At 49.9% G+C, this 72,089-nt stretch overlaps 2 protein-coding genes across 2 annotated transcripts in view; both read left to right on the top strand.

The window, feature by feature from the left end:
* The window catches only part of mboat4 (membrane bound O-acyltransferase domain containing 4), a 23,653-nt gene extending 17,831 nt beyond the window's left edge, over positions 1–5,822 (top strand). The window contains exon 3 of the mRNA XM_063069125.1: positions 4,871–5,822. Within this exon, the coding sequence (XP_062925195.1) occupies positions 4,871–5,822 (952 nt within the window). The remainder of the gene's footprint in view (positions 1–4,870) is intronic.
* A 17,635-nt stretch (positions 5,823–23,457) lies between these two features.
* Positions 23,458–40,335, top strand: LOC134357610 (uncharacterized). Its single transcript, XM_063069236.1, has 3 exons — positions 23,458–23,759; positions 27,923–28,523; positions 39,874–40,335. The coding sequence occupies exons 1-3, from the start codon at positions 23,489–23,491 to the stop codon at positions 40,001–40,003; spliced, it is 1,002 nt and encodes a 333-aa protein (XP_062925306.1). The 5' UTR covers positions 23,458–23,488; the 3' UTR covers positions 40,004–40,335.
* Positions 40,336–72,089: the final 31,754 nt, after the last annotated feature.

Genomic DNA, 72,089 nt, shown 5'->3' with positions numbered 1-72,089 from the left:
ATGGTCCAAACGCTCTACTCTCAGCAATATACTCGTTACATGTGTAAAAGCAAGTAAGTTTTGCTATACCTCAATAAAATATTGGTTAGACCTCAAATGAAGATCTGTGTTCAGTTCAGACCTGCACACTTTTGGAATGATGACAGAACATTGGGGAGGTTAAGGCAGAAATTTGCAAAAATGCCAGGGAATGGGATTATTAAATGCAGAGAAATTGGCATGGCTCCAATTGAAGCAGAGTTTAGAAGTGAACTCAGTAAAACTGTTTAAAATTATTAATGGTTTTGACTAGTTAAAAAATTTTAAAGAGAATCAAAACAAAATGTGACAAAGTGAAACACAAACACAAGAAAATCCGCTGATGCTGGAAGTGCAAGCGACACACATACACAAAATGCTGTGGGAACTCAGTAGGCCAAACAGCATCTATGGGAAACATTTTGGGCCGAGACCCTTCACCGGGACTGAATTGTCGACTGTATATTCCTTTCCATGGATGCTGGCTGGCCTTCTAAGTTCCTCCAGCATTTTGCATGTGGCAAGACAAAACAAGTTTTACACAGCGAATTGTTTTAATTATGATTCCATCTGCTGAACCAGGTTAAAATGCAACATCCATGTGAAAAAGTGATATATACTTGAAGAGATAAATAGAGCCGTGAGGAAAGAACGAGGGTAATTAACTGAAGAACACTAAATTGCTGATGTAAGTAAGGTAGGTCAAATTGTTTCCCACATAGACTCATTCTATGATTCTCCTTGATAAGGAAGTCTACACAGGAAGCTCGTACCACAGGGACAATTTAGTACCTGGAATGTGCTTTGTTGATTTGGCGGAGAAGGGCTGGTGGCAAATATTTATTGATAGGAAGTGTCAGCATTTAATTACCCTTAAATTGAGCAGCTAACTGGTCCAATTCAGCTGGTGTCACATTGGGGATAAGTACACGTGAAATTTTCTTCACTAAAGGTCGGTGACATGGCTGGCAGAGCTGCAGCCTCATGGGTCCAGTGACCCGACTTCAATCATTGGTTAGCAGGTGCAATTGGTTATCAAGAAGGTAGAGGAATGTTGGCCATTAGAGGGAGGAGGCTCAGCAGCCCAGCTGTCCCACTCCTGCTCTTATTCATTATGCTCTTATGTCTTTCTCAGGTGAATGTTGAATTTGCATATTCTACCTATGGGTTGGCTTAAATGCTGCAACCAAACCTGCATTTACCATTTTCATTTGCAGATTGTTCCACACTCTCCACACTTGCTAAAGAAAGATATTCTCCCACAGGTTTACCTTAACCTATTTCACCCTTCACCCTAAACCTCTGACGTCTATTTCTAGTCGCTCACAACCTCAGTGAAAAAAGTCTGCTTGCACTTGCCCTATCTATGCCTCTCATAATTTTGTATGTCTCAAACAAATCTTCCCTCACTCTCCTACACTCCAGGGATTAATGGTGACAAGCAACTGAACCTTTTGGTTCAGCCTCCCATGTGGGATCTCGCCAAAGACCTTGGTAAAGTCCCTGTAGACAAAGTCCACTGTCTTTCCTTCATCAGCTTCCTGGTAACATCTGGGATCACAAAATGACCTTGGAGTGCAGGGCCAAAGTAAAAGAAGATAAGAGAAGTTATGTGCACTGAAGAATAATGGAGGAATCTGTAATTGGAGTCAGAGCCAGTGATGAACACTTTATGACAGTACTTACCAAGGAGAAGAAGTTAGAGGATAGTGAAACAGATTCAGAAATGCTAATGTGTTGGGAGATTTTGCGAATAAGGAGGAGATAGTGCAACGTCTTCTGAAAAGCATTCAAGTGGATGTGCCCAGGGTCTGAAGCATGTATCCCAAAATATTGATCAAAGCAAGTGAGGAGGCTGTTAGTGCGTTGACAGTGATCTCTCTGTTCCCTCAAGCAACTGGCACAGTCGAGGAGGACTGGAGAGTAGCAAGTGTTGTGCCTTTGCTCAGGAAAGGAAACAGGGATAATCCTGTAATTACAGGCCAGAGAGACTGACAACAGTGTCATTGGAGAGGATAATAATGAGTAAGATTTATGCATATTTGGAAAGGCATAGCCTGTTTAAGGACAGTCAGTGTGGCTTTGTGTGGGGCAGGTCATGTCTTGCAAACCTGAGATTTTTGAGGAGCTGGCAAAGGAGTTTGATAAGGGTTAGGCAGTGTTTTACATGGACTTTATTATTGTACTTGACAGGGTCCTTTATGATGTGCAGTATAAAGATGTATAAGATCCTGTAAATTGCCTGTTTGCATGCAGAGCTGGCTAGTTCATAGAAGACAGATTATAGGGGTGAAAGGCTGTTTTTCTGGCTGGAGGGCTGTGACTAGTAGTGTTTTGCAAGGATCCCTATTATTGTGATATAGTGTATTTATTTTATTTAGAGATATGCAAGTAGGTAAGGTGGCAGTGAAGGCATATGAATACTTGCCTTCATTGGCCGGGCTGTTGCATGTAGGATTAGAGGTCATGCTGCACTTACATAAAACTTTAGTCAGACTGCACATGGAATATTGTGTGCTGTTCCCATGCACCATTACTGTGGGATTGTCGAAAAGGGTGCAGTATGTGTTTCCAGGATGTTTCCTGGATGAGAAGGTCTGAGCTATAGGGTAGATAGGGTAAACTTGGTTTGTTCTCCTTCGAGCTGAGGGGAGACTATGAGAGGCATAGAAAGGGTGGAGTCAGAATCAGCTCCACGGGATAAAAATATCAAATGCCTGAAGTCAGAAGAGGGGAGGTTAAAGGTGACATGAGGGGCAAATTGTTTTTACACAAAGGGTTATAGATGCCAGGAATGGGTTACCAGTGATTGTAGTGAACCCAGTGTTTTTGTGGAGTCTTTAGATATATAAAGGGCTGGGAGGGATATGAATGATGAATAGAAGGTGGAAATTTAATATAAAGTGGCATCAAGATCAGCACAGCGTCATGGGTGAAGTGACCTGACCGGTGCTGCACTGTTGAACGTTAATCGTATCGCATCTTAACTACCTCCACTCCAGAGATACAGACCGAGACTCTACAGTCTGTCCTCGAAGCTGAAACGCTCCATCCCAGGCAACATCCTGGTAAATCTCTTCTGCACCTTCTCCAGCACAATAACATCCTTCCTATACATTGCTGACAATAACTGCACATATCTGCTGTACTCTAACTGAGATTTGTACAATGTTCTATCAATTTGGATTATAACCACCCTGCTCTCATACACAGGACCCTACTGAAGATGTGTGGCATTCTGTATGTCTACTAGCTCTGCCAGCTTCAGGAACCTTTGGACTTGTATGTCAAAGGTCTCATGTTTCTCAATAGTCCTTAATAACCTCTTGTTCATTAGAACTTCAAATTGTATCACTTCACATTTATCAGGATTAAATTCTACCTGGTATCTTCCAACTTCTTTCACAATGCAACAGATGGCTGCTCACCATCCTTCTTAAGAATGCTATGGACTCGAACCCCAAGACATTCCCGACCTTGGCACCAAAGAGGCAACATTCCATCTGGGAATCTCACTCTCAACAACAGAAACTCCTCTCTGTATGAATCCCCTATGACTGCAGCTTGTCTCTTTTCCCCCTTTCCCTTCTGATTCACGGAGTCTGACTCCATCCCAAAGATCTGACTGTTGCAGTTTACCCTGGTAGGTTACCCACCCCACAACAGTATCCATAGCAGTATATTTGTTATCGAGGGGAACTGCACTGGTTACCTAACCCCTTTGCCTATCCCGACGGTTACCCAGTTACTTGTGTCCTGTACCTTAGGTATAGCTATACCCCGTATCTCCTGTATATCAACCACTCTATCTCTCGAATAACCTGAGGATCTTTCAGTTCCAGCTCTAGTTCCTTAACGCTGCTGGTAAGAAGCTGTGACGGATTCCACTATACGGACTGTCAATCCTACTGCTCTAACTATGCAATAAGAAAAAAAGGAAAAGAATAGGAGGGAGATGGATGGAAGGGAGAGAGAAAGGAAGGAAGGAAGGAAATCTACCCTGGCCTCTGCCTCTCTAATCCAGGCCCACCCCCACAGTTGCTGCTCCACTCAAACCTAATCTTTTTATCGCCCCTTGCCAAACACCAAAAACCCAAATGATTTCAAGCTCTGTGGAAAATCCTGACCGGCCCCTCTCACTTTTTAAGTCTGGTGTATTTACTCTCCATAAGGCCACTCTTGTTGACACTAGCCACTTAATTTTGAAAATTGACATGATAGTATAGTGGTCAGTACAGTGCTTTACTGTACCAGTGACCTGGGTTCTAATCCCCCCACTGTTTGTAAGGTCTCTGTTTCTCCCACAGTCCAAAGACGTACTGATTTATAGGTTAATTGTTCATTGTAAAAAATTGTCCCATGATTAGGCTAGAGTTAAATTAGGGATAGCTGGCTGGTGTGATTCATATTGCTGGAAGGCCCTATTCCATGCTATATCTCAATAAAATAAAATAAATAACATTTTACTGAATTCATATAGTGCAGGCAGCTACATATACTCGTTGGTACATATCCCTCGTCCATCAGCCCTGGCCTCTAAATTGCTCATCAACCAGGCTGCTTCTGTACCCAAATGCTAAAGATAAATGGAGAATCAGGTGGGTTGAATGACTTCCCTATCTGTACTTATGATGGGAATAATCAGTTCTTCATATTGTGCATATATACAGACAGACTGCTTGGGCAGAGAGACCAACACTGAAGCAAAATCATCTGACAATAACATTCCTTCTGGCGCTTGTATTTGTGCATTCTATTTTCATTCATTATTCCATCAACAGTTGAATTTTCCATTGTAAGAGATGAATGTAATACACACATTTGAGAAATCTCTGCTTTATTTCACTTCCAGATTTTTAATAGCACTGTCAACTCTGATGTTGTTAACACAAAGAATAACATCAACGTCATTGGATGTTCATGAAGGAGAAATCGTGGTTCCAGTTAGAATTATGCAGAAAAGCCTCCTCGATTCTGAAATGCTCCACAGTTTTCTGTTACATCTTAGCTATATGCTGCATTTTCCCGCACTATTTGGAGGGCCTTTGTGTACTTTTAAAATATTCAAAATTCATGTTGAAAAGCTCGTAAGAACTGATCTGAAGTGCATCACCAGTCCTTTGTGGCCATTTCTTAAGAAGTGCATATCATTTTTTTTCTTGTCATGCTTGAGAATATGTATTAGAAATTATACCCTTAACCAAGGGCCCCTTCGGTGGAATGCTCCTAAAGATATTTTATTGATCTGGATTACAGCTTTAATATTCAGGTTATCATATTATTCCCAATGGCTTCTCAATGAATCTCTTATGAATTTAATTGGCTTGGGACTGGAAAACAAGACGGAAAAAGCTACACTCTCTGATACTGATATCTGGACACTTGAAACAACCAATAAGATTGCTGAGATTGCTCGAGTATGGAACAAAACTACAGCTCTTTGGTTGAGAAGGATGGTGTTTCAACGCAGCAAAGTTCAGCCTCTGTTGTCAACATTTGCCTTTTCAGCTTGGTGGCATGGTCTTCACCCGGGACAGATCTTTGGATTTATCCTGTGGGCTGTCACAGTTCAAGCTGACTATTATATTCATCGATATTTGAATTCTGTTACTGTGAGATCAAGGTTTCTGAGATTTTTCTATAAACCTCTGACATGGCTGCAAACCCAGCTGGTTACTGCATATATTTTGGTAGCTGTGGAGCTACGAAGTTTTTCTTGTGTGTTAATCCTATGCAAATCTGCATGTGCAGTTTCCCCTTTACTGTATGTGCTATTGCTAATTTACATGGCAAACAAAAAATAAAGGTCATTATCAATGTACCACATGCTTCTCCTATATTCCTTTCACCCGAATCTGATAATGTGACTTCCTTCTTTTAAATAATCTGTCACAATTGTACTGGGGGACTTCAATATGCAAGGGGATTGGGAAAATCAGATTGGTATTGGAGGGAATTTGTTGAATGCCCAGGAGATGGCTTTTTAGAGCAGCTTGTGCTTGAGTCTACTCAGGGAAAGGCTATCTTAGACTGGGTGTTGTGTAATAACCCAGATCTTATTAAGGAACTTAAGATAAAGGAACCCTTAGGAAGCACTGATGATAATGTGACTGAATTCATACTGCAATTTGAAAGGGAGAAGCATAAGTCACATGTATCACAATGGATTAAAGGGAATTACAGAGGCATGAGAGAGCAGCTTGCCCAGATAGATTGGAGGAGGATACTGGCCGGGATGACAGCAGAGCAGAGGTGTCTGAAGTTTCTGGGAATAGTTCACCAGGTGCGAGATAGATATGTCCCACAGAGGAAGAAGTTCTCAATTGGCAGGGGTAGACAACCATGGCTGACAAGGGAAGTTAAGGACTGCATAAAAGCCAAGGAAAGGGTATATAGGGTAGCAAAAGTGATTGGAAGCTGAATGATTAGGAAGCTTTTAAAATCCAACAAAAGGCAACTAAGAAAGGAAAAGATAAAATATGAGGGCAAACTAGATGATAACATAAAGCAGGATACTAAATGTTTTTTCAGTTATTTAAAGAGTAAAAGGGAGTTGAGAGTTGATACAGGACCACTGAAAAATGAGGCTGGAGAGGTAGTAATGGGGGACAAAGGAATGGCAGGTGAACTTAGGTACTTTAAATCAGTCTTCTCCGTGGAAAACACTAGCAGTGTGCCAGAGATCTGAGAGTGCCATTGTTATTACAAAGCAATGTGATAGACAAACTCAAAGGTCTTCAGATGAATAAGTCACCTGGACCAGATGGACTACATCCCAGAGTACTGAGAAGGATTGCTGAAGGTGTATTGGTCATGATCTTTCAAGAATCACCTGATCCTGGCATGGTCCTGAGGACTGGAAGATTGCAAATGTCACTCCACTCCTTTAGAAGGGAGGAAGGAAATTATAGGTCAGTTAGCCTAACCTCAGTGGTTGGGAAATTGTTGAAGTCCATTATGAAAGATGAGGTTTTGGGGTACTTGAAAACTAATGATAAAATAAGTCAAAGTCAGCATGGTTTCTGTCAAGGGAAATTTTTTCTGACAAATCTGTTAGAGTTCCTTGATGATATAACAAGCAGGGTGGACAAAGGAGAGGAAGTAGATATCATTTACTTCGATTTTCAGAAGGCAATTGATGAGGTGCCACACAAGGTAAAATCCTACAGCAATACAGGAAAGATACTGACATGAATAGAGGAATGGCTAACAGGCAGGAGGCAGCTGGTGGGAATAAATGAGACCGTTTCTGGTTGGCTAACAGTGACTAGTGGTGTTCCTCAGGGGTCAGCATTAGGACCCCCAATACTAGGGGTCATGGAGTCACAGAACAATAATGCACAGCAACAGGCCCTTCAGACCACCCAGTCTATGCTGAACACATATTCTGCATCGTCCCATCAACCTACACTGGGAACATAGCTCTCTATATCTCTCCCACCAATATACCTATCCGAATTTGTCTTAAATGTTCAAATTGAACCCACATCCACCACCTCCTGTGGCAGCTTGCTCCACACGCCTACACCCCTCTGAGTCAAGTCGTTTAGCCATTATCGAAAATAGGATACTTGTTCAAACTTCGCCCATGGGATCCCAGGCAAGTTGGTAAATTTTCTCCAAAGCTGACAGAGTGGTGGTGGTGGTTTGCATTATGATTTAATGCCTATAACTCATGGTGTTCCCCAGGTATCAGTGCTAGGATTCTTGTTGTTTGCGATTAATGTGAATAATTTGTATGTGGGTGTAGGTGGTTTGATCAGTAAGTTTACAGATGGCTTGAAGATTGGTGGACTTGTCGATTGAACAGAGGTGACAGGCTGACATCGATGCACTAGTGAAATGAGCAGGAAAATAGCATCGAATCAGGTTTATTATCTTTCTTTCTTTCTTTTTAAATCTTTTTATTGGTTTATTATCACCAGATTGTACTGTGAAATCTGTTAACACCAACAGTCCAATGCAATACATGATAATATAGAAAAAAAAGTAAATCAATTACATTAAATATATGTGTGTTAAATATATATATTAAACAGATTAAAAACAGTGCAAAAACAGAAATAATATACATTTAAAAAGTCAGAAATAATATACATTTAAAAAGTGAGGTAGTGTTCATCGTTCAATGTCCATTTAGGCAGAGGGGAAGGAGCTGTTCCTGAATCACTGAGTGTGTGCCGTCATGTTTCTGTACCCCCTTCCTGTCAGTATCAATGAGAAGAGGGCATGTCCTGGGTGCTGGGGGTCCTTAACAATGGATGTCGCCTTCTTTGATGCACTTCTCCTTGCAGATATCCTGGGTACCACAGAGGCTAGTATGCAAGATGGAGCTGACTAATTTAACGACTTTCTGTAGCTTCTTTCGGCCCTGTGCAGTGTCCTGCCCCCCTGCTCCCCATACCAGACAGTGATGCAGCCTGTCAGAATCCTCTCCACAGTGCATCTATAGAAGTTTTTGAGTGTTGTAGTTGATAAATCAAATCTCTTCAAACTCCTACTGAAATATAGCCGCTGTCTAGCCTTCTTTACAGCCTGGTTGAGACCAGGTTAGGTCCTCAGAGATCTTGAAACTGCTCACTCTCTCCACTTCTGATCCTTCTATGAGGATTGATGTTGTGTTCCTTCGTCTTATCCTTCCTGAAGTCAACAATCAGCTCTTTCATCTTATTGACATTAAGTTCAAGGTTGTTGCTGCGACACCACACATTTAGCTAGCATATCACACTCTTGACCTAGTCACACAGTCATGGGTATAGAGAGAGTAGAGCAGTGGGCTAAGCTCACACCCCTGAGGTTGATCGTCAGTGAGGAGGAGATATTATCACCAATCCACACAGATTGTGGTCTTCCTGTTAGGAAGTCAAGGACCCAATTGCAGAGGGAGGTACAGAGGCCCAGGATCCGTAACTTATCAATCAGGATTGTGGGAATGATGGTGTTAAACACTGACATAGGTGTTTGTATTGTCCAGCTGGTATAAGACCACATGAAGAGCCTGTTGTGGCAATAGGCAAATTGCAGTGGGTCCATATCCTGCTGAGGCAGGAATTCATTCCCGCCATGACCGTCCTCTCAAAGCACCCCATCACTGTAGATGTGAGTGCTACTGGACAATAGTCATTAAGGCAGCTCACACTACTCTTCTTAGGCACTGGTACAATTGTCGCCTTTTTGAAGCAGGTGGGAACTTTCGACCATAGTAGTGAGAGGTTGAAAATGTCCTTGAATACTCCCGCCAGTTGTTTGGCACAAGTTTTCAGAGCCTTATCAGGTACTCCATTGGGACCTTTTGCCTTCCGAGGGTTTATCCTCCTTAAAAGCAGCTTAACATTAGCCTCTGAGACAGAGATCACAGGGTCAATGGGTGCAGCAGAGACATTCACAGCTGTAGTTATATTCTCCCTTTCAAAACAGGCATAGCTGGTGGTGAAGCATTGCTGCCATTCATGCTATTGGGTTTTGCTTTGTAGGAAGTAAGAACTGTACCAAGTAGAATTTAATCCTGATAAATGTGAGGTGATGTAATTTGAAGTTCTAATGAACAAGAGGTTATTAAGGACTATTGAGAAACATGAGACCTTTGACATACAAGTCCAAAGGTTCCTGAAGCTGGCAGAGCTAGTAGACATACAGAATGCCACACATCTTCAGTAGGGTCCTGTGTATGAGAGCAGGGTGGTTATAATCCAAATTGATAGAACATTGTACAAATCTCAGTTAGAGTACAGCAGATATGTGCAGTTATTGTCAGCAATGTATAGGAAGGATGTTATTGTGCTGGAGAAGGTGCAGAAGAGATTTACCAGGATGTTGCCTGGGATGGAGCGTTTCAGCTTCGAGGACAGACTGTAGAGTCTCGGTCTGTATCTCTGGAGTGGAGGTAGTTAAGATGCGATACGATTAACGTTCAACAGTGCAGCACCGGTCAGGTCACTTCACCCATGACGCTGTGCTGATCTTGATGCCACTTTATATTAAATTTCCACCTTCTATTCATCATTCATATCCCTCCCAGCCCTTTATATATCTAAAGACTCCACAAAAACACTGGGTTCACTACAATCACTGGTAACCCATTCCTGGCATCTATAACCCTTTGTGTAAAAACAATTTGCCCCTCATGTCACCTTTAACCTCCCCTCTTCTGACTTCAGGCATTTGATATTTTTATCCCGTGGAGCTGATTCTGACTCCACCCTTTCTATGCCTCTCATAGTCTCCCCTCAGCTCGAAGGAGAACAAACCAAGTTTACCCTATCTACCCTATAGCTCAGACCTTCTCATCCAGGAAACATCCTGGAAACACATACTGCACCCTTTTCGACAATCCCACAGTAATGGTGCATGGGAACAGCACACAATATTCCATGTGCAGTCTGACTAAAGTTTTATGTAAGTGCAGCATGACCTCTAATCCTACATGCAACAGCCCGGCCAATGAAGGCAAATATTCATATGCCTTCACTGCCACCTTACCTACTTGCATATCTCTAAATAAAATAAATACACTATATCACAATAATAGGGATCCTTGCAAAACACTACTAGTCACAGCCCTCCAGCCAGAAACAGCCTTTCACCCCTATAACAGGAATTCTGCAGATGCTGGAAATTCAAGCAACACACATCAAAGATGCTGGTGAACGCAGCAGGCCAGGCAGCACCTCTAGGAAGAGGCGCAGTCGACGTTTCAGGCCGAGACCCTTCGTTTGAGTCCTGACGAAGGGTCTCGGCCTGAAACGTCGACTGTACCTCTTCCTAGAGATGCTGCCTGGCCTGCTGCGTTCACCAGCAACTTTGATGTGTGTTGCTTTCACCCCTATAATCTGTCTTCTATGAACTAGCCAGCTCTGCATGCAAACAGGCAATTTACAGGATCTTATACATCTTTATACTGCACATCATAAAGGACCCTGTCAAGTACAATAATAAAGTCCATGTAAAACACTGCCTAACCCTTATCAAACTCCTTTGCCAGCTCCTCAAAAATCTCAGGTTTGCAAGACATGACCTGCCCCACACAAAGCCACACTGACTGTCGTTAAACAGGCTATGCCTTTCCAAATATGCATAAATCTTACTCATTATTATCCTCTCCAATGACACTGTTGTCAGTCTCTCTGGCCTGTAATTACAGGATTATCCCTGTTTCCTTTCCTGAGCAAAGGCACAACACTTGCTACTCTCCAGTCCTCCTCGACTGTGCCAGTTGCTTGAGGGAACAGAGAGATCACTGTCAACGCACTAACAGCCTCCTCACTTGCTTTGATCAATATTTTGGGATACATGCTTCAGACCCTGGGCACATCCACTTGAATGCTTTTCAGAAGACGTTGCACTATCTCCTCCTTATTCGCAAAATCTCCCAACACATTAGCATTTCTGAATCTGTTTCACTATCCTCTAACTTCTTCTCCTTGGTAAGTACTGTCATAAAGTGTTCATCACTGGCTCTGACTCCAATCACAGATTCCTCCATTATTCTTCAGTGCACATAACTTCTCTTTAGTCATCTTCTTTTTCTTTGGCCCTGCTCTCCAAGGTCATTTTGCAATCCCTTTGGCCCTTCCTATTCGCCTGTTTGAGTACTTTCCCACTAACTGTATATTCCACAAGGATCTACTCTGATTTTCCCTTATCTGTACCTCATGTATACTTTCATTTTCTTCCTGACTAATTTTAGGACCACTTTGCTTATCCAAGGTTCCCTTACCAACTTTGTCCTTACTCCTTACCAGAACATGCCAACCCTGAACTCTGAGCACCAGCTTTTAAACAACTCCTCCTGAAGAACTTGCCTGACAGCTGCTTCTCTCAATCAGTGGCCTGTATTTGTCTTATTCTCTCATAATGTGCCCTTCACTGGTTCAGTATCTTTCACAAGATCCAAGTTTATCCTTACTCTTAACATAATGAGCTGTGGTCACCATTCCCAAAATATTCACCTATTATCAGATCTGTAAACTGGCCTGGCTCATTTTCCAAAACTATGTCCAATACCGACCTGCAGTTGGACTTCCCACCATCAGTGGGAAGTTTTTGGATGAGTCTGCCATAGTTGGATGCATCAGGAAGGGAGATGAGGCTGAGTACAGGGCTACGGTAGGAAACTTTGTTCACATGGTGTGAGCAGAATTATCTGCAGCTTAATGTGAAAAAGACTACAGAGCTGGTGGTAGACCTGAGGAGATCTAAGATACTGGTGACCCCTGTTTCCATCCAGGGGGTCAGTGTGGACATGGAGGATTACAAATACCTGGGGATACGAATTGACAATAAACTGGACTGTCAAAGAACACTGAGGCTGTCTACAAGAAGGGTCAGAGCCATCTCTATTTCCTGAGGAGACTGAGGTCTTTTAACAACTGCCGGATGATGCTGAGGATGTTCTACGAGTCTGTGGTGGCCAGTGCTATCATGTTAGCTGTTGTGTGCTGGGACAGCAGGCTGAGGGTAGCAGACACCAACAGAATCAACAAACTCATTCGTAAGGCCAGTGATGTTGTGGGGATGGAACTGGACTCTCTGACAGTGGTGTCTGAAAAGAGGATGCTGTCCAAGTTGCAAGCCATCTTGGACAATGTCTCCCATCCACTATATAATGTACTGGGTGGGCACAGAGACTCATTCCACCGAGATGCAACACGAGCATCATAGGAAGTCATTCCTGCCTGTGGCCATCAAACTTTACAACTCCTCCCCTGGAGGGTCAGACACCCTGAGCCAATAGGCTGGTCCTGGACTTATTTCCTGGCATAATTTACATATTACTATTTAACTATTTATGGTTTTATTACTATTCATTATTTATGGTGCAACTGTAACAAAAACCAATTTCCCCCAGGATCAGTAAAGTATGACTATGAGGTTTCAAGAACCCATCTTGGAGCCCCTTAAGAAATTATGCCCCATCTCAGCTTTTTGTATTAAAGTTGTAATTAATATTGGGGAAGTTGAAGTTTCCCACTATGACAACACTGTTTATGCACCTTTCCACAATCTGTCTACATATCTGTTCCTCAACCTCGGCCACTCTGGTGAGGCCTATGATACAACCCCATCAACGTAATTGCAGTTATCTTGTTTCTGAACTCGACTGAAACTGTCTCTGTGGATGAGCCCAACAGTACATCTTCCCTGTACATTCTCCCTTGGCAGCAGAGCAACTGCTCTACCTCTCCTGCCCCCACCCCCCACTCTATCACATTTTACACAACAAGATGCAGGAACACTGAGCAGCCAGTCTTGACCCTCAGGCATCCAGGTCCCATCGTAATCCCAGGCTCTAAGTTCATCCTCGTGATGCAAAATACTCCAAGCATTGAAATAAACACATTTCAGCCCAGCTGTCCCACCATGTTTATTTGCTTCTTCCTTCCTGATTCTTCAAACCATCTTTCTTGCCCTCAATTCTACCAACTGTTTTCCCGCTGCTGTGATTCACAGACCTCGCCACACTAATTCAAACTCTCCAGAGTAGCAGTCGCCAACTGCCCAGCAAGGGCATCTCCAGTTCAGTTACAAACTGTCTTGTTTGTAGCGATCCCACCTGCCCTGGAAGAGAGCCCAGTGATCCCTCCTTCCTGCACCAGCACCTTAGCCCTGCACTGAACTGCACTCAGCACCTATTTCTCACTTTCCTGGCTCATGGCATGAGTAGTAATCATGAGATTACAACTGCAGATGTCCTACATTTTCATGCAGCAGGACCTCTGGGTTCTCACCTGTCCCTCTCTGAATGTCGTGTACCCACTGGGAATATTCTTGACTATGGAGGCAATACCCCATCTTGGAATGCTGACTGCCTATCTGCACAGCTTAATACTGAGTCCCCTATTAGACCACAAGACCATCAGGTATCGGATCAGAATCAGGCCATTTCTCCTTCCAGTCTGCTCCATCATGGCTTATCCAATTTTCCACTCAGCCCCAATCTCCTGCCTTCTCCCTGTATCACCTCATGCCCTGACCAATCAAGGATTTATCAATCTCTGCTTTAAATATACCTAATGACTTCACTTCCACAGCCTCCAGTTGTAATGTGTTCCGCAGAGTCTCCACACTCCGACAAAAGTAATTCCTCCTCATCTCAGTTCAAAATTGACACCCCTCTATTTTGATACTCTGCCCTCTGGTCTGGACTGTCCCACCGTAGGAAACATTCTCTCCACAACTACTCTATTGAGGCCTTTCAACATTCATTCAGTTTCAATCAGATTTCCCCCATTCTTCTGAATTCCAGCACCATCAATTGGTCCTCATATGGTCAACCCTTCATTCCCAGAATCATTCTCGTGAACCTCCTTTGAACCATCTCCAACGTCAGCACATTCTTTCTCAGCTAAGAGGCCCAAAACCGTTCACAATACTCCAAGTGAGGCCTTATAAAGCCTCCACATTATATCCTTAACTTTATATTCTATTCCTCTCTAAATGACACTAACATTGCATTTGCCTTCCTCACCACCAACTCAACCTGAAAAGAAGCCTTTAGGAATTCCTGCATGAGGACTCCCAAGCCCCTTTATAGCTCAAATTTTTGAATTTTCTCTCCATTCAGAAAATAATCCTTGCCTTTATTTCTTCTACCAAAATATATGACCATACAATTCCTAACACTGTATTCCATCTACCACTTTTGTCCATTCTTCTAATCTGTCCAAGTCCTTCTGCAATGTCCGTGCCTTTTCAACACCACCTGTCCCCCACCTATCTTCATATTGTTACGTACCCCGTAACTGGGTTGCCAAACCAGCAGAAATGGAACACGTGTTGGAGTCTGTGATTACTAGGAATTAATAAAGTTTTATTAAAGAAATAAGTAATATAGTACACTAATCTCAAGGATATAAATGTAACAGGTTAGCAATGATAGTATACACATATACACAGACTGCTCTATTGCAGTCTAGGGTAAAATGAAACGTACAAAATCCTAAAGAGATTGGACAGGCTAGATGCAGGAAGATTGTTCCCGATGTTGGGGAAGTCCAGAACGAGGAGTCACAGCTTGAGGATAAAGGGGAAGCCTTTTAGGACCGAGATGAGGAAAAACTTCTTCACACAGAGAGTGGTGAATCTGTGGAATTCTCTGCCACAGGAAACAGTTGAGGCCAGTTCATTGGCTATATTTAAGAGGGAGTTAGATATGGCCCTTGTGGCTAAAGGGATCGGGGGTATGGAGGGAAGGCAGGTACAGGGTTCTGAGTTGGATGATCAGCCATGATTGTACTGAATGGCAGTGCAGGCTTGAAGGGCCAAATGGCCTACTCCTGCACCTATTTTCTATGTTTCTATGATCCATCTTAAGTGAAGCAGAGTTCCATTCAGTCTAATGCAGTTCGAAGTAATCGCTGTTGAGGGGGGCGAGAGGCAGTTGGTTTCAGGCAAACCTTTGATGCCTTCTGATCCATCTGTGGTCACTGACTGTGTCCCCTCCATTCTGGATATGATCATTCTCCCACAGTGAACCCAGCACCCAGGCAAGGGCGGACACACACCAGGTTCCCACCGATCGTACCTTTTCACCCTGTGAGCCTCTGACCAATTCCCATGAACCGGTCCTCCAAACTCCCACCAACTTTTGGGGCACACTGCTCTTTCCAGGGTCTCATGGCATGTGTCCAGCGCCTTAGCAAACCTGCTATTTTTATCCCCCTGCTGGGGTATCACCTGTCCATCAAACTTCAAACAGTTCAGGTTCAAAGCAAACGACCTGTCGCAGACGTCAACATCGGAATTGTGTTTCTTTCTCATTAATCTCTCTCTTCTCTTATTAGCATTTTGAATGTTTCTCCATTGTCTTCCCTTATCTCTCTCATTAGCATCATCCATCCTACAGCTCTGCCTGGTGTCACACATGACAAAGCCATCAATTCTGTCATACAAATCATTGATATATAACACAAAAGAAGTGGTGCCAACACAGAGCCCTGTGGAACACCACTAGTCAACAGCAGCCAATCAGATACGGCTCCTTTTATTCACAGTTTGCTTCCTTCCAATTGGCCAGTGCTTTATCCATGCTAGTAACTTTTCTGTAATACCATTGACTTTTAGCTTGTTAAGCAGCCTCATGTGTGGCACCTTGTCAAAGGCCTTCTGTAAATCCAAGTACACAGCATCAACCAATTCTCCTACGTCTATCCTGCTTGTTATTTCTTCAAAGAATTGCAATAGATTTGTCAGGGTGGTGGCTGGGAACAGACCCAAATGCAAGACACAGACCCTGAAGTACGAGAAACAGGACTTGACTAGAGTAGGGACGTGACAGGATTCAGACCAGGAGCAGGGACAAGAACACAGACTAGGGCTAGGGAAAGCAGGATCAGGACTAGGAACCATGGACTAGGAGATAGGGCTTGGAGTCCAAGCCCGAGACTGGACAAGGACCCAGAACCTGGGTCTTGCCTCATGCTCGGACCCCAGAACCAGGCAAGGACATGACATGGCTTGAGGCTAGGGTTTTGAGTCGTGAGCTTGGCTTGGGATCCTCGAGGCTTGGGTTCTTGGAGCTTGGCTGCAGGATTGTCAAGGCTTGGGTTCTCAGAGCTCAGACAGACTGGGAACTAAACATCAACACAGAGCCAGGACTTATCCTTCGACAAGCTGGGACTCATCTTTAACATGATACTAACATGAGACAGGACAGAACATCAACATAGAGCCAGGACTTATCCTAAGACAAGCTAAGACTCAACTTCTCCACACCAAGGTGGGACAGGTCCATCTGTTGGGTAACAGCAGGACAGCCAAACTTACCCACAGAGGCAAAGACAAGACAAGACAAGACATATCCCCCTGCAGGGCAACAGCAAGACAGCCTGACTTACCCCACAGAGGCTAGGATAAGAGACAACACCAAAGAACAGACAGTTCCATCTCTGCTCCGGGGTAGCTCCAAGTCTCAGTTCAGTCAGCAACCTCAGTTGGCTATGGAAACAGCCAGATCCCTACCTAGCTTGGAGTGGCTGGCAGCCACTCAGATGGCCCAGGAAACAGTCAAATCCATACCGCAAAGATAGCTCCAACTACTGACAGCAAGGCTCCATGAGGGGATGGTTTCCCAACATGGCCTAAAGATGACAATTGGCTGCTCTAGCCTTCCACCAGCAGGTTGTTCCAAGGGGAACTGACGAGACAAACCAGCAGCCCACACTCAATCCCAAGGCTACTTATACTGCAAGCCCAAAGATGGGAATCAGGTGCCTTTGATTTAGTCAGACAAGGGACAGCTGGAAGACCCGGAGTCCTGAGTCCATGGACCGGATCATGAACCGGAATGCGGATTTCATGGACCGGACCATGACACAGACAAGATTTTCCCTTGTGGAAGTCATGCTGACATCAACCTATTTTATCATGTACCTCCAAGTTCCCTGAAACCACATCCTTAAAAATCGACTCCAATATCTTCCCAACCACTGTAATCATACTAACCAGCCTATAATTTCCTTTCTTCTGCCTCCCTCACTTCTTGAAGACTGGAGTGACATTTGCAATTTGTGCAATATGTTGTCCTGTGCACATTGGTTGTTTGGCCATTCTGTTGGATGTGGTCTTTCATTAATTCTATTGTTTTTCTTGGATTTACTGTGTATGCCCACAAGAAACTTATTTCAAGGTTGTCTATCATGACATATGTGTACTTTGATAATAAATTTACTTTGAAATTTGAACTCTTATTGTAGAAATTAGAGGGAAGCTAGAGAATTGAGAATTGAGAAACTTTTTCAAACCAACTTTTTCAACTAGAAAAAACAATAAAGAGAAAATAGATGAAATATGAAGGTAAGCTAGCCAATAATATAGAATAGATACTGTACTATGTTTTTTTAGATATGTAAAGAGTAATTGAGAGGTGAGAGTGAATACGGGAATGCTGGAAAATGTCAATGGAGCAGTAGTAATGGGGGACAAAGAAATAGTGGACGAACTCAATAAATATTTTGCATTAGTCTTCATTGTGGAAGACATCAGCAGTATCCCAGAAATTCAAGAGTGTTGGGACAGAAGTGGGTGTCATTACTATTGTTAAGGAGAAGGTGCTCGGGAAGCTGAAGGTCTGAAGGTAGATAAGTCACCTGGACCAGATGGACTACACCCCAGGGTTCTGAAAGAGGTAGCTGAAGCGATTGTGGAAGCATCAGTAATGATCTTTCAAAAAGCACAGGATTTTGAAATGATTCCAGAGGATTGCAAAATTGTAAATGTCACTCCACTCTTTAAGAAGAATATAAAGTTGCTGACCCTCTCCACCTCTGACTGGCGCACCGATCTCTGATTTCCTCCTCCTGAAGTCAATAATCAGCTCCTTAGTCTTCTGACATGGAGTAAGAGGTTGTTGTCGTGGCACCAGTCAGCCAAATTTTCAATCTCCTTCCCACATGCTGATTCACCACCATCTTTGATTTGACCTATGACACTGGTGTCATCGGCAAGCTTGAACATGGCACTGGAGTTGTGCTTAGCCACAGGTGTAAAGTGACTAATCACACAGCCTTGTGGTATACCTTCGCTGATGGAGATTGGGGAGGAGATGTTGTTGCCAATTCAAACTGCAAGTGAGGAAAACGAAGATCCTAATGCACAAGGATGTATTCAAGCTAAGAACTTGGAACTTAGTGGTTTGGTTTCAGGAGACAATGGTATTGAATGCTGAGCTATAGTCAATAAGGTGCATCCTAACTTTTCACCTTTGCTGTCCAAATGTTCCAGGGTTGAATGAAGAGCCAATGAGATGACATCTGCTGTGAACCTGTTGCTCCAGTAAGCAAACTGGAAGAGATCCAAGTCACTTCTCAGGCAGGAGTTGACATGTTTATTCACCAACCTCTCAAAGTACTTCATCACTATGGTTGTAAGGACTGCTGGGTGATAGTCATTGAGGCAGATCACCATGTTATTCTTGGGCTCTGGTAAAATTGAAGTCTGCTGATACCTCAGACTGTGGAAGTGAGAAGTTAAAGATCTCATGAATGCTTGAGCTAGTCGATCAGCTCAGATATTTAGCACTTGGCCAGCAGCCTTGTCTGAGCTGGGTATTTATTTAAGACCATAAGATACAGGAGCAGAATTAGGTAATTTGGCCCATCGAGTCAGCTCCACCATTTCATCATGGCTGATCCAATTTTTCTCTCAGCCCCGATACCCTGCCTTCTCCCCATATCCCTTCATGCCCTGACCAATCAATCTCAGCCTTAAGTATACATAAAGACTTGGCCTCCACAGCTGCCTGTGCCAAAGAATTCCACAGGTTCACCACTCTCTGGCTGAAGAAATTCCTCCTCATCTCCATTCAAAAGGGCACCCCTCTATTTTGAAGCTGTGTTCTCTAGTCTTAGGCTCTCCCACTGCAGGCAATAGCAGATACACTCCACATCCACTGTATCAAAGCCTTTCACCATTCGATAGGTTTCAATCAGGTCACTCCTTATTCTTCTGAGAGCTCTTCATATGACAAGCCATCCATTCCTGCCTCATTTGAACCTATTCCAGTTTCAGCACATTCTTTCTACGATAAGGGGCCCAAGACTGCTCACAATGCTCCAACTGAGACCTCACCAGTGCTTTATAAAGTTTCAACATTACATCCTTGTTTTTATATTCCAGTCCTCTTGAAATGAATCCTAACATTGCATTTGCCTTCCTCACCATGTATGCAACTTGTAAATTCACCTTCAGGGAATCCTACATAAGGACGCCCAAGTCCCTTTGCACTTCAGTTTTTCTATATTTTCTCTCCATTTAGAAAATAGTCGACCCTTTCATTTCTTCTAACAAAGTGCATGGCCATTCCAGAATCTAGTGATCCTTGAAAGATCATTACTAATGCCTCTGTGATCTCTTCAGCCACCTCATTCAGAACCCTGGGGTGTACACCATCTGGTCCAGGTGACTTAGCTACCTTCAGACCTTTCAGTTTCCAAAGAACTTTCTCCCTAGTAATGTAAACTTCACTCACTTTTGCCCCCTGACACTCTCGATCTTTTGGCATGCTGTAGTGTCTTCTACAGTGAAGACTGATGCAAAGTACTTATTCAGTTCATCTGCCATTTTGTTGTCCCCTATTACTACCTCTCCAGCATCGTTTTCCAGCGGTCCGATATCCACTGTTACCTCTCTTTTACACTTTATGTGTCTGAAGAAACTTTTGGTATCCTCTTTAATATTAATGGCCAACTTACTTTCATATTCCATCTTTACCTTCTTAATGACTTTTTAGTTGCCTTCTGTTAGTATATGAAAGCTTCCCAATCCTCTAACTTCCCACTAATTTTGCTCTGTTATATGCCCTCTCTTTGGCTTTTATGTTGGCATTCACTTGTTAGCCAGTGTTGTGGCTTGGAAGAATACTTCTTCCTCTTTGGGATGTACAAACGTATATATTGTGTGCCTTCCAAACTGCTTCCAGAAATTCCAGCCATTGTTTCTCTGCTGTCATCCCTGCCAGTGTTCTTTTCCAATCAATTCTGGCCAACTCCTCTCATGCCATTGTAATTCCCTTTACTCCACTGTAATACTGATACATCTGACTTTAACTTGTCCTTCTCAAGTTTCAGTGTGAATTTATCATATTATGATCACTTGTCCTAAGGGCTCCTTTACCTTAAGCTCTCTAATCAATTGTGGTTCATTGCACAACATCCAATCCAGAATAGCTGGTCCCCTAGTGCGTTCCACCACGAGCTGCTATAAAATCCATCTTGTAGGCAATCTAGAAATTCCCCCTCCTGGAATCCAGAACCAACCTGATTTTCCCAATCTACCCGCATATTGAAATCCCCCATGACTATTGTAACATTGCCCTTTTGGCATGCATTTTCTATCTCCTGTTGAAATTTGTAGATCACATCTTTACTACTATTTGTTGGTCTGTATCCAACTCCTATCAAGGCTTTTTTTTACCCTTGCAGTTCCTTAGCTCTATCCACAATGATTCAACACCTTCCAACCCCATGTCACCTCTTTCTAATGATTTGATTTGATTTTTCACCAACAGAGCAACATCCCCCCTTTTGCCTTCCTGCCTGTCCTTCCGATACAACGTGTATCCTTGGACATGAAACTCCCAGCTATAATTTTCTTTCAGCCATGATTCAGTGATGCCGACACCATCAGACATCTGCAACTGTGCTTCAAGTTCATCTACCTTATTCTGTATACTGCACGCATCCAATAGAACACCTTCAGACCATTGTTCATCCTTTTTGATGTTGTCCACCTTTTATGTTGCAACTCATCCTACTGACAGCAATTTTGCCCTATCAACAGCCTCTCCTCACTACACATTGCCTCTATTTGTAAACTAGCTACCTATCTGCCTTTCCTCCGACACTTCTTGCATTGAAATACAGGTAGCTCAGGACACTAGTCACACCACCTTCAACCTTTTGATTCCTGACTTTGTCAGAGGCCTTATCAACATCTGCCTCCACAATCTCTCCACTAACTGTTCTGGCAATCTGGTTCCCACCCCCCTGTAACTCTAGTTTAAATCCCACTGTGCAGCATTAACAAACTTTCCCCATTGAATTCAGGTGCAAACTATCCCTCTGTACAAGTCCCACCCTCCCTGGGAGAGAACCCAATGATACGAAAATCGTATGCCCTGCCACCTACTCCAACTCCTTAGCACAAAATAATCTGCAGATGCTGGGGTCAAAGCAACACTCACAACATGCTAGAGGAACTCAGCAGATCGGGCAGCATCCATGGAAAAGATCGGTCGACGTTTCAGGCCGGAACCCTTTCCTGCTGAGTTCCTCCAGAGTGTTGTGAGTGTTGCTCCAACTCCTTAGCAATGTGTTAAACTGTATAATCTTCCTAGTTCTGGTCTCACTAGCACATGACACGGGTAGCAATCCTGAGATCACAACCCTGGAGGTCCTGACCTTTAACTTATCACCTAACTCCCTGAACCCCCCTTATGCTAAACCTTTAACATGACTTCTGGCTGTTCACCCTCCTACTTAAGAATGCTAAGGACTCGAACTGAGATATCCTGGAACCTGGCACCCGGGAGGCAACATAAGATCCAGGAATATCGTTCTCGCCCACAGAACTTCCTGTCTACTCCCCTACTGATCAGGTCCCCTCTTCAGTGTACCTCGTCTCCACAGCATGCTTCTTCTTCTCCCCTCTCCACTTCTCTTCTGAGAGCCAGAGACCCGAACACTGTGACTTTCCTCTGTTAGATCATCCACCCCAACAGTATCCAAAGTGATATACCTGTTGTTGAGGGGGATGGTCACAGGGGTACTCTGCACTGGCTCCGTAACCCCTTCCACTTCCTGACTGTCGCCCAGTTTCCTGTGTTTTGCACCTTGTATTTTATGTATCTTATCTATCACCTCCTCAGCCTCTGGAATGATCCAGAGTTCATCTTGTTCCTGTTCCAACTCCTTAATGTGGAGTGTTAGGAGCTGCAGCTGGATGTACTTCTCTCGGTTGTAGTCGTCAGGGACACTGGAGATCTCCCTGCCTTCCTACATCCCACAAGAGGAGGTTTTCACTATCCTGCCTGTCCGAGCTGAGCAGATATAAAGAAGTGAAGTAGAAAACTTTTCTTTTCTTTTGCTTTCTCTAACTGAAGCATCTCTTCATTGAAGCCTGGAAGAACTAAAGTATCAAGATCACCACTCTGACTCTGTCCACCTTGACAATGGCCACTGAGCTTGTCCTTTCTGTGGGTTCACCTACCTGATGGCTGCTCATACATTCGCCTCAGAAACTGAAATCATAGGTCATCAGGAGATGTGGGTGTTTGTGATGGTTCCTCCACATTTTGATGGTCATTGAACTCACCTGCTGTCTCCTATGCCACTTGATTTAACTTTATAAGAGATGATAGGATTCAAGTCCTGCCATAACTGTTGAGCATCCTTCATTGATTCAAGTTTAGTCTGAAATTGCCACTTCGCCCGTGAGATGGACCTCTTGTAACATTCCTGGTCACCAGACTTGAATACCACTGATCTGGCTGTCAGCAGATTGCAGATGTCATGTTTCATCCAGGACTTCTGGTTGGGAAAGACCGTGAATGATTTGTGGTGACACACAAAATGGATGGTATGGGTTGCCAGCTTGCTTTCGCCCTGAATGGTACATTGCCCAGGAAACACCAAATGAATATTGAAAATAATAGGGGGGGCTGAATTGCAAAGTTGTAATCAATCAGCTGGGGGTAAATCCTTTTGTTTGTCCCTTTCTAACTGCTATGTTTTATTGCAATCCAAAATTATTCTTGGTCCCCAGTGGGTTAACTGCTGATTTCCTGCTGTTTCTTAGTGCTACTAATGAGTTTCAAAATCTGCCAAGTGTTTCAAGAATTTGCAATTAATTAACATCAGCTTCCTGGCTGGAGTTCATTATCACTCCCCCCTGTACTACGAGGCTCAGAGCACACACAACAATTCAGCTGAGGGTGTGTTGCAAAGAAAAAATATCTTAGGAGACAAAAGTTTCAATGGGAAAGTTCAGCTTTCTTTTCACATCTTGCCTGCTCATCTGCTTCTTGGCATCAGAGCTAACATGTTACTATGCAGATAGTCATGGAATACAGCAGCCATTTAGTAAGGCCATTCTGGAGATGTTACATATAAATACACTTACATTTCCACAGCGTACTAAACTTCATCCCTACATGAGAAAACTCTATCGACAGCTCAGTTCATCAGCAGCTAAGGATTCCACTGAACCCGAGGGAACTCTGGTCCAAAGTTTCAGGAGTATCAGAGGTAAGTTTTGCTAACAGTTCATTCTGCACAAGATCTGCTTATCTCAATTTTAATCAAACCTTTCCTTAGCACTAAATTCCCACTTCATTTTGTTATTTACTGAAAGCATACGGTAGGTTCCATTGCATCAGATTAAGGATTAAGAGAAGGAAAAATGCAAGAATATTTTTCATTCGGTTTATGAGAGAACGCAGATTTGTTTGAAATAGGTATGCCAAGAGCAAAAAAATCTGCTTTAATGGAAGTATCATTATTAAAATTACATGGAGAGGTCCCATAATTTGTAGTTCAAATACCAGAAATGTACTTTGTTTTGAATGAAGGCATGTGGTTCATACAGTAAATAATTAAAACCTTGTCATTTATTAAATACAGACATATCTCAAATAATCCTTCCAGATTAGTTGCATCCTATTCAGTTAAGAGAGCTCAAATGAATAGCTCATCTATACAAAAAACAGAATTGTTTCAACACTGAATTAACTTGCAAGCAAAGCCTAGTGCTAAAATATTGGGAATATAGGGATGGGTTGGGGGGATTGTACCGATGCAGTTGGGTTGCAGTTATTTGTGCTAATGATCCCGTTGCTCAAGAGCCAACATTAAGTTATTTGGGGCATGGATGACAAAGGGTGCCCAGGGTAACTGATTGCAGTGTGGATGAGCAGTGAGCAGTGTTCCCTGCTGTCAGCTTGAACTCAGACAATGAATGCACTGGAGCAAAAATGGAAGAACCTTAGACCTGTACCAGTGGTAGGGTCACTGGTACAGGTTAGAACCATACTGCACAGAAAAAGGTCCTTTACCTCACTTCGTCAATGCCAATCTTCTAGTCCCCACATACACAAATCCAATTTGCTTGCAGCCTGCTTTGCCTTGGTGATTCAGGTACTCATCCAGATGCTTCTTAAATGTTGAGATAATCTTATCAGAGGTACTACTTTCAGAGGTACCATATTCCAGAGTTCAACTACCCCCATGTAAAAATATTTTTCCCTAGATTCCCCCCCAAGACTCTTAGTCCACACGTTAAACCAATGTTCTCGGGTCCAAAAGAACAATCCCATATCCAAAAGAACAAACAACTTGGTGTGAATTTAAGCTAGTCCGATCTGCCTGCACATGACCTCTATCCATCCATTACCTGTCCATTCTGAATACCACTTAAACATTAACACTTTATTTGCCTCCACCACTTCCGCTGGCAGTGTTATGTTTGTTCTTAATAAAAGACAGCCTTTGTTTGAGTTTTCAAATGCTAACACATTTATTAACAGAAGACAATGATGGCTTCTAACTCCACACTTTAGCACAGGATCCCAGTTCACCAACATCACTTGCAGTTCCAGGTGAACCACCCGCACTGCATACTGGGAACTGCAGTACTTTGTTATGAACACATTACCTATTACAACAATATCTATGGAAAAAAGTATAGTAGATGTTTCAGGCCAAAACCCTTTGGCAGGACTGTACTTCGGCTCAAGATGTCGACTGTACTCTTTTCCACCGATGCCGCCTGGCCCGCTGAGTTCCTCCAGCATTTTGTGTGTGCTACTTGGATTTCCAGCATCTGCAGATTTTCTCTTATTTGTGTTTTCCCATTATTTGTGACTCTTCCCATTACAATCAATCAAATCCACTCCAATTTTGAAGTGTGGTCTGTATAGTACAGGGTGTGGTGTATGTGGTTCTGCTTGCTTCTTTGATCTGTAGATAAAGCATATCCCACATGAAGCAGTAGTCTGACTGATGTCTTGGTTCATTCTGGGCCAGTACATCACTTCATGAGCTCTGTGTTTACATTTTTCCTCACCAAGATGCCTTTGTGTTCACTGGAGTCGAAAGCCTATACTCTCTGAAGACCATATCTTCCACTCCTGACAGTTCAGCTCTGCATGCCCCATTATAGTTGCTGGTCATCCTTTCTGTATTGGATCTTTGAGTACTTTCATTGTTTCATCCGACCCTGCTACTGTCCTGATCCACTCTGTTCTATCAGGAGATATAGGATTGGAGGTGACAATCTCGTCAACATAGGCCTGTATGTCAGTGTTAATCTCTTGGTCACTCTTTTCCTAGTCGCTTACGATATTCAGTTATGATCCATATTTAGACCTCATGCTGACTTCTGACAGTATGTTACGTTTGTTCTTTAACAAAGACAGACTTGTGTGGGCAAAAGTACTAGAACTATTTTATTTACAGAATTGTTTCCGCTCGGCCACATTTTACTCAGGACCTTCAGCCTTCCAGTTCACCGATGTCACTTCTGGTTCCAGGTGAACCACCCGCATTGCGTGCTGGGAATTGAAGTTCTAAATTATGTACACACATAATAACACACCTTCTAACAGAAATATTACATCCCAGAGGGTGAATCCGCACCCTCTTCATTGCAATCTCATCATCATTATAGCATAACAAAGAGAACTGCAAGTGTGGCCAAATCAATGTTTTATAAAGCTTAGTAGACAGCTCCCTGCAATTGTACTCTAACCCCTGGCTAATGAAGGTAAGTATTCTATGCATCCCCTTTGTCACTTCAGGGACTTTTGGACACAATGTTGACAGGATAGTGATCATTCAGAAATAGCTGAAGGAATCAAAGCAGAAATTCTGATCAATATACTGCTGATGATCTGAGAAAAGGTCATTCACAGCCAAAGCATGGTAGAGATTGAAACAACACACATCAAAGTTGCTGGTGAACGCAGAAGGCCAGGCAGCATCTCTAGGAAGAGGTACAGTTGATGTTTTAGGCCGAGACCCTTCATCAGGACTAACTGAAAGAAGAGGTAGTAAGAGATTTGAAAGTGGGAGGGGGAGGGGGAGATCCGAAATGATAGGAGAAGACAGGAGGGGGAGGGATGGAGCTAAGAGCTGGAAAGTTGATTGGCAAAAGGGATATGAGAGGATCATGGGACAGGAGAAGGAAAAGGGGGAGGCGGGGGAAACCCAGAGGATGGGCAAGGGGTATAGTCAGAGGGACAGAGGGAGAAAAAAGAGAGAGAGAGAAAGAATGTGTGTATATAAATAAATAACAGATGGGGTACAAGTGCTACACATGCCCTTACACTTCCTCCTTCAGCACCATTCAGGGCCCCAGACAGTCCTTCCAGGTGAGGCAACACTTCACCTGTGAGTTGGCTGGGGTGATATACTGCGTCCGGTGCTCCCGATATGGCCATCTATATATTGGCGAGGCCCAACGCAGACTGGGAAATCGTTTTGCTGAACACCTACGCTCTGTCCGCCAGAGAAAGCAGGATCTCCCAGTGGCCACATATTTTAATTCCACATCCCATTCCCATTCTGATATGTCTATCCACAGCCTCCTCTACTGTAAAGCTGAAGCCACACTCAGGTTGGAGGAACAACACCTTATATTCCGTCTGGGTAGCCTCCAACCTGATGGCATGAACATTGACTTCTCTAACTTCCGCTAATGCCCCACCTCCCCCTTGTACCCCATCCGTTATTTATTTATATACGTACATTCTTTCTCTCTCTCTCCTTTTCCTCCCTCTGTCCCTTGCCCATCCTCTGGGTTTTCCCCCCTCCCCCTTTTCCTTCTCCCTCGGCCTCCCATCCTATGATCCTCTCATATCCCTTTTGCCTATCACCTGTCCAGCTCTTGGCTCCATCCCTCCCCCTCCTGTCTTCTCCTATCATTTTGGATCTCCCCCTCTCACTTTCAAATCTCTTACTAGCTCTTCCTTCAGTTAGTCCTGACGAAGGGTCTCAGCCCAAAACGTCGACTGTACCTCTTCCTAGAGATGCTTTCTGGCCTGCTGCATTCACCAGCAACTTTGATGTGTGTTGCTTGAATTTCCAGCATCTGCAGAATTCCTCGTGTTTAGAGATTGAAACATTAGGTCAAGATATAGAGAGAATTCACTTGCAAATTTTGACCACCCTTGAGTTGTTTTAAAATAATCCATTGATTTATCTCTAATTTTTAGAGAAAAGAGTAAACAAAATTAACACAATTACAAACATTTTGCCAACAATAACAACTAATTGCATTTATAAACTATGCTTGTAAAGCATTAGAACAGAAGGAATACTGAAAAGTGGAACAAAAGGAAAATATTAATAAAAGAATCAGAAATGTATCATACCAGCATGTTTCAAATATTTTTTGCCTATCTTTATTTTAGTTCCTGAATATGACAATCCTGGATGGTTGTGGTTTAACATTTCCAGCCTCAAGCCCTCTATGTTGGCAGCAGAGTTGGTGCTACTGCGGAGAACCTTGCATCCAAAGTCCCTGACGATCAATGTAACAATACATACAATTGGTTTTGACAAGAACAACCTGTCCATCAGTGACCCACTAGACAAGAAGGTATTGAACCTGAGTGAGCTGCCTTCCTCTGGCTATGACACGTTCAATGTTTCCATCATTCTGAGAGAGTGGAGGGTGGATCTGATAGGATTCCAGTTTCAGTTTACTGATGATAGTGGCAGTCTGGTCTTGCATGATGCCCTCACTCAGAATCTCTACTGTCTCAACACAAGTTCTCAGGATGAACCACTTCTCATCACCTATCGGGTGGGACTGTCTGAAAGGAACAAAATTGCCAATTTACGTGGCAGCAGGAGTAGTCAACAGTGCACTAGTGGATGGAGGAGGAGCCATCTTCCTCGCAGAGCTACTCCCGGAGAGTGCAGCCTGCACAAATGGTTTGTCAGCTTACAGTCTTCAGAGTTATATCACTGGATCCTGGAACCTCAGGGTTACTATGCTAACTTCTGTAGGTAAGCATTTGCCAGTTTACAATTAGTGTTAACTGAACTGAATTAAGTTCCTTTTCCATTTTACTCTTACTACTTTCCACTCTTCCTCTCCTTCACCAGTTTCTGTTTATTGTCTGTCATAAGAATGACAACATTCCTCTGGAGTGTAGGGTCTTGGGGGGGGAGATATGATAGAGGTTTATAGAATGATCAGAGATAACCCTAAATCCAAGGTAGAAATGTTGGATACCAAAGGGCATAACCTTACAGTGAGATTGTGGAGATTTAAAGGGAATGTGCACAGTAATACTTTTACAGAATAGTAGGTGCCTGGAATGGGCTGTCACGGGTGATAATGGAAAGAGACAAGATTGTGGCATTCTAAAAGCTTTTCTATGGGCCCATATATGCAAGGGATGGAGGAATATGGATTACACACAAGCAGAAGGGATTCAGTTAATTTGGCATCAGTCTGGGCTCATTGTGGGTGAAGGGACTGTTCCTATGTTGTACTGTTCAACCTTCTACTATAGAACGTAGAATAGTACAGCACAGTACAGGCCCTTCGGCCCACAATGTTGTGCCGAGCCTCAAACCCTGCCTCCCATATAATCCCTCACCTTAAATTCCTCCATATACCTGTCTAGTAGTCTCTTAAACTTCACTAGTGTATCTGCCTCCACCACTGACTCAGGCAGTGCATTCCACGCACCAACCACTCTGAGTAAAAAACGTTCCTCTAATATCCCCCTTGAACTTCCCACCCCTTACCTTAAAGCCATGTCCTCTTGTATTGAGCAGTGGTGCCCTGGGGAAGAGGCGCTGGCTATCCACTCCATCTATTCCTCTTATTATCTTGTACACCTCTATCATGTCTCCTCTCATCCTCCTTCTCTCCAAAGAGTAAAACCGTAGCTCCCTTAATCTCTGATCATAATCCATATTCTCTAAACCAGGCAGCATCCTGGTAAATCTCTGCTGTACCCTTTCCAATGCTTCCACATCCTTCCTATAGTGAGGTGACCAGAAATGGACACAGTACTCCAAGTGTGGCCTAACCAGAGTTTTATAGAGCTGCATCATTACATCGCGATTCTTAAACTCTGTTCCTCGACTTATGAAAGCTAACACCCCATAAGCTTTCTTATCTACCTTATCTACCTGTGAGGCAACTTTCAGGGATCTGTGAACATGTACCCCCAGATCCCTCTGCTCCTTCACACTACCAAGTATCCTGCCATTTACTTTGTACTCTGCCTTGGAGTTTGTCCTTTCAAAGTGTACCACCTCACACTTCTCTGGGTTGAACTCCATCTGCCACTTCTCAGCCCACTCCTGCATCCTATCAATGTCTCTCTGCAATCTTTGACAATCCTCTGCACCATCTACAACACCACCAACCTTTGTGTCATCTGCAAAGTTACCAACCCACCCTTCTACCCCCACATCCAGGTCGTTAATAAAAATAATGAAAGGTAGAGGTCCCAGAATCGATCCTTGTGGGACACCACTAGTCACAATCCTCCAATCTGAATGTACTCCCTCCACCCCCACCCTCTGCCTTCTGCAGGCAAGCCAATTCTGAATCCACCTGGCCAAACTTCCCTGGATCCCATGACTTCTGACTTTCTGAATAATCCTACCATGTGCAACCTTGTCAAATGCCTTACTAAAATCCATATAGATCACATCCACTGCACTACCCTCATCTATATGCCTGGTCACCTCCTTAAAGAGCTCTATCAGGCTTGTTAGACATGATCTGCCTTTCACAAAGCCATGCTGACTGTCCCTGATCAGACCATGATTCTCTAAATGCCCATAGATCCTATCTCTAAGAATCTTTTCCAACAGCTTTCCCACCATAGACGTAAGGCTCACTGGTCTATAATTACCCAGACTATCCCTACTACCTTTTTTGAACAAGGGGACAACATTTACCTCCCTCCAATCCTCCGGTACCATTCCCATAGACAACGAGGACATAAAGATCCTAACCAGAGGCTCAGCAATCTCTTCCCTCGTCTCGTGGAGCAGCCTGGAAAATATTCCATTAGGCGCTGGGGACTGATCTGTCCTAATGTATTTTAACAACTCCAACACCTCCTCTTCCTTAATATCAACATGCTCCAGAACATCAACCTCACCCATATTGTCCTCACCGTCATCAAGTTCCCTCTCATTGGTGAATACCGAAGAAAAGTATTCACTGAGGACCTCGCTCACTTCCACAGCCGCCAGGCACATCTTCCCACCTTTCTCTCTAATCAGTCCTACCTTCACTCCTGTCATCCTTTTCTTCTTCACATAATTGAAGAATGCCTTGGGGTTTTCCTTTACTCTACTCGCCAAGGCCTTCTCATGCCCCCTTCTTGCTCTTCTCAGCCCCTTCTTAAGCTCCTTTCTTGCTTCCCTATATTCCTCAATAGACCCATCTGATCCTTGCTTCCTAAACCTCATGTATGCTGCCTTCTTCCACCTGACTAGACTTTCCACTTCACTTGTCACCCATGGTTCCTTCACCCTACCATTCTTTATCTTCCTCACTGGGACAAATTTATCCCTAATATCCTGCAAGAGATCTCTAAACATCGACCACATGTCCATAGTACATTTCCCTGCAAAAACATCATCCCAATTCACACCCACAAGTTCTAGCCTTATAGCTTCAAAATTTGCCCTTCCCCAATTAAAAATTTTCCTGTCCTCTCTGATTCTATCCTTTTTCATGATAATGCTAAAGGCCAGGGAGCGGTGGTCACTGTCCCCCAGATGCTCACCCACTGAGAGATCTGTGACCTGACCCAGTTCATTACCTAGTACTAGATCTAGTATGGCGTTCCCCCTAGTCGGCCTGTCCACATATTGTGACAGGAATCCGTCCTGGACACATTTAACAAGCTCTGCCCCATCCAAACCCTTGGAACTAATCAGGTGCCAATCAATATTAGGGAAGTTAAAGTCACCCATGATAACAACCCTGCACTTTTTGCACTTTTTGCACTTTTCCAAAATCTGCCTCCCAATCTGCTCCTCTGTATCTCTGCTGCTACCAGGGGCCTATAGAAAACTTCCAATAGAGTAACTGCTCCCTTCCTGTTCCTGATTTCCACCCAGACTGACTCAAAAAAGGATCCTGCTACATTACCCACCCTTTCTGTAGCTGTAATAGTATCCCTGACCAGTAATGCCACCCCTCCTCCCCTTTTCTCCCACTCTCTATCCCTTTTAAAGCACTGAAATCCAGGAATATTGAGAATCCATTCCTACCCTGGTGTCAGCCAAGTCTCTGTAATGGCCACTACATCATAATTCCACGTATGTATTCAAGCTCTCAGTTCATCACCTTTGTTCCTGATGCTTCTTGCATTGAGGTACACACACTTCAGCCCTTCTACCTTACTGTCTTTACACCATTTATTCTGCTTCTCTTTCCTCAAAGCCTCTCTGTATGTTAGATCTATGTTCTAAATGGGGGCAGAAGTAGGATCAGCAAACCTGCTCTGCCTTTCAATAAGCTCAGTCCTGCTCTGATTTGTACTTTGTATTGATCAAAAGTTTGTTTCCGCCTTGAACAAATTCAATAATTCAGTCATTCATCCGCTATAGGGGATGAACCATTATGCCTATGAATAAGCAATTCAACTTGCCCTATGCTCCTACTCTTCCAGGCTATAATGAAAATGATTTGCCTTTTCAAGCAGTCACCAAATTGCCTTTTGGCTGTTTTTGATTAATCTGCTTCCACCATCCTTTCTGTCTGAATTCCAGGTGATCTTGTTGCTTTTTCCTTTTCGGTTCCCATTGCACTCTCCCACTACTCATCCTCCTAATAAAATGGAAGCAGTTTTTCTTCTTTTTAATCAAGATCCCAGAGGATTTTGAACTTTCCTATCAACTCTCTCCTGACTGGTTGTTTACAGCATACCATTATCTGGGTGTCAGGACACTGGAGCAGGAATCCAGTTGCAGGCCCAGTACTGTGAAGACTGTGATATTAATTGAGTAACAAATCCCAAGGTGCAAACAAAGTCAGCATCAAAGTTCAGGCAGAGATCAAAACATCCAGAGAAATCCAAAAACCAGAATCGGGAAACAGGCAGTGTTGATATTCAGATAGACAGAGCACAGATACAAAGGCTCAGGAAAATTCACTAGCACAATCTGGCAATGAATAGGTGAAAACACAGGACTGAAACACACTGAGCAATAAACAGAGAGGCAGATGATAGGTAGAGCATAATGAGACACAAGTGGCAGCAATACAGGTAATAATGAGAAATAGATGAGAGACGGAGTACTCAGTAATACAGGGGCCGGAGTAGAGCAGGAGCAGGGACAGGAGCACATGGCAATACAAAAGCTGGGGGAAGCATACAAAAAGACAAAGTTCAGCTAGAGGTACTGACAGTACTCACCACCACCCCCGGCCAACGGACGCCTCCTGGCATCATGGCAGGTAGAGCTGGGTGCTGGCGATGAAAGTCCCTGATGAGAGAGGGGTCCGGGATGTAATGGGCAGGAACCCAGCACCTCTCCTTAGGACCATAGCCCTCCCAGTCCACAAAGGCCCTGATGCCGAACATCCAGCAGTCGACGCACCGCGAAGGCCTCTGACCCATCGATGAGCCATGGGGGGGGGGGGGTTTGGGGACAGGACACAGGGACAAGCTCATGAAAGGCTTGATGCGGGACACATGGAAGGTGCGATGAATGCGGCAAAGAGCGGAGGGGAGCTTGAGATGGACGGCAACAGGGCTGATGACTTTAGCAATGGGAAAGGGGCCGAGGAAGTGAGGGGCGAGCTTGTAGGAATCCACCTTGAGGGGCAGGTCTCAGGTTGAAAGCCACATTTGCTGTCCCTGGCAGTAATGTGGGGCCTTGGAGCAATGGTAGTCAGCTTAGATTATGAAGACACACAGTCCTCTTTTATTGCCATTTAGAAATGCATGCATTAAGAAATGATACAATATTTCCTCCGGTGTGATATCACAAAACACAGGACAGACCAAGACTGAAAAAACTGACAAAACCACATAATTATAACATATAGTTACAACAGTGCAACAATACCATAACTTGATGAAGAAGTCCGTGAGCACAGTAAAAAGTTCAAAGTCTCTCAAATGTCCCACATCTCACGCAGACGGGAGAAGGAAGAAAAACTCTCCCTGCCATGCCGACCACAATCCGACTCTGAGTCATCTGAAAACTTCAAGCCTCCGATCAGCTCTCCGACACAGAGTGCTGAGTGCCATCTCTGTCCGAACGATTCGACCTCAATCTTGGTCGCCACCAGCAGGCAAAGCCGGGGATTTTGAGGCCTTCCCTCTGGAAGATTCCTGACCGCGCAGTAACGACAGCAGCGAACGAGCATTTCAGAAATTTCTCCAGATGTTCCTCTGTGCTTTCACGTCTGTCTCCATCAAATCAGAATTGTCCACGGCCCCTATTAAACAGAAACGATATCATTTTTCACCGGAGAGCTGCACTTGACGCTTTGATCTTAGCAGAGGCATGGAGAAGGGCAGAGTGAATGCACCTGCATGTCCGCTGACAATGGCGGTTGAAAGCCTCAGCAGATGGAACGCCAACCTCCTCCTCCTGGGCAGGAAACAGTGGAGGGTGGTAGCCAAGGCAGCACTAGAAAGGGGGCAGACCGGTGGATGAGGATGGATGAGAGTTTATGAGGGGTTCTGGGAGACCAGACTCCGCAATACTGTCTCCAGCTGTTGGTTGGCCCGTTCGGTCTGGCCATTGGTCTGTGGATGAAAACCTGAAGACAGACTCTCAGAGGCACCCAGTTAGTTTCTGAAGATGCCCACCAGAAGTTGGATGTGAATTGAGAGCCCCTGTCTGACACAACATCTACAGGTAAACCATGTGATTTAAAAACATGCAGTGCTAGTAATTTGGCTGTTTCTTTGGCTGAGGGGAGTTTCAACAGAGAAACTATGAACTACCGTGAGAATGGTACTATTACTGACTGATGGGGGAAGACTGGTGACAAAATCCAGGGCAATGTGGGACCAGGGTCTCTTGGGGATAGACAGGGGTTGTAACAGACCAGCAGTGACCAGTTAGAGTTCTTGCCTTGAGCACAGACCGAGCAGGCTGAGACGAAGCTGTGGATGTCATCTCCAATGGAGGGCCACCAGAACCGCCGACTGATGAAGGCCTGAGTACGCTTGGTTCCACGGTGACAGAATAATGGGGAGGAATGACCTGTGAGCAGACAGAGCTGGGAACATAAACACGGTTAGTGGGGCATTGACTAGGGGCTGCCTCGCTCTGTCGAGCAGCTTGCACAGTGGATTCAATGTCCCATTGTGCTGCACCCACGAGACAGTGAGCAGGGAGGATGGCATCAGCTACCTCAGGGGTCTCAGAGGAAGGAAATCTTCGGGAAAGGGCATTAGGTTTTCCATCCTTGGAACTGGGGCAGAAGGACTGAGTAAAATTGAATCTTGAGAAAAACAGGGACCAACGAGCTTGACGGGAGCTGAGATGCTTGGCAGTACAGATATATTCCAGATTCTTGTGATCAGTCCAGAATATGAATGGCACCTTTGCTCCCTCTAGCCAATGCCTCCACTCCTCCAGAGCTAGCTTCACAGCCGGCAGCTCCCGGTTTCCGATATCGTAATTCCACTCTGTGGGAGTGAGGCGGTGAGAGAAGAAGGCGCAGGGGTTATGGGCTGAGTGCAGGTCGGTGGGACTAGGTGAGAGTAAGAGTTCGGCATGGACTAGAAGGGCCGAGATGGCCTGTTTCCATGCTGTAATTGTTATATGGTTATATGGTTATGGGTGTACCTTCTCATCCTTGGCCGAGCGCTGAGAGAGAACAGCTCCTTCACCAATGTCAGACGCATCCACCTCCATAATGAACTGACGGTCGGTGTCAGGTTGAATCAGGATGGGGGCAGAGGTGAAACTTTCCTTCAGGTCAGAGAATGCTTTTCCAGCAGCCGGGGAACAGGAGAATCTGACAGCCGATAAGGGAAGAGCAGTGAGTGGTGCAGCCAATGTACTGTCATTTCTGATGAAGCAGTGATAGAAGTTAGCAAAGCCCAGGAAGCGCTGCAACTCCCGTCGAGTCGAGGGTTGGGGCCATTCGACCACTGCCTTGACCTTCTGTTGGTCGATCTAAATGGAACCGCCTGAAGTTACTTACCCAAGGTAGGAGACTGTATTGCGAAGAAACTCACATTTCTCAGCCTTCATAAAGAGCTGGTTCTCCAGAAGGCGCTGGAGAACTCTGCAGACATGACCTGTGTGTTCAGCAAGGGACTTAGAAAAGATCAACGTGTCAGTGAGATACACAAAAACAAATTAGTTCAGCAGCTCCCTGAGAACGTCATTACCAGGGTTTGGAAGACGGCAGGGGTGTTGGTGAGACCAAATGGCAAGACCAGGTAGTCGTAATGGCCTCAGGTGGTTTTGAAGGACGTCTTCTACTCGTCCCCCTTCATGGATGCGGACAAGATGGTAGGCGTTACAGAGATCAAGCTTGGTGAAAACTGAGGTTCCTTGCAGTAGTTCAAATGCCGAGGTCATGAGCGGAAAAGGGTAATGGTTCTTAACAGTGACTTCATTCAGTCCCTGGTAATCAATGCATGGACGCAAGGAGCCGTGCTTCTTTTCAACAAAGAGAAAATTGGCACCAGCAGGGGAGGAAGACGGCCGGATGATGCCTGCAGCCAGAGACTCTTGAATGTACTTACACATGGCTTCTGTTTCAGGTACGGACAGGGCATACAGGAGCCCCTTGGGGAGATGTGCCAGGCAAAAGGTCAATGGTGCAATCATATAGACGATGAGGCAGTAGGGAAGTGGCCCGGGACTTGCTGAACGCAGCCTGAATACATTGACCTCCAGGAGGGATGGCACTAAGGTCTGGAAATTCCTCGGGGGGATCTGGGCTTGGAGACATGGGGATCTGAGCATGGCAGAGGCAGTGGGTGTGACCGAATGGGCTCCAGCCTACAATCTTGCGACTGAGCCAGTCAATGTGGGAGTTTTGTATAACTAACCAGGGATGGCCCAGGACAATGGGAGTTTGAGGAGAGTCAATAACATTAAGGGTTAACTGTTCATGATGGTTGCCTCATAAACTGAGACTCACCAGGGCCGTGACATGGGTGATGTGAGCCAGTCTCTGACTGCTCAAGGCGTTGGCCATTAATGGTGACTGGAGAGAAGACGTGGGTAGTTCCCACTGTGCAGCTAAGCCGGAATCAATAAAACACCCCTCCACACCAGAATCGACCAAGGCAGAGACTGCTCGCTGTTGGACCCCCCACTCCAGAGAAGCAGGCATGAGAGTGAGTGGTGTCGAGGAGGGCCGGACAGGGGTCATGCTCACCAGTACTCCTCATCCTACTGGTGAGCGCTGTATTTTACTGGGCAGGTGGATATGAAGTGGCCTGGTTGGCCACAGTACAGACAGGAACAGCTGCTGGTTCTCCTTTGTCTTTCAGTCAGCATCAGGCAGGTACGGTCAACATGCAAAGCCTCGGGCTCTGGAGTGGGAATTGTAGATAACGGCAAACAGCAGGGCAACGTAGACTGATGAGGAGCTTGGAACTCACCCAGTGCCCCCAGGGACCCTCTGGAACCCCTCCCTCTGCGGTGCTGCTGAAGGCGAACATTAACGCGGATGGCCACATCCACCAGGCTTCAAAGATGGCAGGAAAGTCCTGGGTGACCAGCACATCTTTGATGTCTTTGGAGAGGCCATTCAGGAAGGTGTCATACTGTGCCTCAGAGTTCCAGCTGCTGGAGGTAGATAGGGACTAGAACACTATGGTGTAATCTGACACAGGTCTGTGCCCCCAGTGCATGTGCAGCCTTTCACAGGCAGCCTCTCTCTCCCATGTTTGGAGCCATCAAACACTTTTCTCATCTCCTCAGAAAATAACTGAAAGCTGATGCAGAAAGAGGAACCCGCCTCCCAGACAGCTGTTCCCCATTCTCTCGCCCGACCAGACAGTTGGGTGATGACATAGGCTACCTTCGCTCAATCAGTCAGAAATGTTGCTGGTTGTAATTCAAAGATGAAGGTGCACTGGGAAAGAAAAGAGCAGCAGGTACCAGGCTCACCTGAGTACTTTTCTGGAGGAGGCAGACGGGGCTCTTGGACAGGAGGAGCACGCGAGGACACAGAGGGCAGGGCGGAAGATGCAGTCACAGAATATTGATGGGTGCTCTGGGACTGCTGGAGTGACTGAGTCTGGGTCACAAGATCGGCTACATTGGCAGAAAGCGACTCCACGGCCCTGAACACAGAGTCCAGCTGGTTCTGGTGTCTCCCCAACATCACTCCCTGTTGTTCCAGGGCAGTTCTCAGATGACCAGGGTCTGCTGGATCCGTTCTGGCCAGATTGTACTGTCAGGGCCCTGAAGCAGGGATCCAATCACAGACCCAGTACTGTCTACACTGTGATATTAATTGAGTAACAAATCCTGAGGTGTAAACAAAGTCAGCGTCAAAGTTCAGGCAGAGATCAAAACATCCAGAGAAATCTAAAAACCAGAATCGGGAAATAGGCAGAGTCGATATTCAGATAGACAGAGCACAGATACAAAGGCTCAGGAAAACTCACTGGCACAATCTGACATTAAACAGGTGAAAACACAGGACTGAAATACACTGAGCAATAAACAGAGAGGCAGATGATAGGTGGAGCACAATGAGACACAAGTGGCAGCAATACAGGTAATAATGAGAAATAGATGAGAGACGGAGTACTCAGTAATACAGGGGCAGGAGCAGGGACATGGCAATACAAAACCACAGACTGACAGCTAGGGGAAACACACAAAAAGACAGAGGTACTGACACTGGGGTACTCTTTCTGCACATCACACAGATAATGACTGTCTACAGGCATATGAGCATTGGTTAAGGAACAACGTTCCCTCTAAGGGGTGTGTACAAAGGAATTTAAACTGTGCTCAAAAGGTAGGCATATTTAACATATTTCACAATCATACACGATCACATTTCCTTTCCCGGTTTCTGACGTGGACGGCGTTGACAATGTGGAGTTTGCGATCAGATATCTGCAGATTTTAGAACTGGCCTATTTATACTGTTTTTGTTGAAGAAATTATTCAGTGTGGACATGTTGTTGTCACCGGACAAAAAAATTGCAGAGCACAAGATTTTTGCACACACTGGTCATTACAAATCAGAGGGAACATTGTTAGGGAAGCTTCTGCACTTCCGTTGGTCAATCGTTACTTTCTTAGAAAACTGAGATACAAAGAAAAAAAAATGATTCAAAGGTTCAAAGGTCCAATTTGATGTCAGAGAAATGTATACAATATACACCCTGAATTTTTCTTCGCAAACATCCATGAAAACAGAGAAGTGCCCCAAAGAATGAATGACAATTAAACATTAGAACCCCAAAGTCCCCCCCCCAGCTCCCCTCCCTCCCATGCGTAAGTAGCAGCAAGCAACTATCCCCCCCACTCCACCGGCAAAAATACAAGTATCAGCACCGCCACTGAGCACTCAGTGTGAGCAAAGACACAGACTTGCAGTTACCCCAAAGACTTTACATTTTATCCGGCACTTGACATCCCACTGGTTCTCTCTCTCCCTAATAAGGGAGAGGGCGGTGTCTCCATTTTCCCAGCAAGCGGGGAGACATAACAGCAACTCACTGATTTACAATCTTAAAAGTCTGTTACATCGCTTTTTTCGAGCTCTGTGCCTGAAGATCGCAAAGATCCCGGGTCTTTGGAACCACAGCAGTAGATCTTCTGACTCCCCCAATGACAGATGGGTCTCCTGCTGTGACACTGACCCTTGATCCACCCGTCTCCAGAGCCCCGAGATCTTAGGCTTCCAAATCCAAGCCGGACTCTCAGGCCGAATCCCTGGCGTGCTGAACAACAGCCAGTCCTGAAATCCCAACAACAGGTCCCATTCCCACAAAGAACCAAAGTCTGTGTGTAACTCCAGGTAAGGGTCTTCAAAAGAACCCTGAAAGGGAAAAATAAAGATATTAAAGATGGAAATAGAGCTGTTTCTGAAGATGCCAGCAATGGAGTTGCCATTTAGCGCCATCTTAACTCCACCTCTGTCTCCATCTCAATAATAAATGTTTATTATTGTCATGTATTGAAAACGTGCAAAAATTGCCTTGCATAATGTTCATAGATCAATTTATTACATCAGTACATTGAGGTATAGCAGAAGTGTCAGTTACAGAGAAAGTGCAGAGCAGATACACAATAAGATGCAACATCATAACAAGGTAGATTGTGGATCATTCTTATTCTGGCTTCTTCCCACTTCCTATCAAGTCCTGATGAAGGGTCTCCGCCTGAAATGTAGACTATTTATTCATTTCTGTAGATGCTGCCTGACCTGCCGAGTTCCTCCAGCATTTTGTGTGTACTCCTCTGAATTTCCAGCATCTGCAGAATTTCTTATGTTTAAAACTGCGAGGTCAAGAGTGCATCTTATCATACTGAGGAACAGTTAATCATCCCCTAACAGTGGGATAGAAGCAATCCTTCAGCCTGGTGTATATGCTTTCAGACTTTTGTATCCTCTGCCTGATGGAATAGTGGAGAAGAGAGAAAGTTTAGGGTTGCTGGGCTCTTACTGAGGCAATAAGAAATGTAAATGGAGTCCATGGATGGGAGGCTGTTTTTTATGACATGCGAACCTGCCTCCACAACTCTCTGCAGTTTCTTGCAGTCATCATTTCTAAGGTACAACAAAAAAAGATTGGTGCAGGTCAACAGCGACATGAAAATTTCTTTCACATCCTGAACGTAGCCCCCCTGGTAAGCCTCAGCCTCGCTCAACTCGCTTTTGTCTAGGGGAAGGAGCCTTTGGCCCCACCAAACTGAGTAACTAAGTTTGTGTGGATGCTGTGTGATGTACCCCACCCCGCCAAATAACAGACAATACACCATATATGAGTAAACGATTACAATTTATAGATCTTACTGGAACTATGTAATTAATAGAGATAAAATATAAAAAGAAAGTAAAAGGCGCCAAATTTATCAAAGTTCAACCCCTTCATGCATAATATTTGGAGCTCTAGTAACAGTCCTCTTTTCACCATTCGATCCCCTCTGACCACCTCGACCAGACACTGCACGAGTCTGTCTTCATCTCCTCTCCTCGCCGAAGACCCTGGACCTCAGACTCCGGCTCGGGGTCTGCCCCGTTGGCCAGCTCACAGCATCGCATCCGCTCTCTCTCTCCCCATCACGCCTTCTCCCCAAAAACCCGCAGATCACAATAGCTTACAGACACACAAAAAAGAATAACATCTATCCCAATTGGTTAGCAACGGAATACAACTCCCTCTATAACCCAAACAAGCTGCTAGCGAGAGAACTTTCTCAGCAGTTAACATAACGAAGAAGCCATTTTAATTAGCCTATTAGATTAGATTATGAGGACACACAGTCCGCTTTTATTGTCATTTCATAATGTGTGCATTAAGAAATGATACAATGTTTTTCCAGAGTGATATCACAGACACACATGACAAACCAAGACTGAAAAACTGACAAAAACCACATAATTATAACATATAGTTACAACAGTGCAAAGCAATACCGTAATTTGATAAGAACAGACCATGGGCACAGTAAAGTCTCTTGGAAGTCCCATCATCTCACGCAGACGGTGAACTTCCAGCACCACAAACTTGCCGATGCAGCATCCTGGAAGCATCCGACCACAGTCCAACTCCGAGTCCGTCCGAAAACTCTGAGCCTCCGACCAGCTCTCCGACACCGATGCACCAAGCACCATCTCTGCCAAGCGCTTCGACCCCGGCCCCGGCAACAGACAATAGGCAAGGCCGAGGATTTGGGGCCTTCCCTTCAGAGATTCTCGATCGCACAGTAGTAGCGGCAGCGAAGCGGGCATTTCAGAAGTTTCTCCAGATGTTCCTCTGTGCTTCTCACATCTGTCTCCATCAAATCAGGATTGTGTACGGCATCCTACTTCACAATTTGGAACAGCCGCGCACGCTGCGTCATGCCACCATCTTATCCTCGCTCCTTGCAGTAACATTAAAGAAGAAACCCCTTACGTGTGGAGTAGAGGCATTGGCAATAGCATCTATGTGGCTGGACCAGGACAGGCTCCCTAAAAATGCAAGATGTTATTAATCTCAATGACTTGACCTCCACAGCCACTTGTGGCAATGAATTCCACAAATTCACTACCCCTTAGTGAAAGAAATTCCTCCCCATCTTTGTTCAAAATGAACATCCCTCTATTCTGAGAATGTGCCCCTGGCCTTAGACTCACCCACTATAGGAAACATTCTCCCCACATCCACTCTCTCCAGACCTTTCAATACTTGATAGGTTTCAATGAGATCTACTCTCATTCTTCTAAACTCCAGCAAGTACAGGCCCACAGCCATCAAACACTCCTCATACAATAATCCTTTCATTCCTGGAATAATTCTTGTGATCTTCTTTGGACTCTCCAATGCCAGCACGTTTTTTCTTAGATAAAGGGCCCAAGCCTGCTCACAATACTCCAAGTGAGGTCTCACCAGTGCTTTATGAAGTATCAACATTACATCTTTGCTTTTATATTTTCACCCTCTCGAAAAGAATGCTAACATCACATTTGCCTTCCTCACCACCAACTCAACCTGCAAATTAACCTTTAGGGAATCCTGCATGCAACTCCCTAGTCCATTTGCACCTCAGGTTTTTGAATTTTCTCTCCATTTAGAAGATCACCTATGCTTTTATATGTCCATGTCATGCACCTTGTGTGTATTTACCTCCCTGTAAGGACTTTAGCAAGTCCTTTGACAAGGTCCGTCGTGGGAGGATGGTTAAGATTCAGCCGCTGGGCACTCAGGATGAGGTACTATATTGGATTAGACGTTGGCTTTGTGGGAGAAGCCAGGGAGTGGTGGTGGAATTTGCCTCTGTGACTGCAGGCCAGTGACTAGCGGTGTGACTGTTGTTGTTTGCCACCCTTGTCAGTGATTCGGAGGAGAGACGGGGAGGACGGTGGACGGGGTTTTGGGGGGAGTCGGAGGAGGGACGGGGAGTCGGAGGAGAGACGGGGAGGACGGTGGATGGGGTTTTGGGGGGAGTCGGAGGAGAGACCGGGAGGACGGTGGATGGGGTTTTGGGGGGAGTCGGAGGAGAGACGAGGAGTCGGAGGAGGAGGGACGGGGAGTCGGAGGAGAGACGGGGAGGACGGTGGATGGGGTTTTGGGGGGAGTCGGAGGAGAGACGGGGAGTCGGAGGAGAGACAGGGAGGACGGTGGATGGGGTTTTGGTGGGGAGTCGGAGGACAGACGGGGAGGATGGTGGACGTGGCTTTTGGTGGGGAATCGGAGGATAGACGGGGAGTCGGAGGAGAGACGGGGAGGACTGGAGACGGGTTTTGGGGGGAGTCGGAGGAGAGACGGGGAGGATGGTGGACGGGGTTTTGGGGGGAGTCGGAGGAGAGACGGGGAGTCGGAGGAGAGACGGGGAGGACTGGAGACGGGGTTTTGGGGGGAGTCGGAGGAGAGACGGGGAGGATGGTGGACGGGGTTTTGGGGGGAGTCGGAGGAGAGACGGGGAGTCGGAGGAGAGACGGGGAGGACTGGAGACGGGGTTTTGGGGGGAGTCGGAGGAGAGACGGGGAGGACGGTGGACGGGGTTTTGGGGGGAGTCGGAGGAGAGACGGGGAGGACGGTGGACGGGGTTTTGGGGGGAGTCGGAGGAGAGACGGGGAGGACTGGAGACGGGGTTTTGGGGGGAGTCGGAGGAGAGACGGGGAGGATGGTGGACGGGGTTTTGGGGGGAGTCGGAGGAGAGACGGGGAGTCGGAGGAGAGACGGGGAGGACTGGAGACGGGGTTTTGGGGGGAGTCGGAGGAGAGACTGGGAGGACGGTGGACGGGGTTTTGGGGGGAGTCGGAGGAGAGACGGGGAGTCGGAGGAGAGACGGGGAGTCGGAGGAGAGACTGGGAGGACGGTGGACGGGGTTTTGGCGGGGAGTCGGAGGAGAGACGGGGAGGACGGTGGACGGGGTTTTGGGGGGAGTCGGAGGAGAGACGGGGAGGACGGTGGACGGGGTTTTGGGGGGAGTCGGAGGAGAGACGGGGAGTCGGAGGAGAGACGGGGAGGACTGGAGACGGGGTTTTGGGGGGAGTCGGAGGAGAGACGGGGAGGACGGTGGACGGGGTTTTGGGGGGAGTCAGAGGAGAGACGGGGAGTCAGAGGAGAGACGGGGAGGATGGTGGACGGGGTTTTGGGGGGAGTCAGAGGAGAGACGGGGAGGACGGTGGACGGGGTTTTGGGGGGAGTCGGAGGAGAGACGGGGAGTCGGAGGAGAGACGGGGAGGACGGTGGACGGGGTTTTGGGGGGAGTCGGAGGAGAGACGGGGAGGAAGGTGGATGGGGTTTTGGGGGCAGTCGGAGGAGAGACGGGGAGGACGGTGGACGGGGTTTTGGGGGGAGTCGGAGGAGAGACGGGGAGTCGGAGGAGAGACGGGGAGGACTGGAGACGGGGTTTTGGGGGGAGTCAGAGGAGAGACGGGGAGGACGGTGGACGGGGTTTTGGGGGGAGTCGGAGGAGAGACGGGGAGTCGGAGGAGAGACGGGGAGGACGGTGGACGGGGTTTTGGGGGGAGTCGGAGGAGAGACGGGGAGGATGGTGGACGGGGTTTTGTGGGGAGCCAGAGGAGAGACGGGGAGTCGGAGGAGAGACGGGGAGGACTGGAGACGGGGTTTTGGGGGAGTCGGAGGAGAGACGGGGAGGACGGTGGACGGGGTTTTGGGGGGAGTCGGAGGAGAGACGGGGAGTCGGAGGAGAGACGGGGAGGACGGTGGACGGGGTTTTGGGGGGAGTCGGAGGAGAGACGGGGAGGACGGTGGATGGGGTTTTGGGGGCAGTCGGAGGAGAGACGGGGTGTCGGAGGAGAATGGGGAGGACGGTGGACGGGGTTTTGGGGGCAGTCGGAGGAGAGACGGGGAGGACGGTGGATGGGGTTTTGGGGGCAGTCGGAGGAGAGACGGGGAGGACGGTGGACGGGGTTTTGGGGGGAGTCGGAGGAGAGACGGGGAGTCGGAGGAGAGACGGGGAGGACGGTGGACGGGGTTTTGGGGGGAGTCGGAGGAGAGACGAGGAGTCGGAGGAGAGACGGGGAGGACGGTGGACGGGGTTTTGGGGGGAGTCGGAGGAGAGACGGGGAGTCGGAGGAGAGACGGGGAGGACAGAGGACGGGGTTTTGGGGCGAGTCGGAGGAGGGACGAGGAGTCGGAGGAGAGACGGGGAGGACGGTGGACGGGGTTTTGGGGGCAGTCGGAGGAGAGACGGGGAGGACGGTGGACGGGGTTTTGGGGGGAGTCAGAGGAGGGACGAGGAGTCGGAGGAGAGACGGGGAGGACGGTGGACGGGGTTTTGGGGGAGTCGGAGGAGAGACGGGGACGACGGTGGACGGGGTTTTGGGGGCAGTCGGAGGAGAGACGGGGAGGACGGTGGATGGGGTTTTGGGGGCAGTCGGAGGAGAGACGGGGAGGACGGTGGACGGGGTTTTGGGGGGAGTCGGAGGAGAGACGGGGAGGACGGTGGACGGGGTTTTTGGGGGGAGTCGGAGGAGAGACGAGGAGTCGGAGGAGAGACGGGGAGGACGGTGGATGGGGTTTTGGGGGCAGTCGGAGGAGAGACGGGGAGGACGGTGGACGGGGTTTTGGGGGGAGTCGGAGGAGGGACGAGGAGTCGGAGGAGAGACGGGGAGGACGGTGGACGGGGTTTTGGGGGGAGTCGGAGGAGAGACGGGGAGGACGGTGGACGGGGTTTTGGGGGGAGTCGGAGGAGGGACGAGGAGTCGGAGGAGAGACGGGGAGGACGGTGGACGGGGTTTTGGGGGCAGTCGGAGGAGAGACGGGGAGGACGGTGGATGGGGTTTTGGGGGCAGTCGGAGGAGAGACGGGGAGGACGGTGGACGGGGTTTTGGGGGGAGTCGGAGGAGAGACGGGGAGGACGGTGGACGGGGTTTTGGGGGGAGTCGGAGGAGAGACGAGGAGTCGGAGGAGAGACTGGGAGGACGGTGGACGGGGTTTTGGGGGGAGTCGGAGGAGAGACGGGGAGTCGGAGGAGAGACGGGGAGGACGGTGGACGGGGTTTTGGGGGGAGTCGGAGGAGAGACGGGGAGGATGGTGGACGGGGTTTTGGGGGGAGCCGGAGGAGAGACGGGGAGTCGGAGGAGAGACGGGGAGGACTGGAGACGGGGTTTTGGGGGAGTCGGAGGAGAGACGGGGAGGACGGTGGACGGGGTTTTGGGGGGAGTCGGAGGAGAGACGGGGAGGACGGTGGACGGGGTTTTGGGGGGAGTCGGAGGAGAGACGGGGAGGACGGTGGATGGGGTTTTGGGGGCAGTCGGAGGAGAGACGGGGTGTCGGAGGAGAATGGGGAGGACGGTGGACGGGGTTTTGGGGGCAGTCGGAGGAGAGACGGGGAGGACGGTGGATGGGGTTTTGGGGGCAGTCGGAGGAGAGACGGGGAGGACGGTGGACGGGGTTTTGGGGGGAGTCGGAGGAGAGACGGGGAGGACGGTGGACGGGGTTTTGGGGGGAGTCGGAGGAGAGACGAGGAGTCGGAGGAGAGACGGGGAGGACGGTGGACGGGGTTTTGGGGGGAGTCGGAGGAGAGACGGGGAGTCGGAGGAGAGACGGGGAGGACAGAGGACGGGGTTTTGGGGCGAGTCGGAGGAGGGACGAGGAGTCGGAGGAGAGACGGGGAGGACGGTGGACGGGGTTTTGGGGGCAGTCGGAGGAGAGACGGGGAGGACGGTGGACGGGGTTTTGGGGGGAGTCAGAGGAGGGACGAGGAGTCGGAGGAGAGACGGGGAGGACGGTGGACGGGGTTTTGGGGGAGTCGGAGGAGAGACGGGGACGACGGTGGACGGGGTTTTGGGGGCAGTCGGAGGAGAGACGGGGAGGACGGTGGATGGGGTTTTGGGGGCAGTCAGAGGAGAGACGGGGAGGACGGTGGATGGGGTTTTGGGGGGAGTCGGAGGAGAGACGGGGAGGACGGTGGACGGGGTTTTGGGGGGAGTCGGAGGAGAGACGAGGAGTCGGAGGAGAGACGGGGAGGACGGTGGACGGGGTTTTGGGGGCAGTCGGAGGAGAGACGGGGAGGACGGTGGACGGGGTTTTGGGGGGAGTCGGAGGAGGGACGAGGAGTCGGAGGAGAGACGGGGAGGACGGTGGACGGGGTTTTGGGGGGAGTCGGAGGAGAGACGGGGAGGACGGTGGACGGGGTTTTGGGGGGAGTCGGAGGAGGGACGAGGAGTCGGAGGAGAGACGGGGAGGACGGTGGACGGGGTTTTGGGGGCAGTCGGAGGAGAGACGGGGAGGACGGTGGATGGGGTTTTGGGGGCAGTCGGAGGAGAGACGGGGAGGACGGTGGACGGGGTTTTGGGGGGAGTCGGAGGAGAGACGGGGAGGACGGTGGACGGGGTTTTGGGGGGAGTCGGAGGAGAGACGAGGAGTCGGAGGAGAGACTGGGAGGACGGTGGACGGGTTTTGGGGGGAGTCGGAGGAGAGACGGGGAGTCGGAGGAGAGACAGGGAGGACAGAGGACGGGGTTTTGGGGCGAGTCGGAGGAGGGACGAGGAGTCGGAGGAGAGACGGGGAGGACGGTGGACGGGGTTTTGGGGGCAGTCGGAGGAGGGACGAGGAGTCGGAGGAGAGACGGGGAGGACGGTGGACGGGGTTTTGGGGGCAGTCGGAGGAGAGACGGGGAGGACGGTGGATGGGGTTTTGGGGGCAGTCGGAGGAGAGACGGGGAGGACGGTGGACGGGGTTTTGGGGGGAGTCGGAGGAGAGACGGGGAGGACGGTGGACGGGGTTTTGGGGGGAGTCGGAGGAGAGACGAGGAGTCGGAGGAGAGACGGGGAGGACGGTGGACGGGGTTTTGGGGGGAGTCGGAGGAGAGACGGGGAGTCGGAGGAGAGACGGGGAGGACAGAGGACGGGGTTTTGGGGCGAGTCGGAGGAGGGACGAGGAGTCGGAGGAGAGACGGGGAGGACGGTGGACGGGGTTTTGGGGGCAGTCGGAGGAGAGACGGGGAGGACGGTGGACGGGGTTTTGGGGGGAGTCGGAGGAGGGACGAGGAGTCGGAGGAGAGACGGGGAGGACGGTGGACGGGGTTTTGGGGGGAGTCGGAGGAGGGACGAGGAGTCGGAGGAGAGACGGGGAGGACGGTGGACGGGGTTTTGCGGGGAGTCGGAGGAGAGACGAGGAGGACGGTGGACGGGGATTTGGGGGCAGTCGGAGGAGAGACACAACACAATGTGGTGTGACTGGCGTTGGGTCTGCTGTTGTTTGCCACCCTTGTCAGTGATTCGGATGATGATATATTCAACTGTGTCAGCAAGTTTGTGGATGACACCAGGACTGGGAGCACAGTGGACAGTGCAGGATTGCTGTGGGATCCTTCCCAGCTGGAAAAAATAGGCGGAATAATAGCAGATGCAATTTGATCCAGACCACTGTAGGGTGTTGCATGTCGAGAGGACAAAGCGGGACAGGAGTAACGCGGTGAGTGATAGAGCACTGAGGAGCGTGGCAAAATTGAGGGATCTGCGAACGAAAATCCATAATTCCTTGAAAGTGGTATCACAGGTAAATAGGGTCTTAAAGAGAACTTTTGGCACATTGGCCTTCATAAATAAAAGGAGTTGGGATATTACGTTGAAGTTATATAAGTCATTGGTGAGGAGAATTTGGAAAATTGTGTGGAGTTTGCATCACCTACTTACAAGAAAGATGTCAATAAGATTGAAAGAGTGCAGAGATAATTTACCAGGGTGTTGCCAAGATTTGAGGACCTGAGTTATAGGGAAAGGTTGGATTGGAAATTTATTCTCTAAAGCATAGGAGGATGTGGAAGGCTTGATAGAGGTGCAGTAAATTATAGAGTAAATGCAAGCAAGCTTTTTCCACTGAGCTTGGGTGGGACTAGAACTAGAGGTTGTGGGTTAAGAGAGAAAAGTGAAATGTTTCAGTGGAACATGAGGGGGGACTTCTTCACTCAGAGGGCCGTGAGAGTGTGGAATGAGCTTTCAGGGAACTGGTAGACTCTGGTTGGATTACAACATTTAAGAATGATTTGGATACAGTGGCAAGCAAAAGTTTGGGCACCCCCGGTCAAAATTTCTATTACTGTGAATACTGAGTAGAAGGTGAACTGATCTCCAAAAGTCATAAGATTAAAGATGAAATATTCTTTTCAACATTTTGAGCAAGATTAGTGCATTATTTTTGTTTTGTACAATTTTAGAGTGAAAAGAAGGAAAGGAGCACCATGCAAAAGTTTGGGCACCCCAAGAGATTTGAGCTCTCAGATAACTTTTACCAAGGTCTCAGACCTTAATTAGCTTGTTAGGGCTATGGCCTGTTCACAGTCATCGTTAGGAAAGGTGATGCAAATTTCAAAGCTTTATAAATACCCTGACTCCTCAAACCTTGTCCCAACAATCAGCAGCCATAGGCTCCTCTAAGCAGCTACCTCGGACTCTGAAAATTAAAATAAATGATGCCCAGAAAGCAGGAGAAGGCTATAAGAAGATAGCAAAGAGTTTTCAGATAACTGTCGGAAGACCAAGAAAACTTTCCGAGAGAACTGCTCGTAGGATTGCCAGAAAGGCAAATCAAAACCCCCGTTTGACTGCAAAAGACCTTCAGGAAGATTTAGCAGACTCTGGAGTGGTGGTGCACTGTTCTACTGTGCAGCGACACCTGCACAAATATGACCTTCACGGAAGAGTCATCAGAAGAAAACCTTTCCTGCGTCCTCACCACAAAATTCAGCGTCAGAAGTTTGCAAAGAAACAAACAAATCTGATGCATTTTGGAAATAAGTCCTGTGGACTGAGAGAACTTATTGACCGCAATGAGCAAAGGTGTATTTGGAGAAAAAAGGGTGCAGAATTTCATGAAAAGAACCCCTCTCCAACTGTTAAGCACGGCGGTGGATTAATCATGCTTTGGGCTTGTGTTGCAGCCAGTGGTACGGGGAACACTTCACTAGTAGAGGGAAGAATGAATTCAATTGAATACCAGCAAATTCTGGAAGCCAGCATCACACCGTCTGTAAAAAAATGAAGGTGAAAAAGGGATGGCTTCTACAACGGGATAATGATCCTAAACACGCCTCAAAATCCACAACGGACTACCTCAAGAGGCACAAGCTGAAAGTCTTGCCATGGCCCTCACAGGCCCCTGACATAAACATCAGCGAAAATATGCGGATCAACCTCAAAAGAGCAGTGCATGCAAGATGGCCCAAGAATCTCACAGAATTAGAAGTGTTTTGCGAGGAAGAATGGGCGAAAATCCCCCAAACAAGAATTGAAAGACTCTTAGCTGGCTACAGAAAGCGCTTACAAGCTATGATACTTGCCAAAGGGGGTGTTACTAAGAACTGACCATGCAGGGTGCCCAAACTTTTGCTTCGGGCCCTTTTCCTTTTTTGTTATTTTGAAACTATAAAAGATGGAAATAAAAAAGAAATCTTACTTAAAATATTAAAGAAATGTGTCATCTTTAACATTATCCCTTTTGGAAATCAGCTCATCTTTTACTCACTTAGCTATTCACAGTAACAGAAATTTTGACCAGGGCTGCACAAAATTTTGCATGCCACTGTATAAACATGCCAGTCTATAAGGATGGGAGAAGGATGGGAGGGGTATGGGTATGTGAGGATCGGAGGGGTATGGGTGTACGAAGATGGGAGAGGTATGGGTGTGTGAGGATGGGAGGGGTATGAGTGTGTGAGGATGGGAGGGGTATGGGTGTACGAGGATGGGAGGGGTATGGGTGTGTGAGGATGGGAAGGGTATGGGTATGTGAGGATGGGAGGGGTATGGGTGTACAAGGATGGGAGGGGTATGGGTGTTTGAGGATGGGAGGGGTATGGGTGTGTGAGGATGGGAGGGGTATGGGTATGTGAGGATGGGAGGGGTATGCGTATGTGAGGATGGGAGGGATATGGGTATGTGAGGATGGGAGGGGTATGGGTATGTGAGGATCGGAGGGGTATGGGTGTACGAAGATGGGAGAGGTATGGGTATGTGAGGATGGGAGGGGTATGAGTGTGTGAGGATGGGAGGGGTATGGGTGTATGAGGATGGGAGGGGTATGGGTGTGTGAGGATGGGAGGGGTATGGGTGTATGAGGATGGGAGGGGTATGGGTGTGTGAGGATGGGAGGGGTATGGGTGTGTGAGGATGGGAGGGGTATAGGTATGTGAGGATGGGAGGGGTATGGGTATGTGAGGATGGGAGGGATATGGGTATGTGAGGATGGGAGGGGTATGGGTATGTGTACGAGGATGGGAGGAATATGGGTATGTGAGGATGGGAGGGTTATGGGTGTGTGAGGGTGGGAGGGGTATCGGTGTACGAGGATGGGAGGGGTATGCGTGTGTAAGGATAGGAGGGGTATGGGTGTGTGAGGATGGGAGGGGTATGGGTGTACGAGGATAGGAGGGGTATGGGAGTGTAAGGATGGGAGGGGTATGGCTGTACGACGATGGGAGGGGAATGGGTGTGTGAGGATGGGAGGGGTATGAGTGTGTAAGGATGGGAGGGGTATGGGTGTGTGAGGATGGGAGGGTTATGAGTGTGTAAGGATGGGAGGGGTATGGGTGTGTGAGGATGGGAGGGGTATGGGAGTGTGAGGATGGGAGGGGTATCGGTGTGTGAGGATGGGAGGGGTATGGGTGTACGAGGATGGGAGGCGTATGGGTATGTGAGGATGGGAGGGGTATGGGAATACGAGCATAGGAGGGGTATGGGTGTGAAAGATGAGAGGCTTATGGGTGTGTGAGGATGGGAGGGGTATGGGTGTGTGAGAATGGGAGGGGTATGGGTATATGTGGATGGGAGGGGTATGGGTGTGTGACGATGTGAGGGGTATGGGTGTGTGAGGATGGGAGGGGTATGGGTGTACGAGGATGGGAGGGGTATGGGTGTGTGAGAATGGGAGGGGTATGGGTATATGTGGATGGGAGGGGTATGGGTGTGTGACGATGTGAGGGGTATGGGTGTGTGAGGATGGGAGGGGTATGGGTGTACGAGGATGGGAGGGGTATGGGTGTGTGAGGATGGGAGGGGTATGGGTGTGTGAGGATGGGAGGGGTATGGGTGTGTGACGATGGGAGGGGTATGGATGTACGACGATGTGAGGGGAATGGGTGTACGACGATGTGAGGGGAATGGGTGTACGACGATGGGAGGGGTATGGGTGTGTAAGGATGGGAAGGGGTATGGGTGTGTGAGGATGGGAAGGGATATGGGTGTGTGAGGATGTGAGGGGTATGGGTGTGTGAGGATGGGAGGGTTATGGGTGTGTGAGGATGGGAGGGGTATGAGTATGTGAGGATGGGAGGGTTATGGGTGTTTGAGGATGGGAGGGGTATGGGTGTACGACGATGGGAGGGGTATGGTTGATTGAGGATGGGAGGGGTATGGGTGTACGAGGATGGGAGGGGTATGGGTGTAGGAGGATGGGAGGGATATGGGTATACGACGATGGGAGGGATATGACAGTGTGAGGATGCGAGGGGTATGGGAGTGTGAGGATGGGAGGGGTATGCATATTGTGACGACGGGAGGGGTATGGGTGTGTGAGGATGGGAGGGGTATGGGTGTACGAGCATGGGAGGGGTATGGGAGTGTGTGGATGGGAGGGTATTGGTGTGAAAGGAATGGGAGGGGTATGGGTGTGTGACGATGTGAGGGGTATGGGTGTGTGAAGATGGGAGGGGTATGAGGATGGGAGTGGTATTGGTGTACAAGGATGGGAGGGGTATGGGTGTGTGAGGATGGGAGGGGTATGGGTGTAGGAGGATGGGAGGGATATGGGTGTACGAGGATGGGAGGGGTATGGGTGTGTGAGGATGGGAGGGGTATGGGTGTTTGAGGATGGGAGGGGTATGGGTGTAGACGATGGGAGGGGTAAGGGTGAACGAGGATGGGAGGGGTATGGGAGTGTGACGATGGGAGGGGTATGGATGTACGACGATGTGAGGGGAATGGGTGTACGACGATGGGAGGGGTATGGGTGTGTGAGGATGGGAAGGGGTATGGGTGTGTGAGGATGGGAAGGGATATGGGTGTGTGAGGATGTGAGGGGTATGGGTGTGTGAGGATGGGAGGGTTATGGGTGTGTGAGGATGGGAGGGGTATGAGTATGTGAGGATGGGAGGGTTATGGGTGTTTGAGGATGGGAGGGGTATGGGTGTACGACGATGGGAGGGGTATGGTTGATTGAGGATGGGAGGGGTATGGGTGTACGAGGATGGGAGGGGTATGGGTGTAGGAGGATGGGAGGGATATGGGTATACGACGATGGGAGGGATATGACAGTGTGAGGATGCGAGGGGTATGGGAGTGTGAGGATGGGAGGGGTATGCATATTGTGACGACGGGAGGGGTATGGGTGTGTGAGGATGGGAGGGGTATGGGTGTACGAGCATGGGAGGGGTATGGGAGTGTGTGGATGGGAGGGTATTGGTGTGAAAGGAATGGGAGGGGTATGGGTGTGTGACGATGTGAGGGGTATGGGTGTGTGAAGATGGGAGGGGTATGAGGATGGGAGTGGTATTGGTGTACAAGGATGGGAGGGGTATGGGTGTGTGAGGATGGGAGGGGTATGGGTGTAGGAGGATGGGAGGGATATGGGTGTACGAGGATGGGAGGGGTATGGGTGTACGAGGATGGGAGGGATATGGGTGTAGGAGGATGGGAGGGTTATGGGTATACGACGATGGGAGGGATACGACAGTGTGAGGATGCGAGGGGTATGGGAGTGTGAGAATAGGAGGGATATGGGTGTATGAGGATCGGAAGGGTATGGGTGTGTGAGGATGGGAGAGGTATGGGTCTACGAGGATGGGAGGGGTATGGGTGTACGAGGATGGGATGGGTATGGGTGTGTGAGGATGGGAGGGGTATGGGGGTACGAGGATGTGAGGGGTATGGGTGTGTGAGAATGGGAGGGGTATGGGAGTGTGAGGATGGGAGTTGTATGGGTGTGTGAGGATGTGAGGGGTATGGGTGTACAAGGATGGGAGGGGTATGCGTGTGTGATGATGGGAGGGGTATGGGTGTGTGACGATAGGAGGGGTATGGGTGTATGAGGATGGGAGGGGTATTGGTGTGTGAGGGTGTGAGGGGTATGGGTGTATGAGGCTGGGAGGGGTATTGGTGTGTGAGGATGGGAGGGGTATGGGTGTGTGACGATGGGAGGGGTATGGGTGTATGAGGATCGGAGTGGTATGGGTGTGTGAGAATGGGAGGGGTATGAGTGTATGAGGATGGGAGGGGTATGGGTGTGTGAGGATGGGAGGGGTATGCGTGTGTGAGGATGGGAGGGGTATGGGTGTACAAGGATGGGAGGGGTATGGTTGTGTGAGGGTGTGAGGGGTATGGGTGTACAAGGATGGGAGGGGTATGGGTGTGTAAGGATGGGAGGGGTATGGGTGTGTGAGAATGGGAGGGGTATGGGTGTGTAAGGATGGGAGGGATATGTGTGTGTGAGTATGGGAGGGGTATGGATGTGTGAGGATGGGAGGGGTATGGGTGTACAAGGATGGGACGGTTATGGGTGTAGGAGGATGGGAGGGGTATCAGTGTGTGAGTATGGGAGGGGTATGGGAGTGTGAAGTTGGGAGGGGTATGGGTGTGTGAGGATGAGAGGGGTATGGGTCTCTGAGGATGGGAGGGGTATGGGTGTACGAGGATATGAGGGGTATTCGTGTGTGACGATGGGAGGGGTACGGGAGGATCGGAGTGGTATGGGTGTGTGAGACTGGGAGGAGTATGGGTGTATGAGGATGGGAGGGGTATTGGTGTGTGAGGATGTGAGGGGTATGGGTGTACGAGGATCGGAGTGGTATGGGTGTGTGAGGATGGGAAGGGTATGAGTGTATGAGGATGGGAGGGGTATGGGTGTACGAGGATGGGAGGGGTATGCGTGTGTGACGATGGGAGGGGTATGGATGTGTGAGAATGGGAGGGGTATGGGAGTGTGAGGATGGGAGGGATATGGGTGTATGAGGATCGGAAGGGTATGGGTGTGTGAGGATGGGAGAGGTATGGGTCTACGAGGATGGGAGGGGTATGGGTGTACGAGGATGGGATGGGTATGAGTGTGTGAGGATGGGAGGGGTATGGGAGTGTGAGGATGGGAGGGGTATGGGTGTGTGACGATGGGAGGGGTATGGGTGTACAAGGATGGGAGGGGTATGGGTGTGTGAGGATGGGAGGGGTATGGGTGTGTGAGGATGGGAGGGGTATGCGTGTGTGACGATGGGAGGGGTCTGGGTGTATGAGGATGGGAGGGGTCTTGGTATGTAAGAATGGGAGGGGTATGGGTGTTTGAGGATGGGAGGGGTATGGGTGTGTGAGGATCGGAGTGGTATGGGTGTGTGAGAATGGGAGGGGTATGGGTGTGTGCGGATGGGAGGGGTATGGGTGTACGAGGATGGGAGGGGTATTCGTGTGTGACGATGGGAGGGGTATGGGTGTACAAGGATGGGAGGGATATGGGTGTATGAGGATGCGAGGGGTATGGATGTGTGAGGATGGGAGGGATATGAGTGTACAAGAATGGGAGGGGTACGGGTGTACGAGGATGCGAGGGGTATGGATGTGTGAGGATGTGAGGGGTATGGGTGTACAAGGATGGGAGGGGTATTGGTGTGTGAGGATGGGAGGGGTATGGGAGTGTGAGGATGGGAGGGGTATGAGTGTATGAGGATGGGAGGGGTATGGGTCTGCGAGCATGGGAGGGGTATGGGTGTACGAGGATGGGAGGGGTATGGGTGTATGAGGATGAGAGGGGTATGGGTGTGTGAGGATGGGAGGGGTATGGGAGTGTGAGGATGGGAGGGGTATGGGTCTGCGAGCATGGGAGGGGTATGGGTGTGTGAGGATGGGAGGGGTATGGGTGTACGAGGATGGGAGGGGTATGGGTCTACGAGGATGGGAGGGGTAGGGTGTACGAGGATGGGAGGGTTATGGGTGTACGAGGATCGGAGGGGTATGGGTGTACGAGGATGGGAGGGGTATTGGTGTACGAGGATGGGAGGGGTATGGGTGTACGAGGATCGGAGGGGTATGGGTGTGTGAGGATGAGAGGCGTATGGGAGTGTGAGGATAGGAGGGGTAGTGTGTACCAGGATGGTAGGAGAATGGGTGTACGAGGATGCGAGGGGTATGGATGTGTGGGGCTGGGAGGGATATGAGTTTACGAGGATGGGAGGGCTATGGGTGTACCAGGATGGGAGGGGAATGGGTGTAGGAGGATGCGAGGGGTATGGATGTGTGGGTATGGGAGGGATATGAGTGTACGAGGATGGGAGGGGTATGGGTGTACGAGGATGGGAGGGGTATGGGTGTACGAGGATGGGAGGGGTATGGGTGTACGAGGATCGGAGGGGTATGGGTGTGTGAGGATAGGAGGGGTAGTGTGTACCAGGATGGTAGGAGAATGGGTGTACGAGGATGCGAGGGGTATGGATGTGTGGGGCTGGGAGGGATATGAGTTTACGAGGATGGGAGGGGTATGGGTGTACCAGGATGGGAGGGGTATGGGTGTAGGAGGATGCGAGGAGTATGGATGTGTGGGGATGGGAGGGATATGAGTGTACGAGGATTGGATGGGTATGGGTGTAGGAGGATGGGAGGGGTATGGGTGTTGGAGGATGGGAGGGGTATGGGTCTACGAGGATGGGAGGGCTATCGGTGTGTGAGGATGGGAGTGGTAGGGTGTACAAGGATGGGAGGGGTATGGGTTTACAACGATGTGAGGGGTATGGGTGTGTGAGGATGTGAGGGGTATGAGTGTATGAGGATGGGAGGGGTATGGGTGTGTGAGAATGGGAGGGGTATGGGAGTGTGAGGATGGGAGGGGTATGAGTGTATGAGGATGGGAGGGGTATGGGTGTGTGAGGATGGGAGGGGTATGGGAGTGTGAGGATGTGAGGGGTATTGGTGTGTGAGGATGGGAGGGGTATGGGAGTGTGAGGATGGGAGGGGTATGGGTGTACAAGGATGGGAGGGGTATGGGTGTACGAGGATGGGAGGGGTATGGGTCTACGAGGATGGGAGGGGTAGGGTGTACGAGGATGGGAGGGTTATGGGTGTACGAGGATGGGAGGGGTATGGGTGTACGAGGATGGGAGGGGTATGGGTGTACGAGGATGGGAGGGGTATGGGTGTACGAGGATCGGAGGGGTATGGGTGTGTGAGGATGAGAGGCGTATGGGAGTGTGAGGATAGGAGGGGTAGTGTGTACCAGGATGGTAGGAGAATGGGTGTACGAGGATGCGAGGGGTATGGATGTGTGGGGCTGGGAGGGATATGAGTTTACGAGGATGGGAGGGGTATGGGTGTACCAGGATGGGAGTGGAATGTGTGTAGGAGGATGCGAGGGTTATGGATGTGTGGGTATGGGAGGGATATGAGTGTACGAGGATGGGAGGGGTATGGGTGTAGGAGGATGCGAGGAGTATGGATGTGTGGGGATGGGAGGGATATGAGTGTACGAGGATTGGATGGGTATGGGTGTAGGAGGATGGGAGGGGTATGGGTGTAGGAGGATGGGAGGGGTATGGGTCTACGAGGATGGGAGGGCTATCGGTGTGTGAGGATGGGAGTGGTAGGGTGTACAAGGATGGGAGGGGTATGGGTTTACAACGATGTGAGGGGTATGGGTGTGTGAGGATGTGAGGGGTATGAGTGTATGAGGATGGGAGGGGTATGGGTGTGTGAGAATGGGAGGGGTATGGGAGTGTGAGGATGGGAGGGGTATGAGTGTATGAGGATGGGAGGGGTATGGGTGTGTGAGGATGGGAGGGGTATGGGAGTGTGACGATGTGAGGGGTATTGGTGTGTGAGGATGGGAGGGGTATGGGAGTGTGAGGATGGGAGGGGTATGGGTGTACAAGGATGGGAGGGGTATGGGTGTACGAGGATGGGAGGGGTATGGGTCTACGAGGATGGGAGGGGTAGGGTGTACGAGGATGGGAGGGTTATGGGTGTACGAGGATGGGAGGGGTATGGGTGTACGAGGATGGGAGGGGTATGGGTGTACGAGGATGGGAGGGGTATGGGTGTACGAGGATCGGAGGGGTATGGGTGTGTGAGGATGAGAGGCGTATGAGAGTGTGAGGATAGGAGGGGTAGTGTGTACCAGGATGGTAGGAGAATGGGTGTACGAGGATGCGAGGGGTATGGATGTGTGGGGCTGGGAGGGATATGAGTTTACGAGGATGGGAGGGGTATGGGTATACCAGGATGGGAGGGGAATGGGTGTAGGAGGATGCGAGGGGTATGGATGTGTGGGGATGGGAGGGATATGAGTTTACGAGGATGGGAGGGGTATGGGTATACCAGGATGGTAGGAGAATGGGTGTACGAGGATGCGAGGGGTATGGATGTGTGGGGCTGGGAGGGATATGAGTTTACGAGGATGGGAGGGGTATAGGTGTACCAGGATGGGAGGGGAATGGGTGTAGGAGGATGCGAGGGGTATGGATGTGTGGGGATGGGAGGGATATGAGTTTACGAGGATGGGAGGGGTATGGGTGTAGGAGGATGCGAGCGGTATGGATGTGTGGGGATGGGAGGGATATGAGTGTACGAGAATTGGATGGGTATGGGTGTAGGAGGATTGAACGGGTATGGGTGTACGAGGATGGGACGGGTATGCTTATAGGAGGATGGGAGGGTTATGGGAGTGTGATGATGGGAGGGATATGACAGTGTGAGGATGCGAGGGATATGGGTCTGTGAGGAATGGAGGGGTATGGGTGTGGGAGGATGGGAGGGGTATGGGAGTGTGAGGATGGGAGGGGTATGGGAGTGTGAGGATGGGAGGGGTATGGGTGTAGGAGTATGGGTGGAATATGGGTATACGACGATGGGAGGGGTATGGGAGTGTGAGGATGGGAGGGGTATGGGTGTGTGACGATGGGAGGGATATGGGTGTACGACAATGGGAGGGGAATGGGTGTACGATGATGGGAGTGGTATGGGTGTGTAAGAATGGGAGGGGTATGAGTGTGTAAGGATGGGAGGGGTATGGGTGCACGAGGATGGGAGGGGTATGGGAGTGTGAGGATGGGAGGGATATGGGTGTGTGAGGATGGGAAGGGATATGGGTGTGTGAGGATGTGAGGGTTATGGGTGTTTGAGGATGGGAGGGGTATGGGAGTGTGAGGATGGGAGGGGTATGGGTGCACGAGGATGGGAGGGGTATGGGTGTGTGAGGATGGGAAGGGTATGGGTGTGTGAGGATGGGAAGGGATATGGGTGTGTGAGGATGTGAGGGTTATGGGTGTTTGAGGATGGGAGGGGTATGCATGTTGTTACGACAGGAGGGGTATGGGTGTGTGAGGATGGGAAGGGTATGGGTGTAGGAGGCTGGGAGGGGTATGGGTTTAGGAGGATGGGAGGGATATGGGTAAACGACGATGGGAGGGGTATGGGAGTGTGAGGATGGGAGGGGTATGGGTGTGTAAGAATGGGAGGGGTATGGGTGTGTGAGGATGGGAGGGGTATGGGTGTACGAGGATGGGAGGGGTAAGGTTGTTTGAGGATGGGAGGAGTATGGGTGTACGAGGATGGGAGGGGTATGGGTGTGTGAGGATGGGGGGGGTATGGGAGTGTGAGGATGGGGGGGGTATGGGAGTGTGAGGATGGGAGGGGTATGGGTGTAGGAGGATGGGTGGAATATGGGTATACGACGATGGGAGGGGTATGGGAGTGTGAGGATGGGAGGGGTATGGGTGTGTAAGAATGGGAGGGGTATGGGATTGTGAGGAAGGGAGGGGTTTGGGTGTACGAAGATGGGAGTGGTATGGGTGTACGAGGTTGGGACGGGTATGCTTATAGGAGGATGGGAGGGATATGGGAGTGTGATGATGGGAGGGATATGGGAGTGTGAGGATGGGAGGGGTATGGGTGTGTGAGGATGGGAGGGGTATGGGTGTGTGAGGATGGGAGGAGTATGGGTGTACGAGGATGGGAGGGGTATGGGTGTGTGAGGATGGGAGGGGTATGGGTGTGTGAGGATGGGAGGGGTATGGGTGTAGGAGGATGGGAGGGGTATGGGTGTACGACGATGGGAGGGGTATGGGAGTGTGAGGATGGGAGGGGTATGGGTGTGTGAGGATGGGAGGGGTATGGGATTGTGAGGAAGGGAGGGGTTTGGGTGTACGAAGATGGGAGTGGTATGGGTGTGTGAGGATGGGAGGGGTATGCTTATAGGAGGATGGGAGGGATATGGGAGTGTGATGATGGGAGGGATATGGGAGTGTGATGATGGGAGGGGTATGGGTGTACGAGGATGGGAGGGGTAAGGTTGTTTGAGGATGGGAGGAGTATGGGTGTACGAGGATGGGAGGGGTATGGGTGTGTGAGGATGGGAGGGGTATGGGAGTGTGAGGATGGGAGGGGTATGGGTGTAGGAGGATGGGTGGAATATGGGTATACGACGATGGGAGGGGTATGGGAGTGTGAGGATGGGAGGGGTATGGGTGTGTAAGAATGGGAGGGGTATGGGATTGTGAGGAAGGGAGGGGTTTGGGTGTACGAAGATGGGAGTGGTATGGGTGTACGAGGTTGGGACGGGTATGCTTATAGGAGGATGGGAGGGATATGGGAGTGTGATGATGGGAGGGATATGACAGTGTGAGGATGGGAGGGGTATGACAGTGTGAGGATGGGAGGGGTATGGGTGTGTGACGATGGGAGGGGTATGGGTGTACGACAATGGGAGGGGAATGGGTGTACGACGATGGGAGTGCTATGGGTGTGTAAGAATGGGAGGGGTATGAGTGTGTAAGGATGGGAGGGGTATGGGTGTACGAGGATGGGAGGGGTATGGGAGTGTGAGGATGGGAGGGATATGGGTGTGTGAGGATGGGAAGGGGTATGGGTGTGTGAGGATGGGAGGGTTATGGGTGTGTGAGGATGGGAGGGGTATGAGTATGTGAGGATGGGAGGGTTATGGGTGTTTGAGGATGGGAGGGGTATGCATGTTGTGACGTCGGGAGGGGTATGGGTGTGTGAGGATGGGAAGGGTATGGGTGTACGAGCATGGGAGGGGTATGGGTGTGTGACGATGTGAGGGGTATGGGTGTGTGAAGATGGGAGGGGTATGAGGATGGGAGTGGTATTAGTGTACAAGGACGGGAGGGGTATGGGTGTGAGAGGATGGGAGGGGTACGGGTGTGTGAGGATAGGGGGGTATGGGTGTGTGGGGATGAGAGGGGTATGGGAGTGTGAGGATGGGAGGGGTATGGGTGTATTAGAATGGGAGGGGTATGGGTGTATGAGGATGAGAGGGGTATGGGTGTGTGCGGATGGGAGGGGTCGGGGATTGTGAGCATGGGAGGGGTATGGGTGTGTGGGGATGAGAGGGGTATGGGTGTGTGAGGATGGGAGGAGTATGGGTGTGTGAGGATGGGAGGGGTATGGGTGTACGAGAATGGGAGGGGTATGGGTGTATGAGGATGAGAGGGGTATGGGTGTGTGAGGATGGGAGGGGTATGGGTGTACGAGCATGGGAGGGGTATGGGTGTATGAGGATGGGAGGGGTATGGGTGTGTGAGAATGGGAGGGGTATGGGTGTACGAGCATGGGAGGGGTATGGAGTGTTTGGATGGGAGGGTATTGGTGTGAAAGGATGGGAGGGGTATGGGTGTGTGACGATGGGAAGAGTATGAGTGTACGAGGATGGGAGGGGTATGGGTGTACGAGGATGGGAGGGGTATGGGTGTGTGAGGATGGGAGGGGTACGGGTCTGTGAGGATAGGAGGGGTATGGGTGTGTGAGGATGGGAGGGATATGGGTGTGTGAGGATGTGAGGGGTATGGGTGTACGAGGATGGGAGGGGTATGCATGTTGTGACGACGGGAGGGGTATGAGTGTGTGAGGATGGGAGGGGTATGGGTGTACGAGGATAGGAGGGGTATGGGTGTGTGAAGATGGGAGGGGTCGGGGATTGTGAGCATGGGAGGAGTATGGGTGTGTGAGGATGAGAGGGGTATGGGTGTGTGAGGATGAGATGGGTATGGGTGTACGAGAATGGGAGGGGTATGGGTGTACGAGAATGGGAGGGGTATTGGTGTGTGAGGATGGGAGGGGTATGGGAGTGTGAGGATGCGAGGGGTATGGGTGTACGAGGATGGGAGGGGTATGGGTGTGTCAGGATGGGAGGGGTATGGGTCTGCGAGCATGGGAGGGGTATGTGTGTACGAGGACTGGAGGGGTATGGGTGTGTGAAGATGGGAGGGGTATAGGTGTGTGAGCATGGGAAGGGTATGGATGTGTGAGGATGGGTGGCGTATGGGTGTACAAGGATGGGAGGGGTATGGGTGTACGAGGATGGGAGGGGGATGGCTGTCTGAGGATGGGAGGGGTATGGGTCTACGAGAATGGGAGGGGTATGGGTGTACGAGGATGGGAGGGGTATGGGTGTGTGAGGATGGGAGGGGTAAGGGTCTGCGAGCATGGGAGGGGTATGGGTGTACGAGGATGGGAGGGGTATGGGTGTATGAGGATGAGAGGGGTATGGGTGTGTGAGGATGGGAGGGGTATGGGAGTGTGAGGATGGGAGGGGTATGGGTGTACGAGGATGGGAGGGGTATGGGTGTACGAGGATGGGAGGGGTATGGGTGTGTGAGGATGGGAGGGGTATGGGTCTACGAGGATGGGAGGGGTATGGGTGTGTGAGGATGGGAGGGGTATGGGTGTACGAGGATGGGAGGGGTATGGGTCTACGAGGATGGGAGGGGTATGGGTGTACGAGGATGGGAGGGTTATGGGTGTACGAGGATCGGAGGGGTATGTGTGTACGAGGATGGGAGGGGTATTGGTGTACGAGGATGGGAGGGGTATGGGTGTACGAGGATGGGAGGGGTATGGGTGTGTGAGGATGAGAGGCGTATGGGAGTGTGAGGATAGGAGGGGTAGTGTGTACCAGGATGGTAGGAGAATGGGTGTACGAGGATGCGAGGGGTATGGATGTGTGGGGCTGGGAGGGATATGAGTTTACGAGGATGGGAGGGGTATGGGTGTACCAGGATGGGAGGGGAATGGGTGTAGGAGGATGCGAGGGGTATGGATGTGTGGGTATGGGAGGGATATGAGTGTACGAGGATGGGAGGGGTATGGGTGTACGAGGATGGGAGGGGTATGGGTGTACGAGGATGGGAGGGGTATGGGTGTACGAGGATCGGAGGGGTATGGGTGTGTGAGGATAGGAGGGGTAGTGTGTACCAGGATGGTAGGAGAATGGGTGTACGAGGATGCGAGGGGTATGGATGTGTGGGGCTGGGAGGGATATGAGTTTACGAGGATGGGAGGGGTATGGGTGTACCAGGATGGGAGGGGAATGGGTGTAGGAGGATGCGAGGAGTATGGATGTGTGGGGATGGGAGGGATATGAGTGTACGAGGATTGGATGGGTATGGGTGTAGGAGGATGGGAGGGGTATGGGTGTAGGAGGATGGGAGGGGTATTGGTCTACGAGGATGGGAGGGCTATCGGTGTGTGAGGATGGGAGTGGTAGGGTGTACAAGGATGGGAGGGGTATGGGTTTACAACGATGTGAGGGGTATGGGTGTGTGAGGATGTGAGGGGTATGAGTGTATGAGGATGGGAGGGGTATGGGTGTGTGAGAATGGGAGGGGTATGGGAGTGTGAGGATGGGAGGGGTATGAGTGTATGAGGATGGGAGGGGTATGGGTGTGTGAGGATGGGAGGGGTATGGGAGTGTGAGGATGTGAGGGGTATTGGTGTGTGAGGATGGGAGGGGTATGGGAGTGTGAGGATGGGAGGGGTATGGGTGTACAAGGATGGGAGGGGTATGGCTGTACGAGGATGGGAGGGGTATGGGTCTACGAGGATGGGAGGGGTAGGGTGTACGAGGATGGGAGGGTTATGGGTGTACGAGGATGGGAGGGGTATGGGTGTACGAGGATGGGAGGGGTATGGGTGTACGAGGATGGGAGGGGTATGGGTGTACGAGGATCGGAGGGGTATGGGTGTGTGAGGATGAGAGGCGTATGGGAGTGTGAGGATAGGAGGGGTAGTGTGTACCAGGATGGTAGGAGAATGGGTGTACGAGGATGCGAGGGGTATGGATGTGTGGGGCTGGGAGGGATATGAGTTTACGAGGATGGGAGGGGTATGAGTGTACGAGGATGGGAGGGGTATGGGTGTAGGAGGATGCGAGGAGTATGGATGTGTGGGGATGGGAGGGATATGAGTGTACGAGGATTGGATGGGTATGGGTGTAGGAGGATGGGAGGGGTATGGGTGTAGGAGGATGGGAGGGGTATGGGTCTACGAGGATGGGAGGGCTATCGGTGTGTGAGGATGGGAGTGGTAGGGTGTACAAGGATGGGAGGGGTATGGGTTTACAACGATGTGAGGGGTATGGGTGTGTGAGGATGTGAGGGGTATGAGTGTATGAGGATGGGAGGGGTATGGGTGTGTGAGAATGGGAGGGGTATGGGAGTGTGAGGATGGGAGGGGTATGGGTGTGTGAGGATGGGAGGGGTATGGGAGTGTGAGGATGTGAGGGGTATTGGTGTGTGAGGATGGGAGGGGTATGGGAGTGTGAGGATGGGAGGGGTATGGGTGTACAAGGATGGGAGGGGTATGGGTGTACGAGGATGGGAGGGGTATGGGTCTACGAGGATGGGAGGGGTAGGGTGTACGAGGATGGGAGGGTTATGGGTGTACGAGGATGGGAGGGGTATGGGTGTACGAGGATGGGAGGGGTATGGGTGTACGAGGATGGGAGGGGTATGGGTGTACGAGGATCGGAGGGGTATGGGTGTGTGAGGATGAGAGGCGTATGAGAGTGTGAGGATAGGAGGGGTAGTGTGTACCAGGATGGTAGGAGAATGGGTGTACGAGGATGCGAGGGGTATGGATGTGTGGGGCTGGGAGGGATATGAGTTTACGAGGATGGGAGGGGTATGGGTATACCAGGATGGGAGGGGAATGGGTGTAGGAGGATGCGAGGGGTATGGATGTGTGGGGATGGGAGGGATATGAGTTTACGAGGATGGGAGGGGTATGGGTGTAGGAGGATGCGAGCGGTATGGATGTGTGGGGATGGGAGGGATATGAGTGTACGAGAATTGGATGGGTATGGGTGTAGGAGGATTGAATGGGTATGGGTGTACGAGGATGGGACGGGTATACTTATAGGAGGATGGGAGGGTTATGGGAGTGTGATGATGGGAGGGATATGACAGTGTGAGGATGCGAGGGATATGGGTCTGTGAGGAATGGAGGGGTATGGGTGTGTGAGGATGGGAGGGGTATGGGTGTGTGAGGATGGGAGGGGTATGGGAGTGTGAGGATGGGAGGGGTATGGGTGTAGGAGTATGGGTGGAATATGGGTATACGACGATGGGAGGGGTATGGGAGTGTGAGGATGGGAGGGGTATGGGTGTGTGACGATGGGAGGGATATGGGTGTACGACAATGGGAGGGGAATGGGTGTACGATGATGGGAGTGGTATGGGTGTGTAAGAATGGGAGGGGTATGAGTGTGTAAGGATGGGAGGGGTATGGGTGTGCACGAGGATGGGAGGGGTATGGGTGTGTGAGGATGGGAGGGATATGGGTGTGTGAGGATGGGAAGGGATATGGGTGTGTGAGGATGTGAGGGTTATGGGTGTTTGAGGATGGGAGGGGTATGCATGTTGTTACGACAGGAGGGGTATGGGTGTGTGAGGATGGGAAGGGTATGGGTGTAGGAGGCTGGGAGGGGTATGGGTGTAGGAGGATGGGAGGGATATGGGTAAACGACGATGGGAGGGGTATGGGAGTGTGAGGATGGGAGGGGTATGGGTGTGTGAGAATGGGAGGGGTATGGGTGTGTGAGGATGGGAGGGGTATGGGTGTACGAGGATGGGAGGGGTATGGGTGTGTGAGGATGGGAGGGGTATGGGTGTACGAGGATGGGAGGGGTATGGGTGTGTGAGGATGGGAGGGGTATGGGTGTGTGAGGATGGGAGGGGTATGGGTGTAGGAGGATGGGTGGAATATGGGTATACGACGATGGGAGGGGTATGGGAGTGTGAGGATGGGAGGGGTATGGGTGTGTAAGAATGGGAGGGGTATGGGTGTGTGAGGATGGGAGGGGTATGGGTGTACGAGGATGGGAGGGGTATGGGTGTACGAGGATGGGACGGGTATGGGTGTAGGAGGATGGGAGGGGTATGGGTGTGTGAGGATGGGAGGGATATGACAGTGTGAGGATGGGAGGGGTATGGGAGTGTGAGGATGGGAGGGGTATGGGAGTGTGATGATGGGAGGGATATGACAGTGTGAGGATGGGAGGGGTATGGGAGTGTGAGGATGGGAGGGATATGGGAGTGTGATGATGGGAGGGATATGACAGTGTGAGGATGGGAGGGGTATGGGATATGGATGTGTGACGATGGGAGGGGTATGGGTGTACGACAATGGGAGGGGAATGGGTGTACGACGATGGGAGTGCTATGGGTGTGTAAGAATAGGAGGGGTATGAGTGTGTGAGGATGGGAGGGGTATGGGTGTACGAGGATGGGAGGGGTATGGGAGTGTGAGGATGGGAGGGGTATGGGTGTGTGAGGATGGGAGGGGTATGGGTGTGTGAGGATGGGAGGGGTATGGGTGTGTGAGGATGGGAGGGTTATGGGTGTGTGAGGATGGGAGGGGTATGAGTATGTGAGGATGGGAGGGTTATGGGTGTTTGAGGATGGGAGGGGTATGCATGTTGTGACGTCGGGAGGGGTATGGGTGTGTGAGGATGGGAAGGGTATGGGTGTACGAGCATGGGAGGGGTATGGGTGTGTGACGATGTGAGGGGTATGGGTGTGTGAAGATGGGAGGGGTATGAGGATGGGAGTGGTATTAGTGTACAAGGACGGGAGGGGTATGGGTGTGAGAGGGTGGGAGGGGTACGGGTGTGTGAGGATAGGGTGGTATGGGTGTGTGGGGATGAGAGGGGTATGGGAGTGTGAGGATGGGAGGGGTATGGGTGTATTAGAATGGGAGGGGTATGGGTGTATGAGGATGAGAGGGGTATGGGTGTGTGCGGATGGGAGGGGTATGAGGATGGGAGGGGTAAGGGTGTGTGGGGATGAGAGGGGTATGGGTGTGTGAGGATGGGAGGAGTATGGGTGTGTGAGGATGGGAGGGGTATGGGTGTACGAGAATGGGAGGGGTATGGGTGTATGAGGATGAGAGGGGTATGGGTGTGTGAGGATGGGAGGGGTATGGGTGTACAAGCATGGGAGGGGTATGGGTGTATGAGGATGGGAGGGGTATGGGTGTGTGAGAATGGGAGGGGTATGGGTGTACGAGCATGGGAGGGGTATGGAGTGTTTGGATGGGAGGGTATTGGTGTGAAAGGATGGGAGGGGTATGGGTGTGTGACGATGGGAAGAGTATGAGTGTACGAGGATGGGAGGAGTATGGGTATGTAAGGATTACGGGTGTACGAGGATGGGAGGGGTATGGGTGTGTGAGGATGGGAGGGGTACGGGTCTGTGAGGATAGGAGGGGTATGGGTGTGTGAGGATAGGAGGGGTATGGGTGTGTGAGGATGGGAGGGATATGGGTGTGTGAGGATGTGAGGGGTATGGGTGTACGAGGATGGGAGGGGTATGCATGTTGTGACGACGGGAGGGGTATGAGTGTGTGAGGATGGGAGGGGTATGGGTGTATGAGGATAGGAGGGGTATGAGTGTGTGAAGATGGGAGGGGTCGGGGATTATGAGCATGGGAGGAGTATGGGTGTGTGAGGATGAGAGGGGTATGGGTGTGTGAGGATGAGATGGGTATGGGTGTACGAGAATGGGAGGGGTATGGGTGTACGAGAATGGGAGGGGTATTGGTGTGTGAGGATGGGAGGGGTATGGGAGTGTGAGGATGCGAGGGGTATGGGTGTACGAGGATGGGAGGGGTATGGGTGTGTGAGGATGGGAGGGGTATTGGAGTGTGAGGATGGGAGGGGTATGGGAGTGTCAGGATGGGAGGGGTATGGGTCTGCGAGCATGGGAGGGGTATGTGTGTACGAGGACTGGAGGGGTATGGGTGTGTGAAGATGGGAGGGGTATAGGTGTGTGAGCATGGGAAGGGTATGGATGTGTGAGGATGTGTGGCGTATGGGTGTACAAGGATGGGAGGGGTATGGGTGTACGAGGATGGGAGGGGGATGGCTGTCTGAGGATGGGAGGGGTATGGGTCTACGAGAATGGGAGGGGTATGGGTGTACGAGGATGGGAGGGGTATGGGTGTGTGAGGATGGGAGGGGTATGGGTGTACGAGGATGGGAGGGGTATGGGTGTACGAGAATGGGAGGGGTATTGGTGTGTGAGGATGGGAGGGGTATGGGAGTGTGAGGATGCGAGGGGTATGGGTGTACGAGGATGGGAGGGGTATGGGTGTGTGAGGATGGGAGGGGTATTGGAGTGTGAGGATGGGAGGGGTATGGCAGTGTCAGGATGGGAGGGGTATGGGTCTGCGAGCATGGGAGGGGTATGTGTGTACGAGGACTGGACGGGTATGGGTGTAGGAGGATTGAACGGGTATGGGTGTACGAGGATGGGAAGGGTATGGCTGTGTCAGGATGAGAGGGGTATGGGTGTACGAGAATGGGTGGGATCTGAGTGTGAGAGAATGAGGGGGGTATGGGTGTGTGAGGATGGGAGGGGTAAGGGTGTGTGAGGATGGGAGTGGTAGGGTTTACGAGGATGGGAGGGGTATCGGTGTGTGAGGATGGGAGGGGTATGGGTGTACGAGGATGGGAGGGGTATGGGTGTGGGAGGATGGGAGGGGTATGGGTGCACGAGGATGGGAGGGGTATGCCTGTGTGAGGATCGGAGGGGTATGGGTGTACGAGGATGCGAGGGGTATGGGTGTACGATGATGGGAGGGGTATGGGTGTACGAGGATGGGAGGGGTATTTGTTTTTTGAGGATGGGAGGGGTAGGGTGTACGAGGATGCGAGGGGTATGGGTGTACGAGGATGGGAGGGGTATGCCTGTGTGAGGATGGGAGGGGTATGGGTGTGTGAGGATGGGAGGGGTATGGGTATGAGGATGGGAGGGGTATGGGTGTGTGATGAGAGGGGTATGGGTGTACAAGGATGGGAGGGGTATGGGTGTGTGAGGATGGGAGGGGTATGGGTGTGTGAAGATGGGAGGGGTATGGGAGTGTGAGGATGGGAGGGGTATGGGTGTACGAGGATGGGAGGGGTATTGGTGTGTAAGGATGTGAGGGGTATGGGTGTACGAGGATGGGAGGGGTATTGGTGTGTGAGGATGGGAGGGGTATGGGAGTGTGAGGATGGGAGGGGTTTGGGAGTGTCAGGATGGGAGGGGTATGGGTGTGTGACGATGGGAAGAGTATGAGTGTACGAGGATGGGAGGAGTATGGGTATGTAAGGATTACGGGTGTACGAGGATGGGAGGGGTATGGGTGTGTGAGGATGGGAGGGGTACGGGTCTGTGAGGATTGGAGGGGTATGGGTGTGTGAGGATTGGAGGGGTATGGGTGTGTGAGGATGGGAGGGATATGGGTGTGTGAGGATGTGAGGGGTATGGGTGTACGAGGATGGGAGGGGTATGGTTGTGACGACGGGAGGGGTATGAGTGTGTGAGGATGGGAGGGGTATGGGTGTATGAGGATAGGAGGGGTATGGGTGTGTGAAGATGGGAGGGGTCGGGGATTATGAGCATGGGAGGAGTATGGGTGTGTGAGGATGAGAGGGGTATGGAGATGGGTATGTGTAGGATGGGAGGGGTATGGGTGTATGGGAGGGGTATTGGTGTGTGAGGATGGGAGGGGTATGGGAGTGTGAGGATGCGAGGGGTATGGGTGTACGAGGATGGGAGGGGTATGGGTGTGTGAGGATGGGAGGGGTATTGGAGTGTGAGGATGGGAGGGGTATGGGAGTGTCAGGATGGGAGGGGTATGGGTCTGCGAGCATGGGAGGGGTATGTGTGTACGAGGACTGGAGGGGTATGGGTGTGTGAAGATGGGAGGGGTATAGGTGTGTGAGCATGGGAAGGGTATGGATGTGTGAGGATGTGTGGCGTATGGGTGTACAAGGATGGGAGGGGTATGGGTGTACGAGGATGGGAGGGGGATGGCTGTCTGAGGATGGGAGGGGTATGGGTCTACGAGAATGGGAGGGGTATGGGTGTACGAGGATGGGAGGGGTATGGGTGTGTGAGGATGGGAGGGGTATGGGTGTACGAGGATGGGAGGGGTATGGGTGTACGAGAATGGGAGGGGTATTGGTGTGTGAGGATGGGAGGGGTATGGGTGTGTGAGGATGGGAGGGGTATGGGTGTAGGAGGATGGGAGGGGTATGGGTGTGTGAGGATGGGAGGGGTATTGGAGTGTGAGGATGGGAGGGGTATGGCAGTGTCAGGATGGGAGGGGTATGGGTCTGCGAGCATGGGAGGGGTATGTGTGTACGAGGACTGGACGGGTATGGGTGTAGGAGGATTGAACGGGTATGGGTGTACGAGGATGGGAAGGGTATGGCTGTGTCAGGATGAGAGGGGTATGGGTGTACGAGAATGGGTGGGATCTGAGTGTGAGAGAATGAGGGGGGTATGGGTGTGTGAGGATGGGAGGGGTAAGGGTGTGTGAGGATGGGAGGGGTATGGGTCTACGAGGATGGGAGGGGTATCGGTGTGTGAGGATGGGAGGGGTAGGGTGTACGAGGATGGGAGGGGTATGGGTGTGTGAGGATGGGAGGGGTATGGGTGTACGAGGATGGGAGGGGTATGCCTGTGTGAGGATCGGAGGGGTATGGGTGTACGAGGATGCGAGGGGTATGGGTGTACGATGATGGGAGGGGTATGGGTGTACGAGGATGGGAGGGGTATTTGTTTTTTGAGGATGGGAGGGGTAGGGTGTATGAGGATGCGAGGGGTATGGGTGTACGAGGATGGGAGGGGTATGCCTGTGTGAGGATGGGAGGGGTATGGGTGTGTGAGGATGGGAGGGGTATGGGTATGAGGATGGGAGGGGTATGGGTGTGTGAGGATGGGAGGGGTATGGGTGTACGAGGATGGGAGGGGTATGGGTGTGTGAGGATGGGAGGGGTATGGGTGTGTGAAGATGGGAGGGGTATGGGAGTGTGAGGATGGGAGGGGTATGGGTGTACGAGGATGGGAGGGGTATTGGTGTGTGAGGATGTGAGGGGTATGGGTGTACGAGGATGGGAGGGGTATTGGTGTGTGAGGATGGGAGGGGTATGGGAGTGTGAGGATGGGAGGGGTATGGGAGTGTCAGGATGGGAGGGGTATGGGTCTGCGAGCATGGGAGGGGTATGGGTGTACGAGGACGGGAGGGGTATGGGTGTATGAGGATGAGAGGGGTATGGGTGTGTGAGGATGGGAGGGGTATGGGAGTGTGAGGATGGGAGGGGTATGGGTGTACGAGGATGGGAGGGGTATGGGTCTACGAGGATGGGAGGGGTAGGGTGTACGAGGATGGGAGGGTTATGGGTGTACGAGGATGGGAGGGGTATGGGTGTACGAGGATGGGAGGGGTATGGGTGTACGAGGATGGGAGGGGTATGGGTGTGTGAGGATGAGAGGTGTATGGGAGTGTGAGGATGGGAGGGGTATGAGTGTATGAGGATGGGAGGGGTATGGGTGTATGTGGATGGGAGGGGTATGGGTGTACGAGGATGGGAGGGGTATGCGTGTGTGACGATGGGAGGCGTATGGGAGTGTGAAGATGGGAGGGGTATCAGGATGGGAGGGGTAAGGAAGTGTTGGGATGGGAGGGGTATGGGTGTACAAGGATGGGAGGTGTACGGGTGTGAGAGAATGGGAGGGCTATGAGTGTACGAGGATGGGAGGGGTACGGATGTACAAGGATGGGAAGGGTATGGGTGTGTGAGGATGGGAGGGGTATGGGTGTGTCAGGATGAGAGGGGTATGGGAGTGTGAGAATGGGAGGGGTATGGGTGTGTGAAGATGGGAGGGGTATGGGTGTGTGAGGATGGGAGGGGTATGGGTGTGTGAGGATGGGAGCGGTATGGGTCTACGAGGATGGGAGGGTTATGGGTCTACGAGGATGGGAGGGATCTGGGTGTGAGAGGATGAGGGGGGTATGGGTGTGTGAGGATATGAGGGGTAAGGGTGTGTGAAGATGGGAGGGGTATAGGTGTGTGAGTATGGGAGGGGTATGGATGTGTGAGGGTGGGTGGGGTATGGGTGTAGGAGGATGGGAGGGGTATGGGTGTAGGAGGATGGGAGGTGTATGGGTGTAGGAGATTGTGAGGGGTATGGGTGTACGAGGATGGGAGGGGTATGGGTGTGTGAGAATGGGAGGGGTATGGGTGTGTGAGGATGGGAGGGGTATGGGTGTGTGAGAATGGGAGGGGTATGGGTGTACGAGGATGGGAGGGGTATGGGTGTACGAGGAAGGGAGGGGTATGGGTGTAGGAGGATGGGAGGGATATGGGTATACGACGATAGGAGGGGTATGGGAGTCTGAGGATGGGAGGGGTATGG

This window comes from Mobula hypostoma, chromosome 16 (assembly GCF_963921235.1).
Source record: "Mobula hypostoma chromosome 16, sMobHyp1.1, whole genome shotgun sequence".
Classification (NCBI taxonomy): Eukaryota; Metazoa; Chordata; class Chondrichthyes; order Myliobatiformes; family Myliobatidae; genus Mobula; species Mobula hypostoma.
The sequence above is the reverse complement of the archived record's forward strand: the minus strand, read 5'-3'. Positions and strand labels throughout refer to the sequence as shown.

What these genes read in the sequence shown, in the direction of transcription:
- LOC134357610 (XM_063069236.1), top strand. Translation starts at nt 23,489, where the DNA reads ATGGGAAAGTTCAGCTTTCTTTTCACATCTTGCCTGCTCATCTGCTTC. An exon ending in AAGTTTCAGGAGTATCAGAG is followed by an intron (nt 23,760 to 27,922) that starts GTAAGTTTTGCT and finishes TCTTTATTTTAG; the next exon opens with TTCCTGAATATGACAATCCT. An exon ending in TACTATGCTAACTTCTGTAG is followed by an intron (nt 28,524 to 39,873) that starts GTAAGCATTTGC and finishes TCATTTCTGTAG; the next exon opens with ATGCTGCCTGACCTGCCGAG.